The sequence below is a fragment of the Siniperca chuatsi genome, linkage group LG8 (assembly GCF_020085105.1).
Source record: "Siniperca chuatsi isolate FFG_IHB_CAS linkage group LG8, ASM2008510v1, whole genome shotgun sequence".
In the NCBI taxonomy this organism is placed as follows: domain Eukaryota; kingdom Metazoa; phylum Chordata; class Actinopteri; order Centrarchiformes; family Sinipercidae; genus Siniperca; species Siniperca chuatsi.
Window position 1 is genome coordinate 25,624,464 of NC_058049.1, and position 72,089 is coordinate 25,696,552.

The 72,089-nt window shown below is 40.7% G+C and overlaps 1 protein-coding gene across 1 annotated transcript; it reads right to left on the reverse strand.

Annotated features, from left to right (window-relative positions):
• Positions 1–6,384: 6,384 nt before the first annotated feature.
• Positions 6,385–12,337, reverse strand: slitrk4 (SLIT and NTRK-like family, member 4). Its single transcript, XM_044205567.1, has 2 exons — positions 12,006–12,337; positions 6,385–11,141 (listed from the first exon to the last, which is right to left on the reverse strand). The coding sequence occupies exon 2, from the start codon at positions 11,097–11,099 to the stop codon at positions 8,508–8,510; it is 2,592 nt and encodes an 863-aa protein (XP_044061502.1). The 5' UTR covers positions 11,100–11,141; positions 12,006–12,337; the 3' UTR covers positions 6,385–8,507.
• Between the last annotated feature and the right edge of the window lie 59,752 nt (positions 12,338–72,089).

Consider the following 72,089-nt stretch of genomic DNA (forward strand, 5'->3'; position numbering starts at 1 on the left):
TACAAGAAATCAATGTGCTTTACCATTGTGGACTAACAAGAGAATTATGTGCAGTACGTGTTATTTCCATGCTACACATTAATTCTTAGCAAATATATGCCAACCATAACAGATTTAATAGCTGCTGCTGTTTTACCAACATTCTTTGAAGCTGTGTGTAGCTCCTCCATTATGCATACTGATTGGAATGACTGGACTTCATTTTGTCACTTTTGTACACTGTGAACACACTATATACACAAAACCTCCTCACAATTAGCATGTAGTACGGAATGGAACTGGGACACAGGTCTATCTGCAGCTTGCACACTCTCTAAAAACACGCCCATCTCCCTACAGGACATCTGTCAGCAGCATGCAAGACATGCATCTTTCAGAGATGGTTCGGTTTAGCGTTGAGGCTGTGTTTTTCACAGTGGCACATTTTGGCATGTCATAGCAGGAAAAGCAGAGAAGTAATTGATAACATTAAAAATGACTGTGTTCCGTTTAGGTGAGCTAGTTCCAGGGCCCCGGTATTGAGCATGTTGGCTCGCTGTCATGGCTTACTGGGACACCTGATGAAACTGAGCCATCACTTACTGAATTTGTTGCACCTGTGCTTTTCCTGCTACGACAACGTCAAAATGTCTCCCCCCCCCCCGTCTCCACCAATAAGAATAATAACAGGGTAAGTTGACCCGCCCTAACAGATCCAAGTAACTGGAACGTGAGGGAGATGTCAAGTGTAGTTTGCGTACACCCACACAGTCTAGATAAGAGGTCTAATCAGCCAACACGTGAAAACATGTTATTAGGTGGACTGGGAGTCAGATGGAACATTTTGACACAGTTAACAGTGTAAGGACTGGGAGTGAGTGTGAGCGTGTATAATTCATGCTGTTGAAATCGACATGTTGAGGTTACCTATAACAATTATCTCTAACAGGCTTTTGTAACATGGTTTTTGTTCCATAAATACCCTTTATGATCCACCTTGAGTTGGCCCAGTTTTACAATCCTCACGCACTGGAAATCCAAGTTCACTAACATGGTCACGTATGGGAACCTTACACCGACATGACGCAACGTGACCCGTTAATTACACCCCTGGATTAAAAGTGAACACACCAACCATTGCCATGCAACAAAGGTAATTGGACTCCATGTTTTAGAAGAAAAGGGATATGTACACTATGAAACGATGCTTTGATAACGGAAATTATATATGACAGGATCTTCTCAAACAATGCTTCCTGATGTTCACTACTCAAAGCAAAGACAAAATATAACTATTAGCCTGGCAGACAGGTAATAATAGTATCATTGAATAATGGCTGTAGTTATTTTGTGAGAGCGGGTGTCACTTTTTTAGGAGGTGGCTATCTCATTTTGGTCAGGAACTCATTATCCTTTTCAGAGCAAGCTGGTGCAAAAAAAAAGGATTCAAAGGACAGAATTTGAATGAGAAATGGAATCAATTTAATGGTGTGGACATGGAGGCCAAATATGCTCTGGAGGGGCTGTGAAATTCTACTGGAGTGCTGTCCTTTAATATGTGGCTGCATTAAATTAAAGCCAGGAAAAAGTACGATTTTAACACATCGCAGCTGTCCTGTGAAAAGATGCCATGTCTCTGCTGAAAGTTTGCACAATAAGTTTCATGACCGTAGGGGCTAAAGAAGCACACGCAAATCCTTCTGTATATCAAGAGGAAGGCATGAATGAAATAATCCCAATAACATTTGTGTTTTAACTCTTTAAAGGTTGACTCTCTTGAGGCTGCGATGGCCTCGACAGACAGGTGACAGGAGCTTTCCTCTGATCGGCTTTTATGAATGTCACTAAATGGTGTGAAAATGAAAGCCAAGTAGCTACAACAGAGCAGCACTGGTGGATTTGTCCACGTTTAATGAGGCAGCTGGTGGGGAGGCGAGGCATTGTTTTCCTCTCATTGGGGATGCATTGAGTAATTTGCGGCAACCGGGGAGATGCCATCCCCTTCCATCCCTCCTCAAATGGCCGCCTGACCGCAGCGGATGCCAAAAATGCTCCGGTGCCATTCCTGAGCACATTGTTGGCATTCAGCAGACATGGGCCATCGCTGCTACAAATGTGCCCCCACAGCTTAATAAGGTGTTACAGAGAAAATAACAGTGTAATTAAAGCAAATCGCACATAAACACAACCAAGAGTACAGAGAAAAACTTAAGAGTCACTGGTTTCATAATGATATATATATATACAGGTATATATATATATATATATATATATATGTGTGTGTGTGTGTGTATATATATGTATATATATACAGTATATATGTGTGTGTGTGTGAAAAGTTGCAGACTTTTAAAACTGTGTGAAATCTAAACGTGCACAGCTGTATGTATGTTTGTAAGTATGCATGATTTCTAGTGGGGATGAGCGAGCACCCCATTATCTGTATCTGTTCAACCAGCTAAATGATCTGAATTCGTATCCCTACTCGGAATGGGCGGGGGCGGAGTGGGTGGTGCTTGACCCAGAAGTGGGCGGGGCTATCCGGAAGTTGTTGAATTTAAGCCTGAAATTGATATGGGTTGATCAGAAGTTGCTATACTTATTAGGAAACTATTTACAGAACAGCCTCAGAATTGAGCTTCAGAGCAATGCTTTTGGTCACAAGAGTATGAGAACTATTTACAGAGCAAGTTTTTTTTATAACAGTTGCTATATTTAGTAGTACAGAGTACAGAGTACAGATATTGACACATTTTACTCCGATGACGATACTCGAACTCATAAAAAGTACATTATCTAACCCTAATTTCTAGTTGCAAACACACTGGTATGGTCATTCAAATTTAGCTCAAGATTCAAAAGACCAATAAAAACAGGCTTCAGTTTTGGTAAATGTCATTTTGAATATTTGCATTTGGTTTAATGTTGCTAACTATAAAAAAACATGGCGTTCTCAATTAAAATATTTCACTCAGACAAACATAGAACACATGTTATGTACGCCACTTTAAAATTGCTTAAGGTAAAATGGAAGTGGGAAATCAGGGTTAATGAGAAAAGTTTAAATAAAATCACTTTGTGACTGATGGACTTTTGAATGGCAACCATCAGTTTTGAGGTCATGGACTTCAATCAACACGCGAAGAACAGTTTAATATGTATACTCCAACATGTGCCAAAATGACAGCGGTAAAAAAAATTAACATATTCATATTCATATGCTATATATCCTTGAAACTCTTGGTTCCTCACTTCCCAACTTTTTTATAGAATTGTCCATAAAAGAGTACTGACTGCTGCCCTGCAGACACAAATTTAGCCTAATTTATCTGTTCAGTTTCCAAAGATACGTAAAAAAAAAGAAAAAAGGAAAGAGATGCAGAACACAGATGGAAAGATGGGTAATTGAGTTTCAATACAATAACCAGTATATTTTAACAGACCCTAACCCTCTCTCATGTTATTATGAAAGTTCAAAAAGTGAATTAAAATGATCTCAATCGTACAACATTTTCATTTTTACTGAAACTGCTGAATTCAAGTGCTGTTGGGAGAGTTTGACATCCAAGACTTCCAGGTGCTTTTTAAAAGCAGTGCCTTTGCATACGTATCCGCTGTCAATAACAATGACTAGGCTGCAGCTTTGCAATGTGAAGAATTGTTCAGATGTCTGTAGTTCAAGACAGAATTACTCATGAAATTGGGAATAAGATGGCTAAACACAGTGGTTTCCAACCTTTTGGCTCGTGACCCCTTAAAACAACTAACGAGTAGTACTTGTAATCTGTCGCACTCTTCGGTTGGCTGTTCCTCACTTTTTTTTTAACTTTAAGAATATTTAGAGCGCTGTAGAGATACAGTTATTCAAAAACATCATCTTCATCTAATGTTTTGCAGCATGAATGTTTTTTTTCTCTGCTTTCCTATCCTGTTAATCATCTCACCACCGCTCAGATTTATCTCGCATCACTGTGGTTGGGCCCAAGCCCCAGGCTGGGAACCACTGCTGTGAGACACACACCTGAGAAAAAGAGGTTATTTTCCCCAGTATTCCTTTTCTTTTGATCAGTCTGTGAATACTTGTTGCTTCTATTGTTTCCCAAGTAGACCTTGACCCATTGTTCACATATACTCTTATTACTCATTCCTGGAAATAATAAGAATCATCATCTTCATCATTTGATAGGTGCCTAAAAACAGATGGAACGATGATACCTGCAGAACAATAAGGTCGGTGCCAAAAAAGCTTCAAAATCTTAAAAAGAAAGAGCAAATTTGGGATGTTTGGACGTGGAAACAACAGAAAGAGAGACAAAAAAGAACATGCTAAGGAATGTGAAGGAGGCTACGTTAACACAGGCAAAAATGACATCTTTGAAATCTGACACTTTTAGAGTTTTACGAGGAGATCTGAACCACACAAACAGCACAAAACCATGTTTAAATGATGTGAGAAAAAGAGGTTATTTTTCCCAGGTGTGTGTACAATATGCGTTTGATCTCAGACAAAACCAGCACCAATCCAGAGAAAAATGAAGACATCCTAAAGTGACAACTGATGGAAAACGGAGTGAAATGTACTTGCATGCAGTGGAAAATAGAAATAAATTCAGTTGTAGAGTTTGAGAAAACATGATTGTCAAAAACAGCCACTGACTGTAGAGTTGTTGTTTTTATCATTGTTGCACATTATATATGCACACTTGAATGTTTAATTTAATTTGGCCACTTGTATTCCTTTTCTTTTGATCAGTCTGCTACTACTTGCTTTTTTTGTTACTTCTATTGTTTTCCGAGTAGACCTTGGCCCGATGTTCACATTAACTCGTATTACTCATTCCTGGAAAAAAAATAAGAATCAGCATCATCATCAAAAGCCTTTGAAATGACCTTTGCCTTGAAATTCCCAGAAAAAGAGTTCAAGTTAAGACAATACTTCAAAGAGAATTAACGAAAAGTATTTCTTTTCTTTCTTTCTCTCTTTTCTTTTTTTAACTAAAAGCCTTGACACAACAGTAATCCTCCTGCAGGTCACACTCTCTGCTGTGTTCTTAGCTCACAGCGCCCCTTGTGGCCAATTCTAAACTGAATGCATGCTACCCTCCTATTCCAGCAGTGCTTGGAATAGACGTGCATTTCACCAGTAAACCCCATCAGATAAGAATATACTCTGAGGCACAACACAGAGGATTTTACAGTTAGGAGTCAGCACAGAATTGCACAACTGTCTCTACAGCAGGTGAGGAGAGAAAGAACGACTATCAGGCTCCTTGTACAGTTTTCATTGTACTAATGTCTAGTGGGTTAAATTACAGTGAAAATAAACTATTTCTCTGATTTCTAATGATGCTGTGGTAGCCCCTCAAGGACCCCTGGAGCTTCCAGGAACAGAACCCTGCGCAGGAGCCAAGTCACTGCAGTAAGATGTTGGGCTGAAAAGACAGTTTTCCAGCCAATTTGAGTCTTTTTTTCAAGTATCCAAATGATATTTTCTGCTCTATTACAGAGCGGAATGATGACGAAAGTATGACAGAGGAAGGTGGAAAGATGGGGAAGAGAGGGAGAGTTTGGAGGGGGTGGACATATCAGATTCATACCTCCCAACATATCCCTTTTTTAGTTCATAACTGCCAAGGGTATTAATAATTAATGAGGACAATTCTCTGGCGTCTGGATGAGTCATACTTTCTGCTACTTGGTTTCCCAAAAGCCCCATAGGTTGGATTAACACAGAAACAGAAAAATCTGAATTTTAACCCCAAAATGGAACAGGCATGAATGTTTGATAGTTCCCTAAAAACACACGGAGCGAAGATACCTGCTAGACAATAAGCTCAGTGCCAAAAAGCTTCAAAAGTAAGACGAATTGTTTGGACGTGGAAACAACAGAAAGAGAGACAAAAAAAGAGATCATGCTAAGGAATGTGAAGGTGGCTACATTAACGATGCTTAATTTTACATGTTGAAATGATATTTTCAAGCTTCAGATGTTTAGTTTGGCATTTTTTTTGCTTAAATTTAGATTTGAACTAATAGTGTTGACGGAACGTACACCAACACCATAAGATGTGGTTCTTAACTCTGTGGTAAAGCACAAATGGTTTCATGGCCTTAAGTGTAACAAGCAGCAGTTTCCACAGCCAGTTTCCTCAAACTAAGCAGACTAAGCAAACATATATTATGCTTGAAGGGCAGCCAGTGTTTGAACATGAACAAAACAAGTACAACATTCTGTCACTTGAGCTGGAGTCTCTCCAACACTGAGCTGTCAGACAATCCAACTTGTTGTGTAAAAAAACTCAAAGCGGGGTATAAAGGAGTTGGCAGTTTCAGTGGAAGAATCTCTTTTTGAAGCAGCCTAGAAAAGCTAAGATGATGTAAACTAAAAGAAATAGGGGGACACAGTGCAAATAGGTGCTGATTTTAATACCTTGATTTCAACATGATTATACAAGAGAAAATGAACCAATATACAGGAGATTTATGACCGATAGAAAATTGTATTTATTATACTTTCCAAGATACATTCTATTCATTTGTAACACTCATAATTTTAACGTAACAATACTTTTTAAATAAGGACCGGATAGAGTTAGGTTGATAAAAGAATTTCGAAATAGAACCTGTCTTGACAATATAACCTCAAACTAAATAAATTAAACAAAATTATTTGAAGCCATCATGACTGAGCATTTTTACTAATATTGCACATGATGTTTTATGATATGATTCTGCCCAGATCTGACAATTTAGAGCTTGAATTTGCAGCCTTCCTCGTCCCGCGAATGTCTCCATTCCCATCCCAACAATTCTGGAACCATATCAAGTTTAATGCACATTTATTTTGGTTGCATAATGTTAATAAGAAACCTTTTACAAGATACTGTGGGAGATATAAGAATAAGGAAACTGCTTGAAACTTCACAGACTCTATCAGGCCTCAGCTTGTCGTGCGACACAATAAAAAGGAAACATCACAGATCACATTTCACAACCCTCGTCCAGCGGGTCGAGTTCTTCAGTAAACTGAGAGAAACAAAAACCCTTGAATTGACACTTGACACAACAGTCACTTCGCTCTGATTAGCTCTGATGCATCATTCTATCAAGTCCTTTCCACTCTTTGCGTATTATTCTTTTTAAATAATACCAATAACTCTTTAAATAATCCTGCATAGAAAAATAAATTAACTATGTTGTTAAATTTTTTTACTACGAATTGAGAGCTGACAAGGGGAGGTGGATCACCGATTGAATTATATTAGCGGTTTGTTTGACAATTCTGGCTTGTAGTCTCTTGATGATGATGCTCCGTCGAACAGTGTGTGTGTTTGTGTGTGTCTGTGTGTGCATGTGTAGATGCTTGTCCTTCCTTGTATTTTACAAACCAGTCCCACAGATACAAATAATGTAAGACTTACAAAATAAATTCCAGGTTACGCTTACATGGCAAGCAGCTTTGTAATTTTTTATCCTTGGGTTTTTCATTTTTCAGAAACAACATCCTCTGACAGTGTATGTGCCGTTAGATTTCACCCAAAACATACAGTTACTGTAAGTAGCAATTTTGAAAAGAAACACAACTCCATTCAGAAGACACTATATTTAACATGGCTCTTTACACAAAGAGAACAAGTCACAAAATCATTCCCCAAAAGAGTTTTGCAGTGCCTCCAATTCCCATGAATGGAAAACAGGGGCCAGGGGTTTAGCCTCCCGGCAAAGAGCAGGTATACTGCTACGGGTGTGTAATCCATACAAGATGGCAGAGAGTCTGCAGCCGACTCCAGAGAGTATCCCCAAGAACAAACCGATATCCCCGTAAATAAAATTAAAAAAGCAAAGTAGCATCCATTGAGTCCCCAACTCTGTTAATCTTATCCCAGAAGAAGTGATTTTGGATACCTTCCAGATCAAAAGAACAACAACCAACGTGCCCTCCTTTTTCTTTTTTCTCTTTTTTAAACGAGGGTTGAACACAGCGAGGTATATTCTCAAGCACTGTTTTCAAGACCCTTTGATTTGGTTGGAAAAACAAAAGGAGGAGAAAAAGACCAACAAGAACAACAAAAATAAGAAGATAAGTACCCATTTCAATAGCAGCAAAAAATACTATGACTGTCTGGTTGCTTTTGAGGGTGTCCTGTGGTATGTATGTGGGATTCATACATGTAGTGGCATGGATAATCCAAAAGGTCTTTTACTGTGAAATAGATCCACGTTGATTCTAGTAATAGCTTTTGTAGTGTGGAGCCATTTTGTCCATCTCTGCATTGGTCATTAAGGATTTCCAGAAGGCACTTTGTTGCTGTGTGTGGGAGTGTGTGTGCATGTGTGGCTGCAGAGAGGGAGGTGAATGCAGAAAGCGAGAGATCTTGGGGGGCTGAATGGTGTTTGTGTGTGGCCAGAGGGGGAGAAAGAATGAGAGAAAAGAGAGGAAATGTGTTTGGCTGTCTGTCTGCCTGTATGTGTGTCTGACTTCCTTGTGTATCTGTGTAATCAATGCACTAAATCAAACACAACAATCCCTACATTTTACTCAGCGCAGTCTGCTCCTCCAGCACCTGCAGGTAATCAGGTGTTCCTTGGAGCTTGGCTTTCAGCTCGTAATACTCACTTTTTCTCTGCTCCACCACGATCTTACTGTGGTTCCCGCCTATCAGCGACGACTTCTTCATCTTTTTATCCAGCGTTTTCTCCGGGTAGCGGATTTCGTACCCGCCCATCCCTATACTGTTGAAATCTCTTTTGCTGTCCAGGAAGTTCTGGATGAACATGCTGGGCTCTCTGTGGGGGAGAAACTCCTCGAGTTCGTCGATGGTGCTGAGGCGTTTGTTGCGCTCCAGGGTGGAAAGCGAGTCTTTATCCTTGTCGGCACTGTTCCGGAGGATGATCTTCTGCCTCTGCGAGTCTGCAAACTTAAACCCAGCATCCATGTCTGAGGAACGTCCGATCCCACAGGTGTGGCTCTTGCCAATGTGCTCGATGGTCTGGGGGATGAATGTCTCGCCTCCCAAGTCGTCTCCGGGGATGGAGCCTTTTTTGCCAGATTTGTGGCTGTGTCTGCGGAGCTGCAACGACATGGAGCCGCACTCCTGATTCCCAAGCCCCTCCTGCCTGCCCACTGGTTTTTTATTCCGCCTCAGGACAAAGACTAGAAGGCAGAAGGCCACGAACACAGTAAGGATAAGTACTACGAGGATGCTGAGGATCATGATGGAGAGGGGCACCGGCCCTCCCGGTGGTGCTTTGCCAACTCCGGCAGGCGACACTGAGGTCAATACAGGGGTGGCGCTAGTGAGAATAAACGGTGGTCTCGCAACAAGTTTAGGGCACAGGATCTCATTTTTCAAGAGGCGCAGCTCTATGTTGGAGAACTGCACAGGGGAGGCACATTTCACCTCTTTGGCAGCCACTCCATCACTTAGCTTCTCTAGCCAGAGTTTGAGGGCGACAAGATCGCAGGAACACTCCCACGGGTTGCCTTCCAGGTCTATCTGGGTCAATGATCGCAGCTGGTCCAAGACACCACTCACTGGCAGGGTCATGAAGTGGTTGTTTTTCAGATTCAGTCTGGCTAAAGAGACACCCGAAAACACGTAGGCGGGGAGACTCCGCAGAACATTGTTGTTGAGATACAGGAGTTGCAGGTTCGGCATTGAATCAAATGTGCCCGCTAATATTTCTTTTATGGCATTGTATTCCAAATATAGGTACTGTAGGTTTGAGAGGCCCAGAAACATCTCTGGGTGTAACTGTTCAAGTTGGTTTCCATTCAAATACAGTCTCCTTAAGTTAGTGAGGTTAGCAAACACGCCTTTCTGGACTGTGACAATTTGATTGCTGCCAAGATGTAGCAAATCTAAGCCCTCAAACCCTTGGAAATCAGTTGGGCTTATGTCACGGATGTAATTCCCACTCAGGTGAAGTTTCTTGGCATTTGGGGGTTTGGGAATGAGATCAGCTAAATTTTTAATATTCCTCTCCTGACAGCTGACGCTGATGCCAAAGTCAGAGGGGTGGGCTTTACAGCTGCAGGGCTGTGGACACAACAATGGAGGGGTCCGTGTCTGAAAGGAAACAATCTGGCTATTTCTTCCAAAAGGGGGTAAACCAGCCACAATACCATTACCGTAAATCTTAGATGAGTCAGTGGTTTTTGGCGCTTTTGTGGCTATGGGAGCCACCGTAGTTGGGGACATTTTGGAGGGTGACTGCCCATTATCAGGCGGTGCGGGCGGCATCCTTACATCAAAGTCACTTCCTGTTCCCATGGGACAAAGCTCCTGTTTGTTGGTTTCTTTCAGGAGCCTCCCGTACAAGTCACTTGGTGTTTCACATATGGCCTCGCCGATAAAAATATTATAGGGCATGTTTTCAAGCCATGCCTTGAGAGGTGCTAAATCACAGGTACAATTCCAGGGGTTGTCATCCAGCTGCAGCTCTACAATGCGCCCAATATGCTCCAGAACCCCCAAATAAGGAAGCTTCTGGATCCTGTTCCCCCTTATATCCAGGTGTGTGAGCGAGGCAAAGCGAAATATGTTGTCAGGAAGTGCCTGTATGAGATTATCATTCAGGATGAGCACTTTTAGCTTGTGCAGTTTGTTAAATGCTCCCTTTTCAATGTATTTTATCAAGTTGTAGTCAGCCTGAAGATATTCCAAGTTTTCTATCCCTTGGAAAGTGTCTGCTCGCAGCACCTTTAACTCATTATTGTTCAGGTGCAGCTGTTTCAATGAGCTCATCCCCATGAACGCTCCACCTTCAATGTTCTGCAGTTTATTGTTCCCCAGCTGCAGTGACACAGCATGGGTAAAGTTAAGGAACGAGTTTGGGTATAGTATGATTAAGAAGTTGTTTTGGAAGTTCAGGTGGTATAGGGACGAGGCCGGTGGGATGAGCTGCGTGGGTCGATAGACAGTGATCTTCTCGCAGTTGACGTACAGCACGTTTTCCACCGACATGCAGGAGCAGGCGCTGCAGGTCTCAGCCATCAAGTCCGAGGCGGACGGGTCTGCCATCTGGGGTCCGTCCGACATGGAGGGGGAGGAGAGGGAGGAGGAGAGGGAGCCGGAGATGGAAGAAGAAAAGGCTGCCAGTAGGAGTACGAGCAGCATCTCGCCGGTTAGAAATCCTCCCCCAGAAAACCATTTAGTAACCTTTGGAGAAAAAAAAAAGACAGGTGCATGCACATACATTCACACACACAGGGGTACATATGTGCAAACAAGCCCAGAGATGCATGTTCATGCGCACACACACACACACACACAGAAAACAAACCATCAAAATAAATACTTGATATTGATTATACTGAAATTGCAACATTTAATATTTTTTCCAGCTTTCTTAAAATCTAAAAACCACATCAGGGATGGTATTATTACCTTTTACTGTAAATATAATATGCAAATTGCCATGTTAATGCTGTACATTTGTAATTATTGCACTTTTTGTTAGAATCATTGCAGTGAGTAGCTTTGACACAAAGATTCACCCTAATCATTGGATGTCTGATGCAGATTATTTAATACTGCCGGAAAAGTACCATATGCTTTGGAAATTACTCAAACCCATGAACTGCTGCACATCTATGCATCTTATTCCGACATCCAAAGCATGAAGCATCGTTTTGGAAAATGTCTAAGACAGCAGCAGACTATATTCTTCCCCTCTCAGCATATTCAAAATAATCAAAGTCAAAGAGCTGCAGTTCTCTTTTTCATGGAGATCTCATTTTAAGCCAGCAGCAACACCACCACCACTAAGCAGCACATTCAGGTTATTTAGGAAAGCAACTGTGAGAGCAAGAGGAAGAGGAAGAATTGGGACTGTGTCCAATGCTGACATATTGAGAGGGTTTGAGTGGCACTCATTTATCACACAGAGAACATTTCCCCCCCCCCCATATTTGACACCAAATAGGAAAAGAAAGAAAAATGATCCTCAAATGTAGAAAAAAATAAATAAATCTGGTACTATTTTAAAGGAACATAGATGAAATTTAGATAAATTAGACGTACCCAAAGCTGAGGTGGTAATGAATGCGGCTCCCTCTGGAGACACGGGGCAGCATTGGTGAGACATGGATGGAGACGTGCGCAAACAGTCCTCCCAGCTGAAGTACAACGCAGACAGTTATAGGGGCGCAACAAGGTTTCTCCAGCCCCTATATCCCCATGTAGGCTACTGTATATCAACTCGAGCCAGGCAAACTGGAGGGGGGTGCGGTGGAGATGGAGAGAAAGGAGAGGGGAGGGGGACGCTCCGATTTCACCCGATGCGTCTCTTGCTGACGGGCTCCTCTTGCTTGGAAAAATCACCCCTCTGGTCGTTCGGTCCCCAAGGTGGCTGTACTACCTCCATGGGAGAGCATTCATTTGGTTGCAGGAGATAGAGACCGAGAGAGTGGGAGAAAGGAGAGAGAGGAGGAGAGTGAGAGAGAGATAGGGAAAGACAGAGAGAAAGGGAGAGGCAGACAGCTTCTAGAGATCTTGACAGCGCGTCCGGCGACTCCAAGGCGTGAAAAAAGGCGCAAGGCGATCGCTGATGCGGTGAAATAAGTCCTTCATTCTTTGGAGTTTTTTTTTTTTTTTTCAGGGGGAAACTGGAGAAGGGAGATGAGCAGAGGAGAGGAGACAAATGGGGGAGAGATGATGGCCAACACTGTGCGTCTGGCTTCACTTCGGCTCAGCAACCCCCAACGATCCAATGAATAAATACTGGTTTGTTTCGAGCGAAGTTGCGCACCGTGATAATGCTTCAGAGTGAAAAAGCAGCCAAAACGCTCCCATCAGGTTATGAGTATCAGTATATTATCTTTACTTTCAGGCAGCATAAATCCAGTCCTTTGCTCTGACCCCGTGCAAAGCAGTTATTTTCTCTTCAGCGATCAGTTTATTTGCACGTAGCGGGAGAAGAGATGCTTATTTCAGTCTCCATCCAACGGGAGGGAAGAAAAAAAAGGACGGATGTGAAAAGAAGGGCTATGGCGGGGGGCGGGAGCGGAGAAGCACAGAGAGAAACAAGAGAGACAAGTCAGGACAACAGAAACCGGTGCGTAAAAATGAATAATGCAGTTATTCAGCCTTTAGTCCGCTGCGGTGCAAGTGAGGAGCTGGAAACTCCGCGCTTTCTCCCGTTTCCATCGGTCCACAGAAATTGTAATAAAAAACAACTTGGAGAGGAGATGTGGGGATTTTTAAAGCCAAAAATATCCAGTTGGAAAAAATGGAGGGAGTTAGGGTTAGAGAGGAAAGCAGGCTTGTGTTCCCCCCTCCTGTAAGACAGAACAGAATCCGTGTTAGGCGCATGAGTGTGTGCTGGCTCCTTCTGCAGCCGCATTCACTGAGCTTCCCACACGACTAAAAGAGGAGAATGCAGAGATGTAGAGAGAGAGAGAGAGAGAGAGAGGAGGAGGAGGCAGGTGGGAGGGGAGGAGGGGGGGGGGTCTCACCAAAAAAAAAAAACTTCAGACCTTGATACAGATCCGATATTTTCAGCGCACACATTAATGGCTGTGTTTCTGACAGTTTATTATGATTTTCTAATTATCCGATTTTTTTTTTTTTTTTTGGAAATTTTAAAACAAGAATGCTCTCACCTGTTTTATTTTTTCCCTCCCTGTGTAACCTCCAAGGGGATCAAGATCAAAGCTGATGAAAAGCGAGGAGGGGGAGTGTGTGTGTGTGTGTGTGTGTGGGGGGGGGGCTTTACCTGCCAAATCGTCGCATTGGACTTGACTTGCGTGACACGACCTGAGCGCGTCCCCGAGGTCCGACTGGAGAGAGACCGAGGGAGCGAGAGCGGGAGTGTGTGTGCTTAAACCCGGGCACGGGAGCGCGCATGTGAGCGGCATTTTAAATAGTAGGGATGGAGAGAGGAGGGGGGGTGGGGGGAGGAAGAGGAGAGGGGGTTATTAATTCAGGAGTGCTGCAGTCAGACGGGCAGCAAGAGGGGAAAAAAGGAGAAGGAGGTGGGAAATCAGTCAATCAGAGGCTTGTATGCGGTTCCCATTTTTCTCCCTTTCTGTGTGTTTTGCAGTAGAGAACGGATCGGAGCAGAGAGGAGAGGAGATGGATGGCGCGGTGGAGAGGAGGAGGAGATGAGCGCATTAAGGTACGGCTACACCCCTGCTTCTAATATTATTTCTTCCCAAAATTGGATAAGCTCCTTAAAATGACTGACAATATATATATATGTGTGTGTTTCTATCTATCTGTTTCTTTATTAACGTGAGATGAGTCCCCGGCTGAGTTCAGCGGCGCAGCGCCCGCGCCCGCGCTCTTGTCCCTGCAGCTGACACCCATGGGAGAAAAGGGAGTCGCACCTGAAACCTGACAGTGCTCGGCCTCACCGGAAGCCTCACCTCTGGTTTCCTCTTGCAACAGGTGAATAAAACCAGGCTGGAGAAAAGGGAAGATGGGCGGATTTGTTGGCAGTGGGGATGGATGTTATCTTGTATCAAATTATGCAGGTGAGAATGAACCTCGACATAATTTCATATTAAAAGAATAAAATAAAATCTGTAGTATTGAACACATGGTGTGATAATGGCTGTGTAACATGTAGGACCATAACGTTTACATCTGTATCTAATTGTAGCCTAGGTTACTGTTTGATTTGATTTTGTGTTGCACCACTTCCCACTACTGCCTAGAAATATTCAACTCTTGATGGAAATATCCATTTTCTCCATGGAAGATACTGTAAATTCATAAATACTCTATTTTACTTACTTTTGAATGCATTCACAGTGTACCTCATCTAGTAATTAGTAACTTTTAAGATATTAGTGTGCAGTACCAAAGAAAAAATTCAATATACAGAGAAGAGTCATTTTCAGCACATTTTTCAGTGAGGTTTGGTACATCACAGGTGTTCACAGTTTGTGCTTGCTGGTATGCGTTAATAGTTCCAAACAGAAATCATATTTGACAAAACAATTCCAACTCAAGGTCCGCTTACTGGCTTTTTTTCTGGAGCTTTCGACCAGAACTACAGAAAGCAAGGCGACGTTAAGTTGTAACTGTTTTGTCAGACTACTATTTCTGAGCTCAAAAATGAACTTTTTCCTGCTTAACAGCCTACTGCTCTGTCAGCCCATGAAAGAAGCAGTTAATAATATGCAGCAGGATGTGTTGCAAAGGAAGCCATTCATGTCACATTCTTATACAGAGCATTTTTCCATGTTACTGCTATACAGTACCGCTCCATTGTATTATGTTTGATTCCAAAAAGTCATATTACAAACTCATATTACTCAACATATAATGCGACTCATTTAACTGCAGTCGTTAATGGTCTTGTAACCTTCACATTAAAAGGTGATATTTGTGTTCTGGAAAGTGCATAATTGAACGTAACGTATCATTTAACAGAAACTGTATTCATTTTCTGTTTGACAGACATATTGTGACAGACAATAACCCATTGCACAAAAGAGTACACGTTAATGGAAGTGAAATGTCTGAATAGGAAATGCATTTACGATGCTTTTAGAGTCGTCTTCTTCGGATACAACCTCCCGCACTCCGCAAAGCCAGCTGGTAATTAAAGAACCTTCAAACTGGAAGTTATCATGTTTTGATAGAACATTCAGTCTCAATTATGTCTCATTCAGCTGAGTCCAGCAGCCTTCTAATGCAATTTATTGTTCAGTGTAAAAAAAAAAAAAAAAAAAAGCCCACTCACTCGATTGATTGATTCACAGTGATGTATGCAAACTGGGGCATGGCTGAGTTCTTATAAGCAGCTTCAAAAGTACCCCCGCCACCTGCATGAAAAGAGCAAATCAAGCAGTGTGTAGATTAATACGTGGGACCGCAAGAGTGTGTGTGTGTGTGTGTGTGTGTGTGTGTGTGAGTGTGCTGATATTTGACAGTCTTGGACATGTTCCTACACTGGCTGTGAGTGGCCTGAGGGAAGCAGGCCTACTAGAGAATGAGCCAGACAGTTGGCAAGGCCTCGGCTTCCGTCTCAGCTGTCGTTGGTAGTCTGGCCATGTGGCTGAGACTCTGCTTCCTGTGTCCAAACACAGGGGAAAAAAAATAAAAATCGAATCTCGTGTGCTCTAATCCCATTTGTTGAATTCAAAGAAAGCATTCTAATACGTGGTTAAAGGGATTCATGTGTCCCACCCCTCATTTGCTCTTGTTTTGTCCCTTACAGCCACTGTGAATGCTGGGAATGTCTCCTGTGCTGAGAATGTAGTGTTTGAAGTGTCGCCGCCATCTGGTCAGAAACGTAACTGCACTGAAATCATAAGAGCTAGGTAATGCTGCTCAGGTGAGGCCTGTTCTCTCTGTTTCCTCGTTTTTTATAATGATCCGTGGATTATTATTTTTTTTTTTTAGCAGTGTGGCACATTGCCACGATCACTGATCAATGGCTTTGGCATGTTTGGGTCACGGACACCGTTGTCCTGCTGCAGCTGTTTGCCAGCAGCAGCACTGATGCAAAACTAATACTGATGCAAATCTGGTATTAAAAGCCAATTCATTTGTCTTTTAGAGAGCACGTGAAAACTTATATTCCATAATAAGTTCTCTCCTTTTTCTTTTCTTTCATGAACAAATATGGAATATTATCATTTGATCAAACATTTCTCATGTGCAATTTAGTGGTAAAAGTGAGACTGTACTGCAGACACCAGTCAGAGCTGAAAAAATACTCTACAAACTCTTTTGTACATTTTTCAGGTAAAAACTCCACTTTATCTATATTTTTTTCCACTCAATATTGTCCTAAAATTTGCTATAATTGAACATCAATCAAATATTGAATATTAGATAATTCAGTATAGGACAGTGCTCCTTTTAGTGAAGATGGACATACAATATGTATCTATCATTAAGTATGGTCTCTATCAACAAATAATAAATGTGATTTTAAGGTTAGTGCTTTAATAATGATAATAATAATAATAATACAGAAAATTACACGGCATTTCCATTTTTTAATTAGACTGCCATTCATTTGGAAAGCATAATTTGACAGATTTCATAATTTCTAGATTGATACATGTGTAAAATGTAGGAAATAGCATTTAATATGCGCACACCTTTGAACCAAACTTAGGCCCTTCGTTGTAAAATCCTGTACAGTCATGAAGTATAGTACTGCGGTGGAAGAATTAGGCACACGCTGGGTGGAAGACATCCTCAACTGTCTTTTAGCCTGCAGTAAATCTAGTATCAGTACAAGACTGATCATCACGTGATGGTCCACTGAAAGGAGGCCTGCAGTCTTTCATTCTGAGGCCTGGGCTGCAGTTTCTGAAGGTCTAACGTAAGCAGTAAGAATGGGCTGAATGTGATGTGGTATTAAGATCACCGAGATTTGACTGCTTGAAGCTGTGAATGTACCACTGGTGTCAGTGGTGTAGTGCGAGTGAAGCACACAGTATTTTATTAGTGGAGGTGAGGATATGACTACAAGATCGGCGCTTTAAGTCCTCACACTGATTATAACAAGTGCTGCTTTCACTCAAAACATTGAAACGCCATTGTTAATTACATACATGTTATTTAGACATGAGTACCAGTCTTCTTTAAAGGATAAGGAAGTAATCATTATATATAAATAGATTTTCTTTTTTTGGCAACAAATTCCATGAAAAGACCAAATCCAATAATGCTTTCTTCTGTGTGTCAATACTTTCTGACTCACCCCAATCCTATTTGTTTCTACTGAAGACTGAAATCTTTATATATATATATATTATACAGCCATGCGTTCATGGTAATGGAAGAACGTCCATGTCGTTCTACTGAAGACTGAAATCTTTAAAAAGTGCCCACAAATTTATACTTTATATATTATATATATACTATATATATATATATATATATATATATATAATACATCCATGCGTTCATGGTAATGAAAGAACATGTCGTCCAGTGCAACAGTGTGGCTCATTGAGGTGTTTTTAATAGTTATTGAACAACAAAGGAGGAATAATGGCATTTGTTGACAGTAAGAAATACATAAAATATTGCTAGCCTCATCTTTTAAGAACCCAGAAAATTCTTACACAAGGACACCAGCCTTCACAAGGGGGACATGGACACCCTGCTGTGAATTAGAGAACCAGTGTAGCAGTGTAAATGGTCCATTATCAATATGACCACAGAAGAGACACGTTTCTGCTTTATTTGGATTGAGTAGTTTTAATAGTACTATGTTTACTGACATTACACATTATAACCACTTAGTGCTGCTGATTTTCTATCCAACCAGCGCATTGCATTCACCAGCTGCCCAGGGTAACGTGAATCAGACCTTATTTGGAAAGCTAGAAAGACAACCGGCAGGGTTCTGAGTCGAGAGTATGGAGGAGCAATGCCGGTGTGTTTCTAGGTCAGCACTAATCACAGGCCACGCTCACACTGAAGCCTCACTGCTCTCCTCTGATTGATTGTCACTCACAGTGGGATCTGTGCCCTATACCTGACACCAGTGTGGACGGGCCACGATTCTGAACTGACCTACATGTGCGCAAGTGACAGTAACTAAGACACCGCATCCCAGCGTCCTTTTGCGGAAGTAAGTAAAGGTCAGGAAAACTTTATTTATATATCACGTTTCAAAACCAGCATTGCAAAGTGCTCCGCAGTTACAAAAGGGATTTTAAAAAAAAAAAAAAAAAAAAGCACACAAGATAAGCAAACAATTTAAACTGTGTAAGTAAACAAAATGTTCAGAACCAGGATCACTCTTAATCCTGAAATGGAATTGGCATTGCCTCTGGAGGTCCCAAATGGTCCCAAATGTCACTGTTCACTGTTCCTGTGGTCTCCACGTAGCCACCATATTCCAGGGAGCCTTCACAACACCTCCATCACAGCTGTCCTCCATCTTTCTCTTCTGCCAGTCTAGACCGGCGGTTTTCCAACTAGTTTTTTCTTTTTCCTGGATAGTCTAACCTCTTCAGGCCATCCACAAAAGAAAAAAATCGCTCTTTGGATCAGCAGCACACAGTTCGGGCACATGCGACACGCAATTAGTGGTCGCAAGTAGACATTGCTTCTTATTAAACGGCCACCGGAAAATTGAATATTGCCTGATGCACACCTGGTAGACAGGTGACAGGAGAATGAAGTCAACAGAAGGAAGGAAGTGCACAGAGGTCACATGCTTTAAAAACCACTGGTCTGGACCGCCTGTGTCTGTGCAGATCATGATGGGAAGTCAGAGTGATGTACAGTGCATGAATAGTGAAATGCCTGCTGAGACTGAGGTCTCACTGACACGAACCAGTGTCAGATTTAAGGCCACAGAGAGCTGAAAATGGCAGATTCAATGGGATTTTTTTTTTCCTTCTTTTCACACTCATTAAAAACCAGGTCAGTGTCAAACACGACAATAAAGAGCTGTGCCCCTCTCACCTGCAGCCCGAGCAGAGCTGTAGGGACAGGGGTGGAAATGGGACTGGAGCCACTGAAGAGATATTGCGGTAACACTTCATTCGGCTATGCTTTTGTTTGTCAGGCATCAGGTGGCTAAAATTAGATATTTAACACCTCGATATTTGCTGTAACCCAAACCCTAAAAATAAGATTAGCCTTGACAAGGACTCCTGATGTGTACGGCAGACTTTCCACATCATTCTGACATGTTGAAAATAATTTGAACATCAGTTTTTGGCGAGCCAAATAAAAGCGTGACACTTATTTTGGGTGTAACAATGCAAGGCAGAATTATTGCATGTTATCAGCACTGCAGGACAGCTTTAACCCTGATAGTGACGGCGTGTTCTGAGCCGAGGGTGCAGCCCATTACTCTCTCCACCAGCGATGAAAGGACAAATAAATGCTTACAATGCCGGCTAGTGTACATAAATCGGCAGCGTTTGATAGCTCATTATTTATTTAGCAGCGTGCGCCATGGTGTGAGGTGCTCCCCTATTTAATACAAACAGCTGAGGTGTACAGAGCGTGTGGAAATATGCAAACGCAGAGTCACAGAGACACTGGGAAGCATAGAGGGATTGTTTAGTGTCCCAGAGAGGGACGGAGACAGGAGATGAGCTCCTGGGTCTGGACCAACCTTAAATACACACAACCTGTGCTAAAATTTAAAAAAAAAAAAACCCCAAACCCATTCTAGGATGTATCCAGTTGTCTGTGGTGTCTTTTCAGGGTCCTGTACTCACCATGTGAGTCTGTCATGGTTCAGGCCAGGGCTCATCTACTGCGTCCACAGAGACACGCAAAGATATAGACAGAGGTTAATTGGGCTCAGATGCACCTCGCTGTCCCGATGGGCTTGGCCTGCCACTCAGCCAAAACTCCAGTCCAAGCCCCAGTTTCCACATGAGCACACAGAGGCTTTGTTCACATGTGCACTGCACTCTGATAGTGGGTCACAGTCTCGTTAAGGCCTGTTTTAGGATAGTCTGTTCATATGCATATCTAACACGCAGCTTTGTGGGACTAGTTAGCAAATATGAATTCCGAGGTCCGATATTTGCACCTGCTACCTGCATCTGGATGATTTCTTAGAAAAAGTCTTGTGCTGCAAAGCCAATGTTGTTTGGTTTTTATGTTGCCAACCCGACGACTTGCTTCTGATTGGCTGACAGGTGGCTCAAACAGTTCCAGTCAACAGTTTAACCATTGTTCAAAATCAGTGTTCAAGGTACACTGTGTTAAACTACAGGTAACCATAGCAACAATATTTAAGCTTCTCAGCGCCTTACCGGTTAAAGGAATGGTTCAACATTTTGGGAAATATGCTTATTCACGTACTAGATGGTAAGAGTGATACCACTCTCATCTCTGTACGGTAACTATGAAGCTACAGCCAGCAGCCGGTTAGCTTGGCTTAGCATAAAGACTGGAAACAGGGGGAACCAGCTAGCCTGGCTCTGTCCAAAGGTAACAAAATCCGCCTACCGGCTCACTAGCTATGGGTGTAGTGGCACTGCACCCACAATACTTCCATTTCGGATCGAACAAACCAGATGTAATGTGTCCATTTTGTTACCATTGGACGGAGCCAGGCTAGCTCTTTCACTCCAGTCTTTATGCTAAGCTAAGCTAACCGGCTGCTGGCTCTAGCTTTATATTGAGAGTACAGCTATGAAAGTGGTATCAATCTTCTCATCTCTCGGGCAAAAAAGCCCCAAATGTCAAAGTGTTCCTTTAACGCTCTCAGGTGAAACTACTGTAAACCTTTCCTGGGTTAAACTGACTACAAACAAACCAATCCAAAAATGGATGATGATTTGAACGCTTCTGTTTTTTTTCTTCTTATGGCATACAGAAAGTGGGACAACACCGGACAGGGTGTCCATTGTTTTTGGGTATCAGGACACCTCGTTCTGTATTACCCTGATTAATGTGAGCAGTCCTGCTGGTCTTTCTTTGGCTATTTGGATGCTTGCAAATGCTTGTAATAAACACGATATCTGTTGTGTCTGCAAAGTAAGTCAGTAAGGTAGAAGCTACAGGAAACTAGCATGTTTTCCAGTAGTAACCTGGAAAACATGGGAACATTATGCATTCCAAACGGGATACAACGTTGTCCGGCTTATTATGAAGAACATTCTGTGTTTCAATACATCAACAGTGCAGCCCGAGACACAGAGACAGACATGTGATCTATAACCCGCAAGATGCTTACAGAGATTTCAAAACAGCTAAGAGGCATCGCTAAGCATGATGACTCGGAGTGTCAAATGCCTTGTCAGCTGATCTAAATTACTGTAATGCACAGCCTTACATTACAGGCTTTCACCAAACACCACATGCAGAGATCATGTGAGTTTTAAGGACGCGTGAAAATTCAAAAGAACACATAAACCCATAGTGAATTTATCAAATATTATGTGTTTCACATGTTAGAACCATGTTAAATTGATGTTTTCACGTGTGATGTCTCAGATTTCAAATTTGAACTGTTTAAAAATCGTGTCTAAATGTAAATTTATTTTTTCATTTAGGCGTTTAATAAATACAGAAAGAATGCAAAAAATGTTTATAATGGTTATGTTCAGCAGCTACCATCAACACATGAGGAAGGTATGATCAGTTACATTAGCAGTATATTCATTGAGTTGACGCAATAATCACTTTTCTCACTTGTTCCGGAGCTTTTGAATGCAGCACACAGACTCCGTCAGCAAATTGAGTTTGCTCACTTGTCTTGTGTTCAAACGTCCCATGATTCTTAGCACGTTTAGGGCTTACTGGCTGAAAAGTTTAGCTTGACAGTTCATTCTTGACCTTGAAAACACTCTGAAACACTCACAGTCTTCATCGGTAGGTGGAGCTTACTCAGTTGTCATCATGGAAGTAAGTTGACCTTGACTTAAGAAACTGCTGTTTCCTACAACAAGAGTGAACTGTCAAAACAGTATATTCATGGTTTAGTGAAATGTTATTAGAAGTATCACTATTCCTATAACTACACTTGTATGTAATGCATGTTAAACACATGTTTATGTGATCAAACAGTATATATATATATATACAACTGAGGACCATAGCTATCCATTATATCCACACAGTGTGTAAGTGACAGTCTCACACACACCTGAGGTCATAAACTCTCTCTCTGTCTCTTCTTCTTCCACTCCGTCTTTCCAACATCTTTAGTCTCTTCCTCCCTCCATCTCCCCCTCTCTCTCTCCCTCCCTCTCTCTTTCCCTCCCTCCATCTCCCCCTCTCTCTCTCCCTCCCTCTCTCTCTCTTTCTTTCTCTCTCTCTCCCTTCCTCCCTCTCCCTTTCTCTCTCTCTCCCCCTCTCTCTCTTTCTCTCTCTCTCCCTCTCTCTCCATCTCTCCCTCTCTCTCTCTCTCTCCCCCTCTCTCTCCATCTCCCTCTCTCTCTTTTTCTCTCTCTCTCTCTCCCCCCCTCTCCCTCTCCCTCTCTCTCTCAGTTCAGTTCAATTCAGATGGGCTTTATTGGCATGGGAAACAGACGTTAACATTGCCAAAGCATGTGTAAAATAAAGACATACATAATAAACTGTAGACTTGCAGTTAAAATACAAATACAAAAAGTGAAAACTAAGGTTTGGAGGGCTTTGGAATTTAAGGTGTCTAGGTGGCGGGATTTAAGGTGATTAAAACATGTGAGCGTTCTCTTTTGAATGTTAATTATCAGTGGGTATCTGCCTAATTCTGCTCTCCGTGCATTTGTTGGCGTTGATCTGTGTACGTGTAAAAAGTATCTGCAGAATTCTGCATGTAAAGGTTCTGTTGGATGTTTGTCCCAACATGTATTTTAATTTGGAAGAGCTCTTCGAGCTCTTTCTTTTAGTGCCTTCACTGCCATGTTGAAACTCCCTGATGCTGTTATGGTTATACCAGTTCAATGATATGATTATTAATGGTAAACTGTCTCTCTCTCTCTCTCTCGCTCTGTTTCTGCCTCGGCGTCTTTTGATATGCTAAACAGCACCCTATAAATAAATCACTGTGAGAGAAAACATAGTAGGTTAGGGGACAAATAACAAATGCCCCATGTATGCTGAGGGTGAGAGAGGCGCAAAAAGAAAGAGGAGAAAAGAGAGAGTTTGAGCGAGGAGAGAAGGGGATTGTCTGCTTGGTGGCTCCCTGCAAAGCATGTCACCCAGGTTGAATAGATGTACATATCATTATCTTTCCCCAGTACATGGCGATAATGATATAAGACAGGGTAAGGGAAGAGAAAGGAGCCATTGTGCAGTGAGGCTGTGAGCCAGTAAGTGTGGCTTGTAGGCTGAGAGCCAATTCTCTGATTCTCTGACGCTGTAGTGTACACAGGCAAGCCAGTTCACTGGTGCTGAGGCATATGGTGGCAAAAATACTCAAAGCCCTCAATTCCAGTAACATTATTTGTAATATTTTTGGCAGTCTGTTTTTGATAGATTCAGTATGAAATGCATGTACTGTACACTGTATTATGCATGTATTAATTCTAACTGCTTTGAGTGTGGTGTTAATGGAAATGAAGAATCTAAAAGTTGTGAACAAAATCATGTACAGTAGTGCGACAGCTCTGGCGACAGGAAATCAAATGACTTTTTTTTTTAAATCATGCAATACTAAAATAGTAATACTATAATATCACCAGAAAAACAACAGCATCTTTCATTTGTTCAAATGCTTTTAACAACCCACGTGTCCCTGACCTCGTTTGATCTCTCCGAGCAAAGTCAGAAGCAGCGTGGCTTTGTTGCAGCAATGCAAAACCTCTCAGGAAGGGAGTAAATGGGGTAAATGGTTTTTAAGAGTACAAATTGGACACCAGAGACTGCAGTTTGTGAACTGTCTCATACCAACAATGAGCTTTGGTTTCTTTGAACCCTGTCCACAATCTTTCCGTACCATTAATCAAGTCGATTTGGTTGCCTGAATGTAACTTTGAAAAGACAGCGACAAAGGATATGATCCACCCGATAGGGGTGCGTAATCAGAAAATATTCAGGTATGAGGACTTGTGGTTACTGTTGAATTGGGACTTTTAGGTCTTTTTTTGGGAAATTTGTTCCGCATTCCAATTAGTTTGGAGTCAAAATAAGAACTGGGTGGTTAGCATGAGCAGTTCATGCATGATAGATGTGGTCTATGAGCAGACAATGCAGCGCTACCTTCAGATTGATTGACAGGTGACCTGTTAAAGTTAAAATATCCTAAACAAACATTAGTGGTACTTGTAGCAATGCTGCATTCAATTTTCTCCACCAGCATAATAGCATAGTGACATGAGGGAAAGATGTTTTTTTTTGCGCAAGAAATCAGACAAACAAGCAGTAGTGACTCATTGGCCATGAGTCAGTGTACTCGCTGTGTAACGTAGCAGCGGTGCAGATGTGCACAGTCGAGTAAAAGTAGAATTTCACTCAGGGAAAGGTCATAACAAAGCAATTTTACTCCAGTAAAAGCAGGCAAGTATTGTAGTTGTTGGCTCAGTTGCCTTCGAGGATACAGCAAAGTGATGTGGAATGGCAATAGTGAGAAAAAAGAAACAGGCCATTGTGTGGAAGCTCAATAATCACAGAAGAAAGGAAAGGTCAGTTTCTTTTCTATCACATAGATTTCAGAAGTCAAGTAATCCAAAGAGAAGTCAGATTAGGCCACATGAAAGACTTGTGTGTGATTGAGATTTTCTGCTACATACTGAGTACAAATGATTTGACTGCTTTTCAGCCTGAAAGAGGAGGTAATCTCTTTGAGGTTAGCATGCTACTACAGTCTGACAGGCCATACTCCTTGAATACATATAATATACTAATTTGAATCCGTATATTCCTTCACCTTGGAGTCAAACACATTTCAGATCACACTGCAACCTTTCCTCTGAGAAGATCTTTTTGTTTTTCTGAGCAGATAGTGACAGGCTAATGACAAGGCTGTTAAAATGACCCATTTTGGGAGGCTACTAACCTACTAGCCTACAGTGTTTTTTGCTGTTTATCTTCCATTACAGGGACATCAAATGTTTTGGCAGCGCCACGTAGCCTGTAGCTTTAACTAAATTAGACTTTTTCTAGTTAAAACCCATCAGCTGTTTCTGCAAAATGATTTAGGGATTCAGTTTAATCTTCCTACAGCCCACTTGTTGGGTCCCAGCCCAGCTAGTGTCTGATAAACACTGCTTGCGATTGACAGGGACCTCCACAGAGTCACACTCTTTTGTGCACATAATATTTTCTAATGCTTCCTTTGAATGCAGAACTACATGATTTGACCATGTCTTTCTTTTAACGTTAGCTTGATCTTGCATACGTTTTGATCAATGCTTAACTGTAGCGTGGCACTTAAAATGAGGCTATGTAACTTTTGAAAGAAGAAACATAACATTCTTCTTGAATTACAAATAAATAGTTCAATTCATAAGCACTAAAATGCACCCTTGCTCAATTCTGTACACTCAAGGGTTTTGCTGCTACAGCCTTATGTGGTCTGGTATGACATTGTGACTCTGCTGTACTGTTACGCTACAATTTAGCATTCACCATCATCTTGTATTGTGGCCACAGTTCAGCAAAAGTGACATGTTTGCTAAAAGCTTAAACCTCAAACTGAATCTCAGCAAGTTTACATAAAACAGTATTTAGCTATCAATACTTGTTAGATTGTTACTGCTGTTTTAGGTTTCTTTGTCTTTTTTCTATTTAATTTAGAGAAAACGACAAATATGAGTGGTTACATATTCCTCCCCAGCTATGCACATATTTCAGCCGAGGCATCAGCATCCTCGGAACAGTTGGAGTTCTTCCAACCTTTTCTGTAACAGGACCATCTATCTGACCCACAGGCCATCTCATCTATTCTTCTGAGTCTGGGGACACACTATAAGATTATCAGGCCATTTTCTATCCTGACATTTGGAAGGGAAATCCTGATCTGAGGCTAGGCCGGGTCGATGGTCTGAAAAGATTATTCGGTGCCAACGTGTGACGGGGTTACAGATTCGGTCAGAACAGACTGATCTGAGTGGCAAAAATAATAGAAAACCTGACATCCTGGGTCCTGAACAAGTTAAGAGAAACAACAGCAAATCAGTGCCCAGTTTAGTGAGGTGGATCTTCTGCATCAGTCTGTCATTAAAGATCAGAGATTAATGACTTTTTAAACACTGTTTAAAGCCCCTATGTGAAGGAATGAAACATTTCTGAGTATGGCGACTCCAATGGTGGGGACACTAGAATGAAGAGCTGAAAACAACATATAGAGTGCAGTTTTCTGCAAACAAAAATGTATACCATCAGAAGAATTTGAAAGATAATTACAAAAATATTCAAACATAGGGCCTTTAAAGAGTCAGAAACACCAACTCAGTTGTTAAGCGAAGTTTAAGCTTCCCTGTCTTTGCCTAACTGTCTCATATGAGTGCATTCAGAATTTAACTTGTGTAGAAATTCAAAGCACATATGCTTTTTAGGCACATTTTTAATATGTGCAACATGCTAGCGTGACTTTTTCACCTGCAAATGTTTTTTTTCAAAGATGGAATCATGTTTTTACACGTCAAACAAATACCATCATATATAAGTTTTATTTATTTACCTTTTTTTTCACGTGTCACTTAATGAACTGAATGAAAACTCTTCATACAGAGAATTGAAATAATCCCATCTGACATTGTGTTCATGTTGGTTAATAAGTTATTCTTGTGGGGTTATTTCTGCCCAAACCAGTCAGTAGTACCCGCCCTGCTGAAGTCAATTTATATAGAAGCTACGGTAGTGGTTGCTAGCAGTTAACATTTTTCACATTGAACAAATATGTTGATGTTTGTGGACTTACAACAACTTGTAGCCTACAGCTGCGTTGATGTCATCCACACTCATCCGCCATTTTTCTGTTTTCTGTGTTTCATGAATATAGCTAGGTAGTCAGCTTGCTGGGCAGGAAGACAACGTCCCCATTCTTAATCCTGCCTACTGAGCTCTGATTGGTTGACTATTTGTCCAACCCATGGAAACAGCCGTCAAAGGACACAACACATTCCGAACAAATCACAGGTGTGAGCGGCAATTCACAGGTCTGGAACCGAGCTAACATGATGTTAAGATGTGTGAGAACAAAAATCTGTGTACCCTTCATGGTCAAAGAGCACAGGACAAGCTTTATTGTAACTGTGAAGACTGCAGTCAGTAAACCATTGTCACTTCTTCTTGTATACAATTGTGATCTCAAGTGAGGAGAACGTGAGCTTTTCCCCTTCAGGTGACTACTTAATCATGGCTTAATCAAGTAGGCTGAAGTTAAGCTAAAGTTATCCCTTGTCCTACAAACATGCTTAATTCTGACACTTACATGTGTCATACAGCTCTCTGTACTTCCTATTTATTACATCTAACTGTATCTTATTGCATCTAATGTGCCATAAATGTGTCTGTATTTCATCCATGTCCCTAGTTTGGTTAAGAATGAGCTTGCTGCTTGGTAAATTTCCCACTGGGGGAAAGCCTTGAACTTGAAGTATCAGCTCAATTTGAAAGCTGTTATAGGCCTCTCAGTCTGTCTAGGAATTTGGAATGAAATATGTTTAATTATAGCAGTGAAAATAAAACTGACCTAAATGTCTCAGTTAAGTACATTGGACTCCCTCACTTCTATTTCTCTGGCTCTGCCTCTCTCATCACCATCCAGCAATGTCCTGAATACCTCAATAAAGTGCTTATAACCTATATTTCTGAGTCACGTATATCTGTCACGCTGTTAATTACCCTATCGGTCGCTCCCTCCCTCTCCCTCTACCTCCTGTCAGTCCCGTATCCAGCCCTTTTAAAAAAAAATCTAATTTACATTATCACTAAAAATACCAGCGCTATAACTGTCATATTTAAGTGCACTGACACCCTTCTTAATCATGCTCAGCTCCTCTCTCTCAACCCTCTCCTTTTAACAGTTCACATTATGCGTGAATCAAATTTATATCAACCCCAAATGTCTTACTGAACTGCATCTGCCACCTTCTTAATCAGCCTCTTACATTTTTCTCTTAAAATAAACAACCACAGAGTTCCTTCATCAGCAGAAACAATGACAGTGTCTGTTTTATTTGTAAGAAGTAGTGCATCGCATCAAATATTAACAACATGCCCGCTGGAGAGGAGTGCGAGCTGCTTTGTAGTTGCGACTTGACAACGCGAGTGAGGAAATTGAGTTGGAAGGGCCGGTGTTTTCTGTTTGAAGAGGGGCTTGTAATCAGTGTCTGGGTTCATTAGGGTGAGATGAGCTGGTGATGAATCACCGATCACAAAGAGCTGTAGGGTTGGGTGGGGCCGTTTGCATCAGCATTTCGATCCCATCATCACGTCTGCATTCAGTTCTCACATCTAAGGCAGCTCCGATTTAATAAAGCATAAAAGATAAATCATGCCCAGAGAAGACTGTCAATAGGATGTCGGCCAGTTGCAGCAGGTTTGCAAAACTTTGAGGTTAAAAAGTGTTATGTCACTAAGTTCATTAAGGTCATGCTCTGGTTTGCTTGTGGCACGTGTACAGAATATCTGCAGCATTTGAATAGAGAAGTAATAATCACAGACTTTTTTTAAAGTGGGAAATGTAGTATATTCAAGGGCTAGACATGTATGTATTCAGAACAGCAAATGTCCTCTTTGAATGGAGACACTCTCAGCTCTTTTTTTGACATTCGGCGAAGATAGAAACGTGGGGAGAGAGAGGGGTATGACATGCAACACGAGTCCCCCAGCCCAGATTCAAACCATGGACTTTTATGTGGTCTGCACCCTAACAGTTAGGCTACAGGGCCCCCCATAAGTCTGGGCTAGTTTCTTCATGCTGTCTAGGTTGTGTCAGTTTTTGAAGGGTCTTTATTGCGGAAATGGGCATGAGACCAAATATTCAGTGGCAGTTCTTCGGAATCAACTGTGTCATAGAACGTGATGTTGATGTAGAAGATGGCAAGCCCAACAAGACTGTCTGAAAAATTAAAACAGCCAGAGAAAAGCTTTCCAAATGCTTACAAGAGCCTGACGAGCGAGTGTAAATATGTGACTGAACATGATAAAAGACGTTACAGTCATTCTAGCAGCGACGCTGTATAACGGTGCTTTGAGTTAAATGCTAATATTGGTATGCTAACAAGCTCACAAGGACAACACTAACATGCTGATGTTTAATAGGTATAATCTTTACCATTGTCACCAACTTAGTTTAGTGTGTTAGCAATCTAATATCTGTACCGTATCATCATGGAAGAAGTATTTAGATCTTTTACTTAAGTAAAAGTACCAATACCAATGTAAAAAAACTGAAAAAAGTGCATTCCAAATCCTACTTAAGTAAAAGTACTTGGAAAAATGGCCCCTGTGCCTGATACATTATTATATATGACATTATTAGATTGTTAATACTGATGCAACAAAGCAGCATTTTCCTGTAGCTGGTTGAGGTGGAGCTAGTTTATCTGCAGTATATACAGTTCAAAAGATACATCTGAAAGGTCATGAGATGATTAATGAGAGAGGAAAAAAGAAAAAACAAAGTTCTGCTATTTATATTTATTTTTTGGACTTTTCTCAAATCTTAGTTTTTTGCGAAATATTGGAAAGTTGTACCTCCTTGAACAAAGCGGTGAATGAAACCATGTGAGAAATTTAGAGGGCAAATGTCTCTTTGGTGGAACAACTCTTACACATCTGAAACGTGACAAGGGGCCCCAACTAGACATTGCTTTTTTGTAATTTTAATAATACAATGCCTTGTATTTTATAAGCTTATGTAAAATGTTAATCTGAAAAGTAACTGGTAACTATAGCTGTCAGAGAAATGTAATGGAGTAACAAGTAAAATATTTGCCTCTGAAATGTCGTGCAGTAGAAGTATAAAGTAGAATAAAATTTAAATACTCAAGTAAAGTACAAATACCTCAAAATTTTACTTAAAGTATCCCCTCCACTCAAAAATGTGTTTTTCTTATGTTTAAGTCCCCTAAAATGTCAGACCTTGACTTTACTGACTTGTATCTGTGCAAAGTTTGGCACTAGAGAGGTGTTTTCACGTTCCTCTACTGAAGGGGGAGATGTATGTACACTTCCCTAAAATCTAAAATTCAAACGTACTCTGTGCAAGCTAGATTTGGTACGTCACAAATTCGAAAGCCAATTGCAATGCCACCGGCAAAGAAACCTGAAACCTCCAGCGCAGAGCGGACTTGTCAGTACAAAGAGCGAGAGTTTGCATTAATTTAGCTAGTGAAAGTTTTGACAGCAAACATGGTAGAGTGTTCAGTTCTTGGATCTACTAACATATTGTAATAACACTATGAGCACACTGTAAGACCGTAGCAGATATTATTGTATGTTTCACAACCACTAACGCTGTGTCAGCCACTGCCAGTTGCAAGCTAACAAACATAAACAATTAAAAGATGCTAACTACACTTTGGTTCACAATAGACTCCTCATCTGGGTCTGACTAAGGCTCAAACAAACATGGCTGAATCTCTCCCATGTTTCCTCTAACTCTAGCCATCTTGACGTGCACCGCTCTCTCACCATGGATGTATGTGTCTCACCCACATCCTAACACGCAGTGGTGGTGGGCGGGGCAATTATAGATCCAGAATTTCTCAATGAGGGAGAAAGAATAGATGTGCCTCCAGCCCCTCATCAGAGTTTTTTTTTTTCATGTGGGATAACCATGTTAAAGTAAAATATTAATCATAGCATTTATACGTACTTTAAAACGTGTCTGTAGGGGAACTTTAAGTACAGTACTTGAGTTAATGTGCTTAGTTACTTTCCACCATTGCTAACAGATGAATTTGACATTGATCTCTTGGGTTTTTTTGCACTCATATTCTCATCACTCTGGTGAAAATTTAAAGCAGTCACTTGACCTCTGATTTTCTTTTTACATTTTTGCACAACAACCAAAAATCTGTATAAAAACTCTACCACTGTTTTTTAGTAATCAGTGTCAGTTGGCCCTGCTGTGTCTGATTGCATTTTAAAATCTGTGGCCTTGACGCAGTTAACCTTTGTATTCGTCGTATCTTAAAAAAAAAAAGGAAACCATTTGCCACAGTGATGCGACAAGAAAGATTTGAAGTGATCACTGAATTTGCATCCGTCCAGGGGTGTGATTTCAATATGTGATGACAAGATAAAATGAAAGGAGGCATCCACACAACCCCAGTGATGCCACTTTACCAAATAATGACAGGAAAACGGCTTGAGAAGTGCTTTTGCGAGTAAGTATACAATCAAAATACAGCAGGGAAAAAATATGCTCTGCAGAGAATATCAATTGGATTGCAGCTTAGGTGTTTGATTACATTTCCATTTTATTGTGTTAAGGAAGAAATGATGAAAATGGCTGATGAAAACAGTGGCGACACACACAGGTATGATTAAATTTGTCTTTGGAATAGAAGTGAGGCAAGGTGGGTGTGCATATTTTACACGCCTTACATTCAGGAGTAGATTACAGGTGTTTGACTGACATGCTTTACTAGCGTTGTGTCTATCTGCAGCCAGAGAAAAACACCCACCATGCTTTAAGGGAAACAAAACCACAGACACACACAGTACAGAAAGATACCTGACATACTGGAGTATAGGATTCTAACTGTCACTGTCACAGGAGTATGTGTCTCAGCCAAGGCTTTAAGAAACTATGAAGAACAAAACTGTAGCACCATAAAGGTCCAGCTGCTCTGAAATCCCAGTAATGACTGCAGGAAGGAGGTTTATGCTTGCAGTGGCAACTTTATTAGCCGTCAGAATTCTAGGTGCCATGGATTCAACAAAGTGCTGGAAGCATTTCTTAGGCATTCCAGTCCACGCTGATTCAATAGCTTAATGGAGTCCCCATTGTTTTTTTGGCCAGGTGTTCATTCTGCACATTTCCAACGGTGCTCTATTGCAGTGGTTCCTAACCTGTGGGTCGGGACCCCCACAATGGGTCAAATAATACATTTAAGGGTTTGTGAGATGATGAGCAGAAGCTGAAAAAGCTGGGGGGAAAAAACACATTTATGCTATACAAAGTTATGCTTCTTTTTTTTAGACTTGAATATTTATTTATTTTTCAGGACTCAAAGAATTCTAATCAAACAAGGAATAAAAATCTGTCTGTTGTTGAAGTGGTTTCAGCTGGTAGACATATACAACTGATGACAAGGCGTTGCAAAGTTGTCACATAAAGGCGCTAACTGTAAGTCCTAATATAACTAAGCATATACATTTGCTAACGTTAAGTCGATGTTACTGGGCAGTCGGCTATGTCAGCTTGTGGCAAATTTGCTAGCAAGCCCCACTGGCTTAGCCTGGCTGGAAGCCAGTTGTTTTCACAAAAGAAGTTTTCAGTTTAATAAATGAATGAATGAACCTGGCTTCCAGGCTAACGTTGGCTGGGTTACTGTGTTCAGTTCATAGCTTCAAAGCTTGTGAGTGAAACATGCAGGGCTGGACAATTCTAACTTAACCATTAAAACATTTTGAGTTGTCGTCGACAAAAACTACTAAAACTATGAAGGATCAAAATGACTAAAATGTGACTAAAACTAATAAGCATTTTCATCTAAATACTAAGACTAAATCTAAAATAGCCGCCAAAATGAACACTGCAGTCAACACACTCCACTTGTCCACTTGTTGGGTAGTGTATGGTTCTATACAAAGAACAGATTAGCAAAACTATAAACCAAGCAAATTCAGCATAAAGTAAATAAACCCTAATAATAAGCAAATTTCCATATCTACACAATGGCTAGATGAACATAATCAGTAGCAAATGAATTGACAATTTAAGATTTTAATTTAACATATATAATTTCTATCACTTACTCCTATCAGCAGCAATGGAAAATATGTTATATTGGTGTAACTAATAACATTATTAAATGCTGCTTTGCACTAGTATAATTGCTGGAACTGAACCACCATTAATTATATTAGTTACACTTGTGCTTTTCTTGCTATAACAAGTTAAAATGTCTGCTTTTAAAAAAAGAAGTGATAAAGAAATAGGAATGCTCTGATATTAGCAAGGTTATTGAGACATGTGGGTGACATGTTTTTGATTTCCAAAGGGGGGCATGACAAAAAATAAAATAAAAAGTTGGGAACCACTTTCTTAACATAACCTTAGAGGCCATATTAAATGCTTTCTTAATGTGTTTCTTGTTGAAACAGAATGTTGTGCCAGGATGTGGCACAGACTGCGAGCCAATGGGACATCAGTCAAGTGGAGAAAGACAGTTTTATTGGAATGTAGGGCTGAATGAAAGGCAGGATTGTTGTGTGATGGTTTTATTGTTTTGGGGTTTTAAACTTGTAATGCAGCATGAGGTCACCATTAGAGATTACTTTTCCAGGAGATAAAGGTTTTCTAGGAAGTTAATGTCTCCATTTGTTGCGAACACTTCTAAGGCATTTTAAGGAGAAAAATCTATACAGTCCTTTTGGTTGGGCTCTGACCAGTGGAGGGAATATTGGCACGCAAAATGGAAATCATAAACACATCACAGGCTGCCAATATAACAATATATTAAGGTACAGTAATGAGACCGCAAAGCGACTCTACTGTATATATGGTCCTAAATTAAGTCCTTTTTGAGACTCCAAGTTTGAGGAAATTTCTTTAACCCTGTGAAGTCTTTGAAATTCATACAGAGAAAAATTTTCCACATCTTGGCCCTTAGAGGGTTGGAAAAATATATAAAATGCACATACGCATAGGCAGACATCCAACCGCCCACTCACACGAAGAAAATCCACCATGTCTGCTTTAATCATTGCGACTCACCTGCTCTTCAAATCATGCATGAACAGGCTTGAATGCATAAAATCTACACATATGCCAAACCTCGCCTTAAAACATTTACGCAAATGCAAAACACAGGCACACTCGCAAGCAAACACACACACACACACACAAGACGTACGTTTTTACCCCCCATCTTTCACAAACCCATCCCAGCTGACGCTGTGGTTTGATGTACATCAAGTGTATATAGCCTAGATGTATGAGGTATTGATTTGTTCATTATTTACACTTTCTCCCATTCTTACCAACTCTAACCCCAGCATGCATCTGTGCACTACACGTCAATTAAAATAAAGATACCTAGAGTCATGGCACACAGCAGACATTCGAAATGGACGGGAGGAGAGAGCGATCCATCTGGAGAGATATCCAGAGAAAGACAGATGAAAAATGAGGCAAGGTTAAAGACAGGCATGGTTACACTTCACTGCCTTTAAAGTAAAGAACCTGAGCCAGTAAATGTTGCATTGCCTATTTTCATTTTGAAGGTATGGAAAGCCTTTGGGAACGAAATATTAATCTGACCTGGGAGGTGTACGGGATTATTATGTATCTTTTTTATATATATACCAACACCTGTGAAGCTGACTAATTAATAAATTGTATTTTATTTGTTTAATCTGTAAGTAAGCAGAAATGTAAAAATGAAAGTGGTTATGTGAGGATAAGGAACATTCAGCAATGAACTGGGCATTTGTGAAGCAGTCACAGCCTTGGTGGGGCAAAGGAGAACTTTCTCAGCTTTCAGAAAATCATCACAAATCATGAGCTTTTCATGCCTCCACTGGGAATCATTCATGCCCCCCCCCACCGTGGGACTCAATGTGTGGGATTTGTTGGAATTCATGTCAATGGAAGTAAAAAGACACTATAGGAATCATGTCAGATTTGTTGGGTTATCCAAGAAATCCAACCTGGGAAGCAGATGGCACCTGTGGGAACCAAACAAAGCTTCAATAGGGAATGTGACATGAGATTCCTGAAAGGCTGGTCTTCGGTTTCCACCAATAACATGTCAAATACTAACGGCAGTTTTACAACTGATTTAATGTGGCCTACCAACCAAGAAGAGTAGAGTTTCCCAAAACGGAGATGCTTGTGAAAAAGAGTTGTATTGCATGCAGGGTATCACGTGATACCTCACTCCAAGTATCTTTGAAGTGGGTTATTAGAATTATGGCATATTTGCTCTGCTAATTTAATACATTTTGCCAGGTGAAAGTAGTGCTATTCAAATTGAAGTGGCAACAAATATCCACACAAAAAAATGTTGACTGTCATCATTTTTAATTGACATTTCAGGTGAGAACCGTTGACTCTATTTTTCACTTCAAAACAAACACTTAAATTAAGTTAATTTAGTTAATAGAAACTGAATACAAACTGATAAAATGTTGCATCAATTGTTGCATTCAAGCCCAATTTCCTATTTTCCAATTATGAGAGAACGATTCCGTAGGATTACATTTCCTTCCCACATTCAATGCCAAAATGTTGACTGAGTTCAAAAGCCTCATTATTTAATACAATCCAGGATTTTGCACAATTGTCTTCTATCAACATTTTGACCCACAGGCCCAACATTTCTTCACTGTAGCATTTGTTTCTATGGCTGACAGCCAAATGTCAACACAAATAAAACGGGTTGAAAAAACTTGAGGATTCTCTTTTGACTGCTATGGACACCAGAAAACTGAATTTTAAGCAGAGTCCAGTCAAACCCATCATGCTTAGCTAAAGTTCCACAAACTGGAATCAAACTGGTTTGGATCCCTTTCACCAGTAATGTTTCCAGCCTGGCAGAATGACAGTTAAAGGAAAGGTTCTAAAGTTGAGCTGAAGCTCATATGAGGCTACAGCAGTCAGAGTTACACAAATCAAGTGGGTATCTTTCAAAGACACTGTCTTTTCAGTACAAAATTCAGTTTTCTTCCTGGGATAGATGGATAGTCTCGGATAAGTGTTTGGATTTCTAAACATTTCGATTCTTAACATTCTCTCAGTTGTAGGCACAGTGTTGGCAGCCTCCCATGGACCTAACCAGTGTGCCAGAGTGAGAGGATGGTAAAGTTGGCTTATAGATAAAGTTACAATATCAGCAATCCTTTGTTACAGTTGGCTAAGAGCTTATTTCACCCTTTGAAGAAGCAGAATGCACTGAGGAGAAGAGACAATTCTCCTGCTAACATAACAAATCAAAAATCTGCTGCTGGAGTGATGACTACCTTTTGCATCATCGTGAACAATAAACCAGCCTTTATTTTGCCAGTTTTGTTGCTCTGATATGCTGTGTAGAGCTAGTGCTGAGGAATACTATAAATGCTTTCTTGAAAGAATATTAATTTGCTGCTTTATGTAACATTTAGGAGATCCAGTCGGCATTTTGTTGTGGAAATAATTTCCTTTTTGTACTTTACTTCGAAATTGCTTTTATCTGCCTCCTGTGTATGTGTATGTGAAAGTGTACAGCATGACTTTTCTCTTAAGAGCACAGATCACTCTCTCTCTCTCACACACACACACACACACACACACACACACACACACACACAACAGTAGAGCTTGATGAATGAAAGTTCGGCTCTGCGCTCCAACAGCTTTGACTTGCTGACATTTTCTGTCCAGCCTCGGAGAAAATAGAGGGATTAGAGCACACACACACACACACACACACATGCAGATACACAGAATCAACCTACGCATACTTTTAGACACTCACATATTCAGGCAGGCATATCCAGACACACACACACAAAATTAAAATCCACAAGGATGCACATACCAAGATACATACACTTATATTCCATACATGTACAAGAAATACAGACACTCATAAATGGACTGAGTTGTATCTGTGCATCAACTAGCCTGCAGGAATTATCTGCACCAGTGTTCAGTCAAACTGTTATCAAACAGTTCTTTCAGGGACGGAGAAACTGAGGTAACAATGCAGCAAGCTTGTAAAAAGTATATCTACTGTGTCGGGTGTTTCACAAACAGTTTAATTATTTGCTATATTAAAATATGATGCTTCAGAAAACCAGTGACAATGATGGAGAGGCAGAGAGAAAGCCAACTCCCCGATTCCCCCCGCTCTCCCATCGCTCGTTCTCCTCCGATGTATCACAGTAACTGAAATGTCAAATCAAGCATCAGCGTTAAATACTGAAGTGCCTGTGAGCTGCTTCCTGTCGTCTCCTGCTTCTCAAGTGTGACTTATCATTCTGCCATGAAGGAAGACGTCTGGAGAGCTCCAGATACTTGCTGGAAATGTGAGTAAGAGGCACGCCATTAGGGCAAGTGCTTATCATTTTAATAATTTTTCACATTCATTTAACATTAAGAGTGGGACACAAATGAGCAGATATTCCTATAAGTCAAAGGACTATGTAACTGGTAATTGTAACAGCAAACATTTCCCATATACAAATTACACCGATGATATTTTCCTTCAACCAAACAGAAACCAGAGATGCTAACAGGTTAGGGGTAAAAACACTGAACATAAGAACACTGCGTGGATGGAGAAAAACATCCGAATATTTTGTCAATTTTAACGATTAAATGGAACAATCTGGCCTACTCTGGAGAGGAAAATGAAACGTAAAATTAAAATGAATTATTTACCCACGCATTGTATCAGCAGGTGAAATACAATAGGCATATAGAAATGGCACAAAAGACCACCTCATCCCTAAAGCTTGAAACAAGAAGAGAAAAAGTTGTAAAATCACCTTATAGTAGTTTATTTAGAATCTATTACTACAGTCTTTCAATGCATTTTGGGAGATGGTAATCAGGCAGAGCAAGCAGAAAAAAGCAGTGCACCACTTTCCCCTAATTCTTTATTTGTAAAAATAACACAAGAAGAAGCAACACAGAACATTGTAACATCTAGCATTACCTATACGATTAGCATTTCCGCTTAGCCTACACTGAGACAGAGAGTTGAGGTTTTAGGTTTTTGAAGCAGCAGAGTTTTATTCAAAATAGAAGACTCAGGCTCCTGTGGGCTTTGGCCGTTTTCCTAAACCGCAAATCCATAACATCAGAGAGATTACATTTAAAGCATCAAAACCGCCCACCCATCGCTGACTGCGCTGTGAATCAGGTCGTCTGCAAGTGATTTAGCACCAGGTTCTCCACAAACATCCAAAATGTACAGTAATATAGTAGGCAACTGATACTGATTATATCTTATAAGAGAAAGTTTTGACGTTAAACTGATGCTGGGGATGCTCAAAAACAGCCCGGGCTGCATGTAATCTAGAACGAGCGCGGAGAAGCTGCAGCATTTGTTAGCCGACACACCGTAACCACCACTGTAACGTTACATTTACAGCCAGGTTTTCAACTTACTGCTTTACCACACGCTCGCTACGCACACACGCTGCTGTGTCAGCCACAGCCACGGTCCAGCAAGACTAAAGAACCACTGATGTGATGCGAGGGCCGCGCAACAGGTTCCACAGTCTACGGTTCTGACAGCTGAGTAGAAGATCTGCTCAGTGCAAATTGTGTCTTTTAATTTGGTAGGTTAGGGAGTGTGTAGGTAGAGGGTCAGTGCTGAATCACACGCTGACTCGTTATTACTGATGAGACGCACTTGGGAGACGCCACGACAGCAGTGATGAAGAGGATGAGTCATGCCATTTACTTGTTTGATTAGTTGTTGTGGAACAATTTGGGAGCTCTTTCTTTCACACTTTTTTCTAATAAAATACAACTTGAACTACATACATCAAGAGAAGAGCAGGCGAGCCAAAGCCAGAGGAGCCAGACAGCTACTATCACCACCAGTATTGTCATAGTACGGCAAGTTACTTGGGTGACACAGACTACAGTCCTAAGGTTTTGAGTGAGTCAAACCTGCAGGACACGCTCAAAAGGGACAAACATCAAACATGCGACATGCAGGGCTAGGCCCTCAGGTATCAAGTACATTAGGTGGAAGATAGGCCATGTTTTGAAATTCCCTGCAGTAACATCAGCATTTCAAATGGCAAAATCTATTAATTCCAGTGCTGACCTTTGACGCAACAGAGAGCCCAGGTAGTCCAAAATGTAGGAATCTCAGCTTGTAAGTGCGCGAGTGTGCTCTCCCATTCTCTGATTTAGCCTCCTGTGTCAGGGTATAAACTGCTCCACAAAAGAGGAATAGTTTGCAGACATTTATGAGACAGGAGTCAGTGGTACAAATGTCTTTTGAATAGATTATTTGAACTTGTTCCGTTAGAAACCGAGCTAACAAGTTTGCTAACTGACAGTTAGCTTGTTAGGGGTTAATTCACCAGCTACAGTACTTCACCAACTGCAAATAGTCACATTTTGACCAACGCTTTTGCTGTGCTACTTTCTGCTGTGACGTCATAGCAGCAAGATCCTTAATATTTAGTTTCAGTGCAGTTTAGTGGCGTGAAAATGCCCATCAATTTACAATGATTAAAAATTCTTCACATTTTACAGTGATGTAAAACCAGCGAATGGTAAGCACTATTTAAAGCATAAATTACTTTTGATTAATCGATTAATTGATTATTAAAATTGTTTGAATAACTGACTAATTGTTTCAGCATTTGTGCAGTTGGAATTCAAACCAATTTTACACATAAAGGTCAATTTACTAGACATGGGGGCTACTACTCATCCTGGAAGACAGTACAGTGAATTCCAGAACACAGAAAACCTGCACTAAAGTGGAGCCATGGAGTTTGAAAGATGTGGGCATTTAATTCAATGGCAGGGAGGGTCTAACAAAAACATGCTATTGGTTGCATTGTGGGAAATGTAGGATCCAGTGTTTTTGGAGCTTGACCTATAATAGGGACTAAAAGTCAGGACATCTTGGCCATTCTTTTTTTAATCTGTCTCTTGCAAGTCCCCCAACTTCATGGCAATGCAATACTGAATTGCCAGAGTTCCCCTTAATTGCCAGTATTTGTCATTGTTAGATATTGCCAAGCATTAGATCAGTATCAAGAATAAAGCTCAGTTGGCTTGAAGAGCTCTGTCCTTCAACATTTTCATCAGATTTTTATCCCAGTGACAGCCTCTTTCACTTTTAGACACAGTGAGATATTACAAACTGATTTGTTAAGATAAATATTTTTGGGATGTGATACATTATATTAATAAATAAATGTTTAACCTGTCCCTTTGAAGTAATGGGAAACAGTGTCTACGTGACTACGACAAAGGAAAACAAAACGCCAATCTGTTGCCTTGTTCCCAAATCTTCCTGTATTCCATTTGATGTATTCATCAGAGTCCCTCTATTGAGTAGGAGGATTCACAACTGTACCATCACTTCCTTCCTCCTCTCAGTCCCTCCTGTCAAACTCTTCCTTATACTGTCTGTCACTCCTGTTCCTTGATCCCCAGTGTGTTGTCAACAGGTCCCAGTCTTGAGTGGGTGTCTCCACATCCTGTCATTTAACTGGAACACCACTTATTTCTCCCCCATGACAACCATACTGTATAATCTTTATTTTAACTTCCTTCTACTTTCTAGGATTTTTACAGTGACTGAATGCTGCCATACCAAGGAGCTTCTGCACTATCGCAACATTTTAAGTAAGTCTACCAAGGTCCTCTGTCCTTCTGTAGACAATAGCATATTTCATTTACAGCACCTTCAAATCCAACTCTATCACCACAACCAAATTATTATTTTTTATCTCTACCGAATCGCATTGGCAATTACAGCATGGTTAAGATAAAAAGATCCTGGGTATGAAAAGTAAACTATTGGTTAATGTATGATTAATGCAAGGTTATGGCAAAATAAAGGTTGGGCAACTGAAACACATGGTTAAGGTTACGGGTAAAACTGTGGTTACGGTTAAAAAAGCCAACATACATTTTTGGTCTGTGAAAGAACACGAACTAAAAGTAAGTCAAATGTGCCCACCACCCTAACCTAACCTCCACATGTTTACTTTTCACCTCATTACATAAAGGGCATTTTACTTCCTGCTTTGGTACCAAGTGTTGCCACTGGATGAAAATTGTGTGCTGCATAATCATGCAATATAAACGTGATTCCTATGGAGACTGTGCTGTTCAAGTCCCATCAGTAACGTTCCATAAGCACAGATGGTGCCATTGGGAAATTGGCTGATGCTTATTAGCCACCAATATGGAAGCAGGACTGAAAATCCTGACACGGCTAATAAAAACAGTTAAATTACCAGAAGTCCACCTTGGTTGAGCTCCAACTTAGAGAAGCTGTGGAACACACCAGCAATTTCTTAGATTTTGTAGAGGGAAATACTCACCTGCACTGGGGTTTCAGCTGTAATGGTGGCAATTATGATGGATCAATAGGTGGATTGGTGCAGCATCAGCAATCGAAGAGTGTTCCTGACTGTCATGTTACAAAGCCTGTATTACTGCTGGTCCATTTGTGTTTCAATCCACAGGTATGGTCAGGGAATGACTCAAGATGCAAACAGCCCGAATGAGTTTCCTTTGCAAGGTGACTGGGCTCCTTCTAAGAGTCAGGGGGAGGAACCTGGACACCTGGAAGGAGCTTGGGCTGGAATCCCTGTTCCTTCGTGGTTAAAGGAGTTAGTTGAGGTCGTTCGGGCCTCTAAGATACCTCCTGGGCGCCTCACTCTGGAAGTTTTCCAAGCACATCTGACAGGGAGAGTAGAGCCAGAACACACTGAAGGGCTTGTATATCCCACCTGGTGTAGGAGTACCTCAGGATCCCCCAGGTCTGTTCAGGTCACCCTATATTTAAATGAGGAAAATCATGCATTCATTCATCAATGGACATGAAGTACAACAAAACACCTCAACTAGCTCCCTGGTTTCTTTAATGTACAGTATTCAACAGGGTTCCTCAATGCTAAGTGAACGGCATCCACATTCACTGATTAAAAATTTATTTGGGGACCATTTGTGTCTGTTTCTATCTTTGCAACGTGCTCAGACTCTAGAAAGACAAACACCTGGACAAAGAATAACAAACTCATGTTAAATGGCATTTTTATTCTTGTCAAAACTGTCTCGCTGGCCCCTAAGATATTATAGCGGCACAGATGGTCCAGCCCGTACGGAATATATATCGCACTGTAAGTTTGTATAATGCTGTGTTGAACCTGCATATTCTAGTGTAAATGAAAATTAAGAAAAATTAAAAGCTTCTCAGGAAGGAAGACATATCTTCTGTTTTTTATGTCTTGTCTGTCATACTGTGATGCGGCAGAATGTAATAGGTTAGAATTTCACTAGGGTATGAAGATCTTAGTGACTGGTTAGTTGTAATGTTAATTTATTGGCCCTAAATGGAAAGCTACCTTGTAGTTTGTAACTTTGGCAACATTCCTAGAATTTGTAGTCCATTAAATCAAATGAAACTTACATTATCATTTTGCATTCCTTAGGTTTTGATGCTAAGAGACATTTGATGTTAGGGAACACAGAGGGGGAGCAACCTTCAATACACCTGTCCAGGTGCAACTTATATGAATATGGGTGCTAATTGTTTTGTTTGTTGCTTCCTTTTTCCTTACAAAAAGCCACAAAGGATTTCATTGTCACGTCCTCCCAAAATGTACTCGACCCTCGACATTTTCATTTTCTCCATGCCAAAAATCTGTGACGCTTTAATCTAATGACTTTAATGGGACTAATTACAGCCTGTAAGGTACAACATGAGCAGAGCACAGCATCAGACCTCAATAAATGGCCTCAGTTGTGATAAATTAGTGATCAGAATAGTCTATTCTCAAAACAGATGTTTTTTCCCTCATCTCATCAGGTTTTCAACCATGCACATGCCAGCATGGTTCTAGGACTGGTTATGTCGGTCAACCAGTTGGTCCACCACTTTGGTCCAGACTGAAACATCTCAACAACTATTGGATTGCCATCAAATTTTCATTCATTCATGGTCCCCAGAGGAGGAATCCTACTGACTTTGGTGATCCCCTGACTTTTCCTCTTGCTCCACCATGAGGTTGACATTTATGGTTTTACAGTAAGTGAAATGTCTCGACAACCATTGGATGGACTGCCATGCAATTTGGTACACACCTTCATGTTTCCCACACGATACTAACTTTGCTGATCCCCTGACTTCATCCTAAAAATGAAAAAAATCCCATCAGCCTCAGCTGTACGTTGTGTTCAGTGCTAATTAGCAAATGTTAACATGCTAACACGCTAAACAAAGATAATGAACATGGTGAACATTATACCTGCAAAACATCAGCATGTTCACATTGCCATTGTGAGCATGTCAGCATGCTGATGTTAGCGTTTTGCTCAAAGCACCGCTAGCATGGCTGTAGAAGTCTTGTTTCCCTCTGACACGACAGTGGATGTGGACGGACATGCTGCTTCCATTTGTTTCAAGGCTTTTTTTGCAGGCAGTTCCTCTAGGAAAACTATTTTGTAAGCTGAACGTTTAGGTTTTGTAACAAAAGTTCTGAAGATCAGTTTTGTTTTGTTTTTTAAATTGACCCTATACAGTATATGAAATATACTTCTGTCCAAAAGCCCCCTCACTAATATACAGTGAAAGTCCATGTTCACTTTCCAAGTTAATTCGTTGCACACGGTAAATTGTAATGGGTATCCATTTATTGAGTCAGCTAATCCAAACTGCACTATCCCAGATATGGTTGATTTGTTTTTATATACTGATGCATCCCTCTCCCTGTTTATGCATTCACAGCCTCTATACCTGCTCAGTTGCTACATTATGCCAGAAGTAGTAAAATGCTTTGCAAGCATTTCTCAGCTGATGATTTAAAGGTTGAACTGTAAAGAGGTACTATTCAGGAAGGCCATTATAGAGGTTGATTATTAAGTTTGTAAGGAATGACTTTTTAGTGTTTCCTCTTCAAACATCACCATTAATTGCACAGTGTCCAAAAATATGAAATTCTCGCCACTTTCACTGCAGAACAGCAGTCCATTGACCTGAGAGAAGGCAGCTAAGGTGTGATGATCCCACTTGTACTATTTATCCTTGGATGTGTTTTTTGTCGTCTTAGTTGTGCTTGTTGTAAACGGTCAGTTCTCTCTTCACAGTTGTCTTAACTTTTTTTTTTAATACAAAGAGATCAAGTTGAGGTGAATAAAAATGTTCACTATGAAGTTGAGATACAGGGAAAGCTTTAGAGACTGGCTCACTTAAAACATGACTTCTTCAAGGAATGTGGTTCTGTGAGGGTATAAAAAGAGTAAGGATAGGATCCCCCTAAAGTCTAGACACTAGTGGTGTTGAATGGACAAGAAGTGCATGGTAGACCCTCTATACTAGGACAGTCTGAAAGGTAAAGGTAGCACTGGGGGAGGAGATGTGCTACCCAATGCTCTGTCTTTAAGACATCATGACTTAATGACATAATGGCTTCAACAGGCTGAGTAAATGGAAATTATGCAGCAATGAGAGTCACAAAGGCAGTAGAAACTCACAATAGAATAAAGGGGAACGCCACTGATTTTACACATCAAAGTCTGTTTACAGGTGGGGAGTACTACTGCATATGTGAAAAACGTTGTATGAGGCTCCTTGTGGCTCAAGACTCAAGTGATGTCACTTGAGTCAGTGTCAGTTGGGTCTGAAGACTACAAGTTTGAAAATTAAAGAAAAACTGGGGGTATGGAGTTAGAAAAAAATGAGCTTACCAGACCTCTGTAGCCCACTCCTCATCTCTGCTTTTGGCTAGTCACTCAAGGGTACATTAGTTACTAGCATAACACAGCCGAATCTCTGACCAAACTTTTGGCGGTCGAGTTGCGTTGTGGGCACCAGGTTTTGACAAGCAAGAAAAATGTATGGAATAAAAAAGACGATTTTGCTGGTTCTGCTGCAGCAATTTTGAAACTGTGAGTTCAACGATGTTACAGTGTGCAATTCTAAATCATTGGAGTACTCTTTTAAATGACATATCTCTTTCTCTCTCTGACTGTGCCAATCATCTGCCTCCATGCTTGTCATGTGTTGCAAGTTGATATGCAACACCCAGTGGAAACAACACCCAATAATATAGCCACATATCCACAAGTTTTGGGTTGGGTTTAGGTCTCAAAATTGGCAGTACCATGTCGGTTTCAGCTGGATTGGGTCTTTAAGACACAAGTATTGGCTGGGTTCGGGCTTCAGTTTTAGGCCCATGCAGAACTCTAGTCTATAAAGCACCATAGGAGTGTAATGGTACATGTACTGATGCCAAGCACAGCACATTTGGTTCAGTTTTGGTTCAATATACCCTTATGATCTGATTAACTGCTGTCTTTGTCTTGGCTAGTGTGGGACATATATTCAAAAATGCAACTTCCACCTGGAAGCTTTGGCAGTGGTCACAAAACCCATGTCAAGTTACATTATGCCATTGGAAATGCTACATGACACATGCTAACACATTTGCAATGGCATCACTCTGGTGAGTCTGTTATAAGAGCAGGGCAAAAACAGGCTGATGTGCCAGTCCTCTTAGGATGGATCAATACATATTTCACAGCAGGTATTTCTGCCTCCGAGCTGCAGAGTCTGGATCTGTGGTTGTGGGCCACTTGCTGCCCCCGTGTTCCTGCTACAACTGCTACTACAGTTGTTGTTATCGGCACTGTTACTAATACTGTCATTATTATTCCTATAGCTGTCATTTCTATTATTATTAATTTATTAATATTAACACTATAATTACATTTCTACTATTTTAAAAATTCTAGGTGGTATTTGCATTGTGCCCCCCCCCACCTCTCTCCTCTCTCTCCTCTCTCCTAACACGGCAGCAGCGAATGGCCGCCCACCACTGAGTCTGGTTCTGTCCAAGGTTTCTGCCTCTTAAAGTTTTTTCTTGCCACTGTCGCCAAATGCTTGCTCATGGTGGGATTTGTTGGGTCTCTGTAAATAATATAGAGTATGGTCTAGACCTGCTCTATAGGAAAAGTGCAATGAGATAACTTCTGTTATGAATTGGTGCTATATAAATAAAATTGAATTGAATTTCCTTTTACTCTAGATCACTTGTTGACCATATTCCAATGTTTGAGTGTCGTATTATTTTGTTTTTCAAAATAAAGGAAATTTTCTATATTGCATTTCTTTGTTGTCTTTGCTACACTTATTACATACCTGTGACAACTTTGACCATGTGATTGCAGTTGACACTCTTTTCACCCCTAACATACAATAAAATTTTGTTTTCTCAGCACTTAATTAACCTATGCCCGAAAAAATGTATATTACGTTTGGTTTCCATCCAAATGTAATGCAAATTTTAATCAAATTTTGAGAGAAATCGGCAAAAGAAAATGCAAATTAATGAGGGTTTCCATCCACTACTCTTATTCGAATATTAGGAGTTGGTTCATCGAGATAAACAGCTGGTGGCACTAATTTTCCAATCGTGTGCTATTAAATCATTGCAGAAGAAGATGATGTTATTAAATGAGCGCAAGTCAAACCTGAAATGGTAAAAAACAATGCAGAAAACATGATGGAAATATGGGATTTATGTTTGTTTCATGTATCCATTTGAGGAACGTTACAGTCTCTTCATCGCTCCACACAGATCTGATGTTTTCGTCTCTTTAGTGGAGCGGAGGCTTCATGTAGATCATGATTTCTTCTGTTTCCATTGCACAGTATCACATTTTACTTTTATCATTAAACCATCCTTTTCACCTCAGCCGAGTGTAATAACCTTTTTTGCGATATTTTGAGGCGTTTCCACTCAGGTTTTTGCTATGTGCAAATTGAAAATGCGCATAAAAGTGGATGGATGGAAACCCACCAAGTGTACCTTAAATTTGAAGATGGATTTGGAGGCCCAACATATTGCCAGATGGACCATGTTAACAAGACCTGACTGAAGTAGATTCTGACCTCAGGTCCTTCAAACTTGCAGCAGAAGGAGATCCTTTATTTGATTCTTTAGAAACCAACTGGAAACTCAGTTCCGGGAAGCAGCAGAGGGACGTGCAAAAATCAAAAGAGTAAGAGCTGAACTACAAAGATTATGGGCTCTGCTTCCACAGCTTCTCCTGTCCTCTATAGCTTCTCACAGTCATTCCTCAATCTGCCAGGATCTCCAAAATTGCAGGTTGTCTTATACCAAATAATTAATGAATTACAAGCATTGTGTATGCCATTAGCTGATTGGCAGCTGCTGACAGCACCTTGACTCATAAGTATCTGCTGACTGCTCACACTCTCTCCATATCTGCTATAGACCTTATTCACAGTAGACATTTTCACTTTAATGATGGTTCAGTTCCATCAAGTGTCCCAGTAAGCCATGACAGTGAGCCAGCATGCAAAATCCCAGGATAACCAGAATGTTATCAGCTACAGTTTTCCTGCTATGACATGCCACAATGTCTGCTGTGAAAAAAGTCTATTGACCTTCATTGCTGTACACTCTCTCCACCTCTCCAACCTTCTTTTGCTGTTATCTCTACACACTCTTTCTGCAAGCTATTTCTGAATTATGTCTGGTTTTTCACAATACTGAATGAAATATGTCTACTGCCTTGGGCTTGTTTTAGCAGAGTCTCCCTAATGCCGTTAGGATTTATTTAGGAAGAACCATCCAACACACAGCACTCTTTTCTGCCAGATAAAGCTGGAGAACAATTTGTAGCAACAAATGGTCCAAACTTCTTTGATGGGTTTATGACTGAATTGAGAGACAGACTTGAAAGAGATGAGCAGGGTGTGTGGGCAGAAGAAAAGACAAAACAAAAGCAAAACAACGAGAAATCTGCATCTTTCAACTTTTTCTGTCATCCTTCCCTCCCTTCTTCCCTCTCTGACTGTCTCAACATTTACCACATACCCCTCACCATCAGACGGGGTGCTACATGACATATGGTCGTCCATAATTCAAAATGATTTGAGTACACGTTTCTGGGATTTACAGTGGCTGAGATGCCGTTTTTACGGTCATAAATCCAATTTGAAAACTTCAGCGTCTTGAGCTCTTGATGCCTTCAGAATTATTCTTGGGCTTAACTTTTTGGATGACTGAGATGTATGTGCTCTTCAAAAGTTCATATTTTAGACAACAAATATAGTTTAGTTAAACATTTAACTCATACAGTAGTTTGTGTCAATAATTCCAATTTTTGGTTTATGCATGAGTGATTTTATTATCTTAAAAGTTCAAGCCAGAATTCCCCAAGCCTTTTCAGATCAGAAAATCATGAGAATTTATTCACTTTCTATCCATTCTGTCTGTATTAATAACATTAGAGGGGTAGCATGGTGGCTCAGTTGTTAGTCCCCTCACAGCAAGAAGATCCTGGGTTTGAATCCACCGACAATTCAAAGATATCAAATCCTACCGTTAAGGGTTCAGTGTGCTTTAAACAAACCAGGTTCTACAACGTGTTGTCCGGCCACTTCTAAAGGCTAAAGTGTCGATACCTGTTCTGAACGGCCACAACCAAAGGGTCCTTACTGCATCGCACTACTTCCCCAACTGTGTCCTTTTGCGTGTCTTTGCAGGCTTGGCACAATGAATCGTATAAATGGTGATTATATGGATAACACTTTTGGACAGTTTGTCATTCATGGTGTACAGACAAAACGTGACAGGAATAGTTGAGTGAAAAAAAAAAAGAACTTGAGAGAGAAGTTCAAACCCTGCAAAAATTGTGCTCCTTCACACACCTGGCCAATCGCAGCGTAAAGTCAATTTAATTTAATAATAATAATAAACTTAATAAGCTTTTGAACACTGCATCTTTGGCTGAGGGGAATTTCCAGGAAATATGGATCCCACCTAAACCGTTGTGTTAAGTATGGGCAGGTGATGTAAGGGCAGATTTAAATACACAGTTACTTTAAAATGGGTGTGATTGTCAGATTGGCTGTTTCAGAAAGTTACAAAAATTGCCAGACGCCGCCCCCCAATAGACCTTTTTCATGGCAGACATTTTGACTGTCATAGCAGGAAAAGCACAGGTGCACCAAATCTCGTTAATGATGGCTCAGGCCTATCAAGTGTCACAGTAAGCCATGCTAGTAAGCCGGCATGCACAATACCACGACCTTGGAACTAGCTCACCCAAATAGAATGCAGTCGCTTTTAATGTTATCAATTACACCTGTGCTTTTTCTGCTATGAAATGCCAAAATGTCTGCTGGGAAAAAAGGTCTATTACGCCATTGGAAAGGGGATTTCAGACACTTAGACAATCTGACAAGCACTTCAGTTGAAGCATATTGAGGCCTTTATCCCATGAGAAACTGGTGACATGATAACAATAGATGTCAAAACCTTCATCCGTAGCAAATTCTGTGGCTGTGGTTTGATGAGTGCAATATCCTCTAATCAAATCTTTGGACCAATGACTTCTTTGCATGAACTTGGTGTAATAATTTGTGGCTGTAAAATGGCTTTGCTTTGGATTCCTCTTAAAAGCATTTTTGATTGAGAAATTGCATTTGATAATGGCTTTATTCTTTTTAAAGTTTTTCATTTTTATCAGCTGAACAGCCAAGGAGGCATCCCTGGGCTTATTTAAATTTAATAAACTGTACACTGTGTATCCAAGCACCAAAACACAATTTTCTACCAAACTAGATTTGAAAGAACAATTGTAGTCTGTTTCTGTTGCCCTTATTGAACAATTTATCCTGTTGGTGATCTGAAGCCTGGTTTCATTGCTCATATAGAGGCTCTCATTTCCAGATATGCCTTGTATTCACGGCACAGCACATCCACAGCAACACTAAACATCTAAGTAATAAAAGGGCAAAGAAAACGCGAGAATCCAATTTTCATTAAATAATTCACACATGAAGGAAGAGGGACCCCCTGATAGACATTACCTCTGCATGACTTTTATTGACGTCAAGGTTGTGTGGTGATGTAGTGGGTCTAATTCTGTGTTGTGTGGACAAGGACCACACTTTCCTGGAATATATTTCGGCACATTATTGCAAAGCACCACAGATGGCATCAGCATAATTCCCCTGTGATTGTAGAATTGGAAATAACCAAAAGACATTCTTTCAGAAAAAAAGATTACAACATAAAAATAGGCGTAATGCAAAGCGTAAACCCACATTGTAGATAAACTAAGCATTCACAGGGTCTGTCTTGCTTAAATGCTCTCTGTGCCTGTTTAACACCATGAACAAAGTCAGAAAATGTCCCACGCTTGCCAACATGGTCAGTGTTGACCAACATGGTCAAAGTTGGCCAGCTGGGGCCATTTGTAGATAGCGTGAAAGCTGCAGTGTAGCTAGCCATTGCAAGCTACACAACTGCAAGATACACAACAGCCCTGCTACACACGATTAGCAGATTTGTGCATCAGATTATTAGTAGACCCACAAGAGGTGGGTAAACTAACAAAATGTCACATTTACAGCAAAAATACTGAACGTAAAAAGAGCAAAGAAAATATGTACCTTCCTTGGGTCCAAAATGAAAAGATGAAGTTATGCTAGCAGAAGTGCAATAATTCCAGTTCCAGGACACTGAACTTCTACATTTCAACACATTTATTCCCATAAAAGTATATATTAACAACACTTTGGCCCCTTCAGTCCCCAAAAGCAGTGTTTTTATCCTACTTCCAGTTATGTCCCATTCAAAGTCTCTTGTTATAAATATGGATGTATTGCACATTTTCTTTCTCAGAATAACCAGGACTATTTGAAAATGAAAATGTATTTGAAGTGAGTAGTTCCAGCGAAGATTTATATATTATATATATATAATATATATATATATATTATATTATTTATATATAAGTGTAGAGTTTAGGCTTGCATAGAAACAATGCTACAAAATGCATTTTATTAGAACTTTGAAGGTGTCAAATATGATAGCTCATTACAGAGCGGTAACACAACTAACCACTGTGTAATCAGTGAGGTTTTTGGTGAAACTGACAGGAACTATGAGCTTATAACAGCCTCATAACTAATAAATAACAGTAAAGGGCAACAACAAAGATTTACTCAGAGCAAATTTTTCTCAGTTTAAAAAAATTCAAACCATGTCACTAATCTTTCTGACTTCATAGGACTCAAGCTCAACACCTGTATAACTGAATGTGAATAGTTCACTAAAGCATCATAACCAATGAATAACACAGGCAGCTATTTAGTGAGCTATGTATAGCCTCATTTCCCATTAGGAAGAATGGGACACAACTAAAAAGGGATGCCAATGTTACCTGCATTGCTATGACAAGACGCAAAAGAGACGTTACAATCAAGTGTGACAGTTCGTTCATAAGGACCAGTCGGTTCGTGTACAAGCCTCACCTAAATACTGACCTGTACTGTAAAAGAGTCTGAGTAGGAATTTGCAGGAACTGATGACCAGTTCATAATTTAAAGCAACAGTAGCACTGCTACTACAGTGTCAAAAGGAAAGGTCTGATGCAAAAAGAAGCATGAAAAAAAGGAAAGGAAAAGAGCTGAAAAACGAAATTGACGGAAGTAAACAAAGATATAAAACAACAAGGAAAAAGCAAGGTAAGAAAAGACAACGAAAACTAATGGAAGGACAAAAAAGGAAAGATGACGGTAAAGAAAGGAAAGGAAAGGACATAGGAAAGAAATCATCCCTGTCAAAAATTCTAACTAAGATAATGTATAGGGGGAGACTGGAAAGGAAGTGAATGATGAAAGAGGATAGGAAAGATGAGGCATAAAAGGGAAAGGAGAACATGATGGGAAAGAGAATAAAGGGAAAGGAGATGGATTGGGTTGGAGGGTCAGTACTCCACCCACAATGCTTCACAACATCTACATCGTTACAGGGTCTTCATTGGAAACCAAATCAGCGGCAGGCAGAATTGGACACACAGCCCAGTGGCCATGAAGAGAAATCCAATCACATCAGAAATCATTAGAGCAGATTGTTCCTGGAGCGTGGTGCTGCAGAGAAGTGTGTGTTTTCTGTGTGTGTGTGTTCTTCTAAAAATTATCACACATGGCTGGGAATTAGACAATATATATACACAGTGTGATGAAGAGCACTGTGTCAGTATAGTATATTACATTAAGACAGTTACAACAAGTTAGGAGAGGGGGAATGACAATGTCAGCCCAAGTGGTTTACGGGTAATAAACAAGAATGACATTCAAATGAGAGAGTGAGTTATGAACTCTGTGTGTTGTATGCAGCCTATTACATTCATAATAAGCAAACAATTGTGAGTCAGAGGCTTTTTATCGGTGATTGCTGACGCTTGTAACACTCAACCAGTGGCCTTTACTCAAATAAATTGTATTATTTGTTCACTCCAGCGCACAAGGATGAATATAATGGAATTTGCCTTTCATTAAAAGTAAACCTCCAAATAAAACTGGCTGGGTTCAAAGGGGCAAGAAGCCACACACCGCCCCTAACTTGTAAATGACCCAGACATTTAACGTTTGGTGCAAGGCTTTGTTCGTATTCAACAGTGTAAATAACCGTACACATCATTTCATTCTGCTTCAATACAGAAAGAAATCACGTTCCTCTGAGGACACTATCTGGAGAGGGTTTTCTGACTGAAACAAGACTACGAGTTGTACACAGCCATGCTAGCTGCTCTGTGAGGCTGCACTTCACCACTTCAACATGCACACAATGGTACTGATGTTTAGCAGGTTGAACAATGTTCCAAGATGTTCACCGTCTTCGTTTAGCATGCTAGCATTTCCTAATCAACACTGTCTGGTCACAAAGTATTGGACACATTTAAATCTTTTACCTGATGATGGCACTGGAGTAAAAGTTATTCCCAATCCCACCACCGGGGACGATGAATGTGTGCACCAAGCTTCATAGCAGCCCATCCAATACTTGTTGAGACATTTCATTCATAATCATTAGGTCAACATATTTTCTGTTGAGATACTAAATCATAATTATGAGGACAAACGCTTAAATTTTTATTTCTTCGGTGAATGTAATGCGCAACAAAGTAAAGTGCAACTCCTGGTTACAGAAAACTCCTAAAGTAAAGGACATGCATTTTCATTGCGTACAGATCGTACAACAGCAAGCTAACACTAGCTAAGATGAACTAATTTAGCATTAAGAAAAACGGTAGAGGACCTTTCCACTGCATGCAGTTATTTCCTTTCTCACTGCAAACTTTCTAACCTCAAAATGTATCTGACCTCAAATTCCCAATTACTCAAAGGCTACAGAAGCAAAGCCATGACACAAACAGCTTGGCTTTCGAACTCATCGGCTGCATTCACTGACAAATCCTTTTAATAGCATGTTAGCTAATTGATATTGCTGCCAAACCTCGTCTGAGTGACACATCTGGCAAACATTCAAGCTCGCGGGTTGAACGCCGGTGCTGCACATTGTTATCGGCCTCGGGTTTCGAGCTATCGCCTTCCACAAGCTGGCAGCATCAAAGAGGTTCATTGGACAGTTAATGGCTAAATATAGCAGCTAAGCTACAAATGGAAATCCAAAAACTAGTCCAGCATGTCTCTATGTCACCATACACCGGCAGAACACTGTTAGAACTGAGCAGTTTGATGTGTTCAGAGGTTTGTGTGGTTATTTTGCAGCAGCCCGATGTCATTTGAAGATGATTTATGATAAACACAGTGGATCGCTGTGCGTAAAGGCTCTGAGCTGTGCAGCACTTTAACTTGAAGGCTGCAGATTTATCACATATCTGTCCGGCTGCCTTCAGATGGCTGCAGGGATTTCATTAACTGATTGACTTTAATTAGCCTGCCTTGGAATCATGAGCAACTGTACCTAGACTGAGTACTTTTGGGTATTCTACCTAAAGTGAAACACTGAAATGAAAATGTACCAATGTATGCTTTTAGGATTATCTTGGAATACAGCCCAAGGACATCACTTTTTTGTTTGCTCTTTCACTGTCAGTTACTCTAACAATCAGCATCTGTCATCATTTACAAGGAAGGAAAACACTGATAACAGTGCTAAAATGGTAAAGATGTGTTCCGATTCAGTAGGAGTTCAAGCAGAAGTTTTTTATAGACTGCTGAAGAATAAAGATTGAGAAGCAGTGTGGTACTCTCTAACTGGCTGAGTGACGTTAACTAACCATGGCTATATTTAAAGGCTGGATCTTTAGTTCTCGGCGTTGTTAAAAAGTCAATGGGATTTCAAATGAGGTTTTCTAACTTCTGGGACAGAGCCTGAAAGTTCCGGTTTCACTTCGGCTCTCTATACATTCATCATCTTACTTTGTTATTTTCAACAACATATATATATATATATATATATATATATAGGCTCATGTCAGCCAGTAACTTTACTGTCAAGTTATTCGTACGAGTCGCAGTTTTTGTGCATTTTGACGACTGCACATGCAGTGAACTTCAGGCAGTGATGGAAAGAGACCAGAGACTCCAAAGGCGAGACCGGGGGCAGAAACCAAGACAAGTCCAAGTCAAAACACCCTGGAGTACGAGGCAAGTCCAATATGATTTAAAAAAAAGAGGGTCGTATCACATGATAACGTGATATCTGAAGTGCGTAACTTCGAGTGAGGACTTTAATGTGAACCGGAATAAAAGAAAAAAAATACTGATGTCAGTGCAAATACTTGAAAAGTAATATCTATGAGGGGAATCTTGTCACAAGGCTTCCTTTGTTTCCTGCAATACTAGTGGCAGTGGTAACCATGGTGACGTAAGCGTGAGTTCCTGTGTTCAGCAGCTACTAGTTGGCTCTGTTGAAAAGACTTCACTCTTTGTATTTCTGCTTCTTTGTGGTCTGTGTTTGCATGATTACTGAATTTCGTGGTGGTCCTGTATTCATCAGCAATGACATAGGACTGTCACTGCTATTGTGAGCCAAATTACATCTTGAGGGGCCTTGAGATGGTGCGCACGATGCAGACCTCCTTCAAGTACAGCGAAATGAAGGAGAGCTAGAGACGGACTAAACAGACAGAAATAAATGCGAGAAAATAAAGAAGCTGTGAATGAAGCTGTGGTGAGGTGCAAACCTCCAAAAAGACTTTAGGAATTCAATTTCAGGATCAAATCACTAAAAACTACTAAATAATGAATTCATTGAAAAGTGCAAACACTGGTTGGAAAATTATAGCAAAAATTAAAAACTGTAAAAGAAAATCAGCTTTCATTAACCATGTGAAAAAGCTCTGATAAACCCACTGTACACTACCTGCTCCGGTATATTTCTGGAAACTATTTTAAATTTGATATAATTTTAATTAATTGTATCTTTTTGTCCTTAATAGTTCTAATACACTTCCATATTTTGGGGAAAATGCACCACACTGTCAGCATATTTATATACTTTAAAGAGCTTTCCCCATTTTTTGGGGACAGACGTGACAGTTATACTTCCTGGTGTGCAGGAAATAAGTTCTCTCCGTTTTCTGTCATATATCAGTGTGTGTGTGTGTCCAAGTGCTCGGACTGCTCTCACTTGGCCTGGCTAACTGATTACTTATCTGTCTGGCCACTGGAGGTACAAGACACGAGTTTATCAAAGGAAGCACAGATAAGCAAATCACCAGATAACAGCAAAATTGGGAATCAGTGCACCATCATGTACACTAATGTGTCTGAAAGCTTACCTTAACATGAGGACTGCAGTTCGCAGTACATTCATCTTGCGAACATTTGCGCTGTGGCGTTGAGGAAGAGCACACACGGGATGAGGAATGAAATCTCTCTCTTCCAAACTGGTGGGCCATAGATAAAATTCGGTTTTCAAATTCCCTGCCATTGAACACTGAACACCACCTGAAGGACGACGCAAAAACAGCAATGACAAGACTCGAAACCACACCTTCGATCTTAAACACTCATTTTCGAACACTTAACACTTTCACAATTACGTGGACAATAACAGTAAAATAAAAAGATGTTTCAAAGAAGAAAAATGGAATAAATGGACAGAGTTTGAATTTGTTCAAACAGTGGTTCCCAGCCTGGGGGTTGGAACCCCCACAAGGGGTCATAGGACAAATGTGATTGGTCTAGAGATGATTACACCAAATGACACTTTTTTCCCCCTTTAATCTCTGTAATTAACAAAAAAGTTCATGGTTGGATAACTTGAACTATGAAAAATATTAAAATAAAACAAGGAGGAAAAAAATGACTCTGTTGTGTAACCGGTCCAGCTGGGGGACACATACTAGGGGCCACGAGCCAAAGAGACTCATCTAACATATCAAATCATTTTTTATGACAATGAAAACAAAGAAATGCATGTTGCAATATCCTAATTCACCAACAAATCATTAAAAAGCAACAATGTCTGCATTTTGTGTTGGAATCACAGCAAGTCAAAATTATGCAAGGAGCGACCAAGGCCAAATTTTGAAGCTGTGCAATGTAACTCATTATTATTATTTTCTATCTACTATATTTCTAAGTCATCTTTGTGATTCAGTAACTGTAGCTTAAGGTAATAGCACAAACTGTGCTATTGTTTTCAAGTCCACTTTAATAAGAAAGCTTGGTTTCTTCTAAGCAAAACGGCCATTTCAGCCTCTAAAGTGGATTTTATGTTTTGTCATTAAACCAGGATTTATGAGGAGTTCAAAGCTGCACCAACATGTCTTCATCCAAATTTCAATCACAGAGGAGTGTTGGCAGCTGCATGTGGGCATTAGCAGACTGAGCAACAATACCTTCTTACCCGATTGTCTTTTCTATGTGAATCAGGTCATGTGATCACGTTTATGATTCATCAACCCCAGTGGATCCTGAACCTCATGCAGTTCCCGGCTGGGTCTGGGGAATGGTGCATCCAGGGGGAGCTCACATTCCTCCACCTCTCCCACTCACTCTCTCTTTCCTACACATATACACTTAGTTTTCTCTTCAGTGTAATGGACTACTGACACACACACACACACACACACACACACGGGCATTCCCTTAACCCCTAAGCTCCCCCTTATCTCAGTACCTCTGTGTCTCTTTAATAGTGCGGAGGGAGGCTTCGAGCCTGCGGGAAGACTGAACAACACTGTGCATGAATGACTTTGTGTGTCTGCTTCTGTGAGGGACACAGAAAGAGAGATGGGAAAAGAGGGTAAAAAAGAAAGAAAGAAAGAATGTACCAACAGTTTTTAGGCTTCTGGGGTTTACTCCCACTGGGAATATCCAGCCATACTAAAAATGCTTATGCACAAGGTGATGGGACTGCAAAGAGCGTGTCCACCAAATGGTAATCTGGTTAACAAACAAGTGAGTTTACTTGTCGCAGTTTCCTCTGTCTCTGTCTGGATTCCTGTCAGTCTGCCCGCCTGCTTCTCCAGTTACTCAACCTTGCTTGTCTCCACCAACCTCTCCACGGTGCCAGACCCTTGGGATCTGACCTGCTCCGTGCTCTTGGTCACGCTGACGCTGACGGTCAGCCTCCACACTCCACCACCAAACTCCTCTTCGTGGTAAACCCTGGTCCACACTGCACCACCTGTCCCTCGTCTCACGGACCAGTCTGGCTGTCCAGATCCACGCCGCCTGTAACCCGGTTCAATCGGGTAAAGCCTACTTCAGTCTCCACTCCTGAATTACCGCTACCTTCCCTGAGTTATCGAGGACGACGCGGAAGGCTTCGCTCCGAAGAACTCCCCCCTTCCCTCTATACCACTACATCCTAATTAAGAGTGACTTACTTTCCAAACTCCTTCTCGTGTGTTCTGCATCTGTGGGTTGAAATTAAGATCGTACATTACGACAAGTATAAGGGATTACAATTTGAAATTCACAATACTCTTTATAATATTAATTACAGAGACCCAACAAATCCCACCATGAGCAAGCACTTGGCGACAGTGGCAAGGAAAAACGTCCTTTAAGAGGGCAGACACCTTGGACATGCGTGTTCTTAGCTGGCTCGGTAACATTATAACTGCTAATCCCTCCGGATTGAATTGGTTTGGTTCATATTTGCAGGGTGTGTGAACCCAGCACCTTCACTGTGAGGACAGGAAGCTTGTGTAAAGCTGTGTGCAGTCACTGTGGCTAACGTTGAGCAAGTCATGGTCCGTAAATACCTCCAAAACCGACTGGCTGCTTCTTAAACCACCAGAATGTCCTGTTTTATATTTCATGTGTCAAATACAGAATATGTCTTGTGTGTGTGGAGGATTTGGAGTTGTTTAAAGGCCCTTTTGATGAAGCTGGGCCAAGTAACAAAAGTAAAGTAACGAGTAATGTAACTAATCACCTTTGTTGTTGAGTAATCAGTAAAGCTATGTAATTACTTTGAAATGACTAATATGTCATTTTTTATTTTTTTTAACTAACTTGCCCACCAAGTTAAGATAACATTCTACTCACCAACATTTGTGAGATCTGGGAAGGAGTGCATGGGCAACCACACAGGTGATTTTTAGCCATGCTAGCATCATGGATCAAGTGGCGGCAACGTTGGTCGACCCGTCGGTCGGTCCACTACTTGGTTTCCAGACTGAAATATTTCAACAACTATTAGTACAGACATTCATGGTGCCCAGAGGATGAATCCTACTGACATTGGTGATCCCCTGACTTTTCCTCTAGCATCACCAGCAGGTCAAAGTTTTCACAGGATGAAAAGCAAAACAAAGACAATAAGGATATGTGACTGTCAAAAATGTGCATTGGTTTACTGCTATCAGCCCTCAGTCTATTGTCTGACCTCTATGAAATACCTATTTTGGTTGTGCTCATGTATGTCTCTCGGTATGTCTCTCGGTATGTGTCTGTTTCTGTGTCCATGTGCTGTCATTCAAAGTGACAGCACATGGACACATACAGAGAGTGAATGAATCTGAAAACACAGTGCCTGGAGACTTCTCGTAGGTGTGTGTCATATACTGGTGTCAGTCCGTCCTGACACTCAAGCAGATCTCAGTGTATCTCATAAACTATTTCTACTTCTTTCAATAGCCACAAACTCCTTTGCTCTGAAAGCTTAACAATAGCTGCAATGGAAGATGCTGGACAGCTCTGTCTGCAGCCATTACCCAAGTGCACAGATACCTCAGAATTCTTAATGGAACCTGTCTTTCCCTCTCTCTCTCCCTCTCTCCCTCTGTCATCGCAATAACAATAATTGATTACTGCTTTAAGACCATTGAAAGCTTTTCCCATTTTACTGCAAGTTCACACATTTCAATTAGCTTAACAGAGAATGGTTTTTACCTTGCAGAAATGCATAATAGCTAATGTGGTGTGTGTGTGTGTGTGTGTGTGTGTAAAAGCCAGATAGAGAAAGAGAGAGAAGGAAATTGGAGATGACATTAGTTGGCTGTTAATTAGACAATTACACAATATGGTCACTGCAGGGGGAATCCAGTAGTGCAGTGGCTTTTTAGAGAGAAGTGTTATAAACACCGCTGTATCTCAGCGGACCCGTAAAAATAAGTTTTGACTTTGGGCTCAGTCATTGCATCACGGGAGGGGATAAAGTTATAATCCTTGAGTCCCTGCGTTTGTTTTCTCTGGTGTGTGATACATTTGCTCTTCTGCTTATTCATCTCCCTGCTGTCCTGATATTTTACCCTTGTCACTCTAAACATTGTGGAGTTATTTGTGTGCAGTCAACACATGAATTGTTAACTCTTTGAATCGCAGGCTGTTTTTGCATATTTGCTGTTTAGCTTTATTTACAGGCTTTTGACATATTCATCACGTCACCGCAGGTTTTTAGCACAAAACAAGTAGATGTACATATCAGTATTCTAAGGATATAAGAACCCTGTTGATGGGACATTCTGTGTCTTTCTGCTGTCAAATAAGACTCAGAGTCTACAGCCAAGGCTGTTGGAAATGTCATTAGTTTTGCAGGCATTTGATTATGAATTTGTAGTCTTGGACAAATAATAATTTGAACCCGATGACAGTAGCGGAAAATTCAGAGGCTCACCAAAGTTATTACAATTCATTCTGTAAGAAACGTAATTGTGTGTACCAAATTGCCATCCCTCGAGCCACACGAAAGGTATTGATAGTATAAAACAAAACAAAACGCCAATCCTTTTGTCTTTTTCTTTTTTCCATTTGTGATAAATATGTTTTAAGTTTTGGCCCTACATTTTGCACCATGCTTTGGATGGTCTTGCAAGCTGGAAGTATAATGTTGCCATGGAATCAGTGAGTCAGAGCCCCACTTTTTTAAGGCTATGTTTGTACACACTTTGGTGAATTTGCACCATAGAAAATCAAGATGCATTAGCTACTATAGGTTCCTGTCTGCACTGTAACCATGGGTGAACTCAACAACTTAAATACTACTGACACTGAAAAAAAGTGCCAACGTGTTTCATTGCCATTTTGGCTTCACCAAAAAGACACTTCATCAGTAACAACATATTGTAATGATTTCTGCCCCTGAGTGTCTTTCGCTGTCTAATTGGCGTCACCTGTCTGTTGGCATCAAAGTGGGGGAGTCGACTTCATACAAATCTATAATTGAGTATTAATGATGTGGGCTAGTACAAACTGTGCTATTATCTCCCAGTGCTGCCCATAAAACATAAATCTGTCAAGACGCTTTGTTTCTTCTAAGCAAAAGTGCCATTCCACCTACTCAAGCAGATTTTATGTTGGTTATTATGACAGTTGGAGTGGAGAGACGGGGAAATGAGCTGAGAGAAGGCTGCAGCAGCAAGTCTTCATCCAAATTTCAATCACAAGTGGAGCCTTGAGAGCAGATTGAGCAACAAAAATACCTAATGAAAAGCCAATCATGACTGCCTGTTCACACTGTAAGTGATGGCTCTTTGGAAGTTCTTCATTTCAGTAGGATCAACACTATGAAGATATCTCTGATATATGCCTGGCATCTTTCTCTGAAATGAATCCAGAGCTGAACGGAGCTGATGTCACAACTTTGCTTGACAAATGACAGCTGTCAGTTCATAATTGCGGAGGTTTTCTGAGATTTCTGAGTGTGTAAATGCGAAAGTGTTTTTTTTCCCGTTCAAGCATTTTTACGAGAATCAAAGAACGATAGATTTAAGTCGAAAAGCAAATTAGCTTATTTTGATTGAAAAACCTTAATGCTAATCTGAAGTGGAAATGGTCTTCTCAGTAAAGAATCTTCAATCTTCAATAATAGACGGTGTAGTCCCTCATTCGTCCAGGAGTGTTCCATCGTAGAACACGAGCCCAAACGTCTTGATTCTGAAAACAGTGTCCAGATGACTACGACTGAAACCTTTTCTACTACTGTAAACAGAAACTTCGTTGACAAGAAAACCCCACAGGGCAACTTTAATGTTTCTTTTTCGAGGTCTTTGACGAACACCATGTTTCCTCATGCCTAAGACCTTCGTGGGGTTAAACGTCACAAGAGGCCAGTCGAGTGGCCGTAGCTAGTCCAGACTAGTGGCTAATCCAACTACGGCTGTAACAATAGAAGGACAGGGAGGGCTGAACGTGCAGACGTTTTTTAGACAGCAGAGATTGCAGCTAAATGTGGTGGAGTGTGGGGGGGCTGTCATGGATAAGAGAGAAACCAACAGTGACAATTTTACACGCTGCCGTGCTGGTCGTTAGCTTAACATTTTCTATGCTAGAACTTAAACTGTTTAATATTGTTGAAGTCACAAAGTGTTCAAATTCTAATAGCACATGCTGTCGTAGAGACTCATATATTTTTAGTAACACGGTTCACCTTTTGAGATAGATGGATGAAAGAAAGCCTCTGTAAGAGATTACAGCGACTTTGTTGGAGGTGACATCATCTTTAACCAACAATTAAAATGCAGGTAGGGCAGACGCGGACTGGCCATCGGGGAGCAAGGGAGTTTTGCCGGTGGGCCGGTCTGGTAACAAATGTTGAGATTCAGGTAGAGCAGATTTGGTTATTAGCAAAATAGCAAAGATTTATAAATATCAATACAATTATTTATATGATCACAATTATTAATATGGATTAATAATTACGGGGGAAACCACCCTGGGATCAGGGACCAATAAGCACACGTGAAAAACAGTCTCAAGGTGGCTGTCCACCTAAAAATGCTGATATTTAAAGTACTAGCTTACATTAATAATATGAACAGTGGAGGGTGAGAACTGAGCGCTGACTGTCACACCCAGCTGGTATTACAGCACATACTCACAGTAACCGCAGGCAACTGCTCTTTAAAAGGTACAGTAGAGTTTATTTAACCATAGCACTGATCAATAATAACTTCAGCCAACAACCACCATCGTCTATTCTAAACACAATAAGCATACAACAGTCAGCAAGCATGGAAGGTATGTGTGTGTGTGTACAGGTTTGGGTGCGTAGGTGTGTGTGGGACGAGGAAGATGGCGGACGTGACCACGTGGGTGGTCGTCACGCACAGATCCAAAATGTCCGCCCCTGAGGTTAGGGTGGCTGGGTAGCTCCCAGACACAGTAGCTGCTTACTTCTGCATTTACTGGTCACATTTTGACTTTGAGCTAGATGCTTAATGGGTTATGTCTAAAAGATGATGTTTCTACATTGCAATTGACTGCAAAACGACACACACACAAGACTGTGACGCACCTTGTTTTTACTACCCACATCTCGAACCTGTTGCACTGCAAAATGAAACGTGTCTCATAATCTGACACAAAAGTGGAAATACACAACGTTTTGAAGAGAGCACAAGTTATGGACCCATTTCTGGAGTCATAAATCAATCGCGCAGCACCGGAAATGTTCGAGAGGCCGATGATCAAACCACTGAAACATTCTGCCGTTGCTTTTCACAGGCGAGGGGGCTCATCACCAAGAGATGAATCAATTAGTTCGTACGAAGGCGGTCGGACTCGGCTGCACATTGATTTTACACAGAATGTCATCTTCCACCACTAGCCGTGTTATCTGTTGCGTTGTGCTGCAGTGATTCGAGCAAATAAACTCGTGTTTACTCCCTGGCACATACGCAGCTCTACAGTGGAGATGAGAAAAGGCGTCAGTCAGAGACGAGGAGTGTTTCTATACATTCCACACTTGTATAGAAGTAAATGGATATGAATGATAACTGCAACCTAATAAAGATGAATTGAGATTTAATTAGAAAAACACACTCACACACACAGTATACACAGGTGGGATGCGAACAGGCTGGAAGACATATTTGCATCTACATGCACTGATCCTCAGGGTGGGTCGCCCTCACATAGGTGTCCTGCATCACTTAACCACTGTGAATCATAACTACAAAGCACAGACACACACACACACACACACTCCATCATCTCTGCATGTGTTATGAACCTGTCGCTGCACCGGCTGATGGATCGAGTCCCTCGTGGGTTCAAAACACGGGGCTCCCCCCTTTCTAAAGCATCAGCACTTCAATCAGACCCTTATTAGTGTCTCCGTGTGTGTGTATGTTTGCGTGTGTGTGTGTGTGTGTAGAGGTGTCTTTCATGATTTCTGTGCATGTGACTGCGTGTGTGTGTGTGTGTGTGTGTGTGTGTGGGGGGAGACATAGAGCAAATGTGTGTGTAATGAGTCTTTCAAGATACTTCCCTCAGTATGAACTTCCATGCATCTTGTTAACTGACAAAGCTTTGAAGACGAGTCTTTTTAACTTAACGCGGCGAGGTCGAGATCGCTTGTACGCGCGCACACAAAATTCTACAGGCACATACCCTATATAATGCCATAGGGGGGATCAAAGCAAGGGAGCAAGCAGGTGAAGAAAGTTTGACATTAACCATTTTATAAGACAGAGATTTAGTCATAAAAGCCCAGCAACAGCATCCCGTCACAGACCTGCAGTGCTGCAAATATTCTGCGTTAACGTCATATGGGATGGGCGGTAAAGATGGAAAAGATTCCCACGACGTTAACGATTTGCGAGCGTTCACAGCATCGGACAACTCGAGGCAGTTGGCTTGAGATTACAGAGTTGGCTGCGTAAGCATTAACAATACTGTGCACTGACAATATAACACTATATTCCAATAAATTTGGGTTTAATTACATTGACCAACGGGTGTTTGTTTGGTTTTCAGACACTTCTTATTAAGCACTATTTTTGAGTCAGAGATATCGGAGCTTTCAGAAAAGTCTCCCAGTAATTAAGTAATTAAGAAACATTACAACTCATTAGTACATGGAGTCCAGTGACCTCACATAATTCCCAGCAGAGCTCCAACCATCCATTTTTTAAAATGTATTTTGTGAACATGCAATGTTAGAATATGACCTTCAAGATTTCTAAAAAAAGGTGGTGGATTCTTACTTCATACTTTAAGATGGGTTTAGTTTTGAAAACAAAATTGATTTCTAAGCTGGTCTATTAAAGTATAATACATGCCTAAGCTGTCCAGTTAAAAAAAAAACAATGCATTTCTAAGTGACGTGTTGACATCTTTTTTGTTCAAGTAATCCATCATTGTTTGGTGTTCGAGAACACTGATAAAATGACACTGGTCAGAGGAACGTGGCCGGCATGATGTCTTTGGGTGTGTTAGGCGTCATCCATACACTTTCACGTACAGTTTTGTCAGCTATACAAGCGAAGAAACAACACTCATCACTCCTTTTTCTCTTGCTTCTCTTGCTCACACACACACACACACACACACACACACACACACATTTCGGTAAACATTATCCATCTTTGAAATCACAGATTCCTCTTTTGGTTCATTTCTCCTTGTCTGTCCGATGCTTTCCCTCTTTCTTTGTCTCTCAAATCAGATTCGCTGTCCACACACACACACACACACACACACACACACACACACACACACACACAGTTGTGGTGTGTGCAGACTGTCTGTCGACTGTCTGCACTCTATTAATTTGTCTCTTTAGGTCACTTCAATCAAATGAGGGCGAAACATTTTCCTCATCGTCAGCGCTGTAACATGATCACACGGGAACATAAACAACACACACACACACACACACACACACACACACACACACACACACAAACACACACACATTCCAACATACATAGACAGTCCCTCTTTGTCCCAGGCTAACTTAACCTACATACATCAGTCATCCATCAACACTGCCAGGTTGTACAGGAGGATCAAGGAGGCCTTAAATATTTAACCCTCCATTAGATTGCCCATGTTTCACTGTGAAGTGTCCACACCCCCCGCCCCCCGCTCCCCCAGCATATGTGGCAAGTGAGCAGCAATTTGTTGTTGTTGTTTTCAGGTTGATGAAAAGTCAGTGGGGACGTGGAGGCAGTGGAGGGTGAGGGGCGCCTTTAATTTCACCCCTTTGCTCGTCTCAGGCGCCAAGGGTGCAGCCGGAGCTTAATTAGAATGCGTTTTAAATATTGATGGGGCTGGTTGTCCCTACTGTAAGGCTGCGCAGGGAAACTGGAGTGCAGGAGAGGAAACCTGATGAGAGCAAACACATACTCCGACAGCTCTGAACTGACTGGCTTATTCATTAATTAAAATAAGAGGGATGGCTGAAAAGGAGGAATGAATGAGCGAGGTTAGACCATCAGACAGACAGACAGACAGACAGACAGACAGATAGATAGATAGATAGATAGATAGATAGATAGATAGATAGATAGATAGATGGATGACCCCTGCTCTGCTCTGTCTGGCCTGCTTGTGTTTTCTCCTCCACTGTCAAAAGATAGACTGATAGATTTAACTGTGGGTCACACAAAATAAGCCATTTTGCTTTTGTGCTCATTGTATGACATAACAATTAGTCAATGAAGCAAAAAAAAAAAAGCCAAAAACTCTATAGATAAATCACTGATGAAAATAATCATTAGCTGCAGCCCTAACAGGTAGATACGACTGCTGTACTATTGGTGATTAATAAGTAGACATTCGTCCTTTTGTCCTCCAGCTTTAAGTGTTCTTAAAAATCCATTTGGTTCTCAGCAAAAGAGCGTTATTATGTGATCCCTCATTATTTTTCAGTGGAAAGAAAAACAAAAAAACACAAGTCATAGGTTTACACTCCCCAAATGCAATACAAGCAGCTGTCCAGTTCTTATTCAAATCACATTAACCAGCAAGTTTCTTGATACTTAAAGGATGTGGCTATGTTTGTCGGTCTCTCAATACTTTCTGACTTCCCTACCCTGTCTGTGGCTCTCAGCCACAATCCCATTTGTTCCTGCTGAAGATGGTAATCTTTAAAAACAGCCCACAAATATATAGTTTCATTTTTAAAAAGGCTCAGTAATTTCCTGTGTATGCCACAGTAGTTTTTAAAACATTGCTTCTTACAAAACGTTACAAAGTCAAACAGGAAGGGACTATTGTTGGGGACTATTTCCAGCTGCGGATTAATCCACATTTGGTGCTCTAGTGAGTGTTTGGGGCAGCAGGACGGTGTGTGTGGGATTGAGTCATAGTAAACTGCATTGTGTGTGTTCATGGTGATGAAGGAACATGTCACTCAGTGCAATGGTGTGAATCGGTGATGTGTTTTTAATAATTTTTGGACAACAATGGAGCTCTATGGCACAGAGGAATAAGATATATCAGGCTACACACAAAATACTTGTTAGTAGGATCAGTTTATTGTTGGTTTTGAAAAAGTATAAAATATCACCAGCCTTAAGTCCTCCAAACTAAACCAAAAAATATTGTCGTCCAAATTTACCCATATGAGCATTTTCTCATCTGGTGTCCTACTCAGCAGGTTGACATTATTATTATTACATTGTCAGTGCCTTACAAAAGCATTACACATGACCTTTACAATAACTATTCAGACATCTGCTTTCTGCCACATCTAAGGTTAATGTTTAAATGTAGATAACTCAAATTTGGTGAGCAAAATATCGTGGCCAGGGTTATAAGTGACCAACGCTGGCTGTTTGTAAGAGACAGGATGTGAGCTATTGAACTATTACATCTGGACCTTTTCCCTAAAGGGTTTGAGGTGCTAGAACAACGTAACGCTACTTCCTCCTTTGCTTCTGACAGGCCGCAGTCATTATTTGATCTACAGGAGGTTGCTGTCAGGAAAATACAAGCATAGGTTGAACAAATGACCGATGCTGTCATTTACCTGTTGAGGACAGTCTTTACTTCACATACTATTCCAACATTCCGTCTTTCTATGTCCTTCATGCATTTTGGGAGCCTTGCATGAAAAAGTTTTAGAATGCTTGTTTTATTGACCAGCAACCATCAGATCACATGGTTGTAGTGTTCCTGTGTTGCTTTCACAGGATTCTTTGGAAACTTTTACTTAGATATAAAGACAGCAAGCGTCTCCAGGGAACATACACACAATCCCAGCAGTTTAGCCAATGTCACGTGGGAGCAAAATTCACAGGAAGTAAAAGTAGAGCTGCTGGAGGCTTTGAAAACTTCCAGACCACTCGATGTCACAACTGTTATGTAGAAATAAAGCTTTACTTTTTATGAGCCAGGACACGTTTCAGAGCGAAAGACAGAATGGAATGGGGTTAAAGAAAAGAGGATAACATATACATATGGACACAGAGAAAGAGCAAATGAAGGGGTATAACATTATGGGATAAAAACATAAAAGCTCAGCAATAAACCAGAGATGTCTTTTGCCATTAAATTATTAAGATTTCATGCCCATAAATGAGCTGAAACTAAAATCGAGGCAGCAAGTGGGTGAAAAACAAAATGTAATTCTAACGAAAAGTTTGGAATGAGGCCAAGGGAGGGGAGAGAAAAAGAGCAGAGGCAAAGGAGGGGGGAAAAAAGGTTTTGACAAGTGACAGGAAGAGAAAGAGAACAGAGGAGAGCAGAGGAGGAGTGAATGAAATGAAGGACAGTTAGAGGAAGAGAGGATACAAATCTAAAAGACTGGAAGAGAATTAAACTGGGAGAGAGCAGACTGCGAAGGCCAGAGAGGGAAATAGTGCCAATTCTGTTTTAGAGGGATATTTTTTATGTGAAAGGGGAAAAAAAGTTCAGTTTCTAAAACAGTGTGTTGTGACACAGTGGCTGTCCAAAGTGGAAATGCTCGGTTTGCCTTGTGTAGGGGTCAGTCGGGTTCCAGCACCACTGGAGCAGAGAGGAGTTAAAGAAACAGCTCAAACCAAAGTAAGACTTCTGTCATCTGCAGATGTCACCGTGTCACTCAAACTTCCACTCAAGTTCATAAGAACAACAAGCACAAAGCAAGCTGTGATATTAGAAAAGGTGAAGATGAAACTTGAATGACTCCCGAAGGGAATTCTAGATTAAAAAGCTCCAACACATCAAAGGCTCAGATACAGATAAACACATAATAAATCCCAATGATCTAAGAAAATGAAGTTGTCAAAGATACTAAGATATTACTGGAGAAATGGGCTGTTTGCAGCCATCTGATTTACACAGGTTTTTGGTCCAGTCAGTGCCAGAGAAAGAAGAAGTATAGCTAAACCTGCATTAATTGATCTTCTGGCCAACAAGCTGTAAACTCAATCACCTCAGAAGGTTGGTATGGCATTTACACATCCAGTTCCTTTGGAGCCGTGTTTCTAGCCGCCTGATGAATGTCAGTCCAATATTCGCTCTCTTTTTAGAACTGTGGTACTTTTTAACACCTGAGAATATCTGGCTTTTTTTGTGCTAATTGCTCCAAAATGTTCACTGCTAACTTTGGCTGTTTGGTGCTGAGCAGTGTACAGTGAAAACAGCTGCTTGTTGCGGCTGAACCAAACAAAAGTCGCAGCTGTAAAACCAAAACAATGAGCTAAAATATACTTAAAAGCTCTGTAGAGATCGACGCCTTTCACATTACATGTGTGGTCCATTGATTATATAAAGCTATTACTTAGAGCAGCTTAAAGACAGCCCAGCATGCCTCAGCACCCGCTTCAGGAACGATCGTGCTAAACGTATACCAGTGGGCAAAAAAGTATTCATTACATGAACCAATCCAACGCCTACAACCATTAACCAAACATTTACCATTGTTTCTATAAAAATAGTAATGAGTTCAGCTTTAAAGAGCAACTAAACAGCATCTGAAATGTTGTTTTTGCCGATCTCCGGTGGTTAAACTTCTCAACGTGATGTAGAAAAGTACTCCAGGGCGTGTCAGTACACTATGACATCACTGTTGGGTGTGGTTACAGGTGCAACAGAGCACACTTCTGACTACACCTGGTAAAATACGTTAACGCTTTTTTTTAGGGGTCCATAATTTCAAAATAATTCCCTAATTTCCAAGAAGACTTCTTGAAATGACTACGTAATTTGGTAGCAATTATAGGGAAAATAGAGACAGCGATTCATTTGTCCACTTTCAATGAATACATTTCAATTGAAAGGTTTAAACTAGAGAGCATTTAAGTCAGTGCACAGCAAGTCAGCTGAACATGCAAAAATGTGAAATATGTCTACAGGCAAATATGGAGAGTAAAGTCTCCAATAATTAATGAATAATGAATGAATATTAAATTGACTTTAAATGGTGCTGTTCTTCCAAGGAAATGTATATTTTGCTCATAATCAGTACCAAATTACATAGTTATTTTAAGGAAGCTTCCTAGGAAATGATCAGGACGTTACTGACCTGTACACAAATGTCTGCGGCCTCCCGACGTCCTAATTCAACTTTGACCTTTTGTACTTAAGCCCATTTAGCAATATATAAGCATGTAATAAATGGCTTACAACACACTTGTATGTAATTGTTAGCAGCTACTGTATAAGGACATGTTTAAGTGTTTATTAACAGTTTATTAATGTACAGTATTCCTATAAAGACATATTTATTATTATTACAGCTTTGTTTTGCTATATTGTCATTCATTATTTTTTAATACACCAACCTCCACTTATGTGTACCCACAGGAGGAGGTATAACACTATAAACCATTTATTCAATGTTTATAAATGCTAAATAAAGTCTTACCCTACGGCATTAGTATAACCCATAGAAACAGTGGCCAAAACTATGGAAACATGATTGTTCTTAAAGATTCAGTGATTTATTTCACTTGTACAACAAGTAGTTCTGAACAAGCAATCTGATTGGTCAACTAGACATTTAGAACGTGCTCAAATCAGCATGACAGCACACCGAGCTCATCACTAAAAATATTACTCCGCCAGGTGCGTGCCTCCCTAGTAAGCCGCAGAGCAAACAGTGACCGCGGTGAAAATGTTGCTTTTGAAACATTAAAACGCCAACAAACATGGAGCGGAACAGAACATTTCGTTAGACAAAAACACGAATTTTGGAAATGATTACATCTATCTTTTTTCAATACATTATGACTTTTGGACTTTACAGCGAAATGTTTGGATCACATGGAAACTGTTCAGCCTCGATGTTACGCTCTGGCATCCTCCATCGGCTGTGCCGGTGAGTCGGTGCCACGGCGCTACTATTTTTTTTTTTTTTCAGCAGATATCTTTGTTACAACAAGATTGAGCTAGCAAGGCAGTTTTGTGTTTAGATGTGTGGTATTTATTCAGTTTGGGAAATCCCACGGTCTCTAGAAAGCATTAGCTTAGCATTAGTCGCATTAGCGACTAGAAATCGTCTCTGTTAGGTCGTTACTACGGGTCGGCCTACTTGCTGGAGTAGTAAACTAGGTTTCATTACATAGGATTGTACTGATCCGACTAATTGTTTTCCAGTTATTAGTCAGACCCCATGTGTTTCCAGGGAAGTGGAGATAACACTAGCAAAAAAAAATTTATTTGGAGAGTGAATTGCCCCACAATATGAATACATTTTGATTATATTTTTTATTTTGTTGGTAACTGTTATATGTATAATCGCGATATTACACTCGAGGGTGAGCTTTAATGTTATTGGCACGACGCGACGATGCGTGACCATCACTGAAGTGACGTTAAAGCACCCCCTCTCGAGTAATATTGCTTAATTCAAACCCTGAAAATAAAGACATTGTTGCGTCGCCAAAGGAGCCAGACAGACAACTTACAGATATATTTCACAACGTTCAAACTCACTTCTGAGTTCCGGTGCAATGAAAATGAATAATCTGTCTGGCTGATTGTGTCAAATGTATCTCTAAAGCTAATAATGTCTTTAGCAGCAACTTTGTTTGCACCTCAAGCAGGCACTAAAACTTTTCTTGCAGTACTGCGGAAACTTCATGGAGATCTGCTACATCATCATTTGCATAAAACAATTGGATGGAAGGCCAGTTATTCTCACAGCCCCTGGCAGTATTGAGTTTATAGTTTTTAATGTAGCAAAGAAGTTGTCAAATAATTCTAATGTTCAGGTGTGTGATACAAAGGGAGGTCGTGAAGATGGATGAAATAAATGGAAAGCAAAAGAACAGGACGACAGCAGGAACGGTCTGTTCAGACACGAGTCCAAATGAGTTTTGCAGATGGGAGCTGAAGTAATCATTAGTGAAGCATGTCTGTAACTTCCGAATCTGCCATCTCACGACTCTTTGACTCTGCACCAGAAACATTTTCAGCTTTTTTGTCTACCTTCTGTACAATGGCCAGTACAAGTAAAAGGGAAATAGTTACAGAAGACATTCCTGGCTTAAGTAATTATTTTCAGATTGTCCTGAAAACTAATTTTTTCTTCCAATAGAGTTTAACAAAGAAAACTAACAAAAAAACTGAGGACTGAAAGAGGATGACAAGCTGTCGGGAGACACCAGGACACAGACGGAAGGGAGAAAATCAAAGTGGAGGAGAAACATGCAGGAATAATGAAATGAAATGTTGACATTTGGACAGTAGAGAAGTGGTGACAGGGAGAGAAACAGTCCAGAGGAGGAATAAAAGTGATGGAGGAAAAGACAGAACAGAGAATCACATGAATGCAGAAAACTAATTCCTGAGCAAGGGGGGCCATTAAGAAAAAGAAAAAGAGGATGAAAAGAAGAAAACTTTTGAAAGGAGGGCAAAGAAAAAGAAAGAACACTTTAAAGGTGAAGGCTGTGGCCTTGACTAATCGTCCATACGGCTCGGTGGCAGCCGAACCACAGGGAGCCACTTGGTTTGTGTGTGTGTGTGTTAGTGTGTGTGTGTGTGTGTGTGTGTGTGAGGG

Excerpts from the sequence above, each read along its gene's own strand:
- slitrk4 (XM_044205567.1), bottom strand. The coding sequence starts at position 11,099 with ATGCTGCTCGTACTCCTACTGGCAGCCTTTTCTTCTTCCATCTCCGGC.